We start from the raw sequence: 72,089 nt of genomic DNA, 5'->3' as shown, positions 1-72,089 counted from the left end.
AGGATCCCAAAGCTACTATCCCAACCTTTTGATGATAGGAAAGGGGGCAACGATGAGTCTCTCTGGCTACTTCCTGCTGACCGGGGATGTCGTCTACAGGGGCCTGCTGGGGGTGTCTTAGGGCTCTGCAGGGACAGGCATGTATGGATGGAGAAGCATCTGGTTGACTGCCTGGTTGCTGAAGGCCATGGTTCATTCCATTATCACTTGCTGTAAACACTTAAACAGACACTGTAGTATACAAATCAGGGTGAGAATAGCAACCAATGATCCTAAGAGTGGCATTAACTAGGTAATGAAAGGATTTCATAGAGGAGAGGAAATGAGGGGATCCCTGGACCCTTGTGAGGATTGTTTGATGGATGTGGTTTAAATCTGATCCCAGCCAAGACCAGGAGAAAGGCCACTCAACTTTTGCAGGTAGAGGGGTTTGTCTGTAGATAAATTCTGAATAATCATACGACATTAAGTGAAGGAGAGGACCATCAGTAAACACAGGTTGGGAGTAGAGCCATTGATGTTAGAGTAGAGGCTATGATTGCAAAGGAATGAGACCCAAATGGGCTAGATAGGGTCTAGAATAAAGGACAGAGTCATTATTAGAGGACTCAAGAAAGATGCTGTCTAGGCCACAACTAAGTTTGCTGATTGAGAGGCAAATAGAACCTGACAGAAGGGGCTTGATAATAATCTGGTTGGCCAGCGCCGTGGCTCAACAGGCTAATCCTCCACCTTGCAGCGCCAGCACACCGGGTTCTAGTCCTGGTCAGGGTGCTGGATTCTGTCCCGGTTGCCCCTCTTCCAGGCCAGCTCTCTGCTGTGGCCCGGGAGTGCAGTGGAGGATGGCCCAAGTGCTTGGGCCCTGCACCCCATGGGAGACCAGGATAAGCACCTGGATCCTGCCATCGGATCAGCACGGTGCACTGGACGCAGTGTGCCAGCTGCGGCTGCCATTGGAGGGTGAACCAATGGCAAAGGAAGACCTTTCTCTCTGTCTCTCTCTCACTGTCCACTTTGCCTGTCAAAAAAAAAAAAGATAATAATCTGGTGGGCTTTAGGCCTTATAATTAAGAGGCCCAGACCTATCTCTTCACATAGGGTACATCCTAGGGGAGGTGTGAACCTCCTTGGGGAAGGCACCCTGTTGACTTCCATTACCTAGCTGGTCTGGGAGGAGAGCTGGCCAGATGAAGGCAGATGGCATCTCTAACAGGAAATTTATAGTTCTGCCTGCAATGTTGCTGACCCTATTTGGCCATCTCCTCTCAGCAGCAGTGGTCACCTTGGAAGCTGGGCCGAGTGAAGGGTTTTTCAGCTTGGAGCCAATAAGATCTGTGGCTCTGACCTGAAGTCCTTCGACTCCAGGGCAGGTCCATTTCCAGAGATCCAACTCTTGGCTGGCAGAGCTGCCAAGGCTCTTCACAAGCTGATTTCTGCTGAAGCCCAGGATTACCACATTGAAAGCCACTGCAGTGAACTGGCCTGTTGGGTCTCCTTGAGGGCAGATCACTGTACAGAACAGCCAGTAATAGGCTGCCACCTATCTTTCCATTTCTGATGCCTAGCTTTCTTTTCCTCCTGATTTTTGTTAAAGCAGACCAAAGGATGCAAGTCAAGGGGGTGCTCAAGTCCCAGATCACTTACTGACAATAGCAATATCAAATAAAAATTTAGAAAACAGTTTCAGGGCTGGCGCCGTGGCTCAACAGGCTAATCCTCCGCCTTGCGGTGCCGGCACACCGGGTTCTAGTCCTGGTTGGGGCACCGATCCTGTCCCGGTTGCCCCTCTTCCAGGCCAGCTCTCTGCTGTGGCCAGGGAGTGCAGTGGAGGATGGCCCAAGTCCTTGGGTCCTGCACCCCATGGGAGACCAGGAGAAGCACCTGGCTCCTGCCATCGGAACAGCGCGGTGCGCCGGCCGCAGCGCGCTACCGCGGCGGCCATTGGAGGGTGAACCAACGGCAAAAGGAAGACCTTTCTCTCTGTCTCTCTCTCTCACTGTCCACTCTGCCTGTCAAAAAAAAAAAAAAAAAGAAAACCGTTTCAGTCATTAGATAACAAATATAGCAGTGTCAAATCTAGCTTTTTAAACTCTTTAACTGTTTTTTTAATTTACCAATTGATTCGAATTACTTTCTGCTCTTAGTAACCTCAGCTAACCATACTTTCTCTCATTTGGTACCTATAATACATTATTGGCTTCATCTGTTTATAGCACCATCCCAAAGTACTGAATACAGTAGATGTGGCTGGAAAAAGTCCATCAGAACCTGTGAGAGGACAGCTAAACACAGAACTAACAACACGTTAGTTTTATGAGCAACAAATCTGATATATAAAACTGTGGATGACGAAAGACTTTCAGTTGACAATTTAAAATTATAAACTTATTATAAACTCAACAAGAGGCACTTGCTTACTTCATATAACATTTTTGAAAGCATCTGTAGGATTTTACAGAACATTTAACTCTGTAGGCCTCTGTGGCTTCCTCATTAAGATCCAAGATTTCTTTCATAACCTTCTGTAACTTCCACACACCCTCTTCAACTTACTTGAAACATTCCATCATTTTCATTCCAGTCTAGAGTAAACTAGCCATCAGGATGAAGTCAATCTTACAAACTTTGTCCTTTCTTTATTCAAAATAACTCTTTCCTTTTAACCTTCCTTACCAAATGCACATTTCTATAACATTTTTAACACAAATTTAACATGCTGAGTATACAAGAGTTTACAATAAATTAGCAGTTACACCTAAATGACTTAAGATGCTGATATGATATATCTCTACTTGAATTCAATTAAAATTAAAATTGCATTCATCTAAAACAAGTACTAATTACCCATTGCTGTTTCATTGAGTACTGATTACCTGAAACCTGTTAAAATAAATTGCAAAATAAGTTCAGCAAGTTACAAAGCAATATTTTCAAAGGTAGTGATCTTCCTAGATTCAAAGAGAGATTCCTTCAAACTCAGTGTCTTTTTACAGTTACAGTTTTCCTAAGAACACTTTAGGCCCATGATGTCATATTCAGTTGGCCACATGGGGCTTAGGCACTTGACCTAAAACCCAGCAGACTGGAGGGGTGGGATGAAGAAGGGAAAAAAGAGGGAGAAGGAGAGTGTAAAAGAGAAACAAGAGAGGAGAGGAGCTAGTGAGGAGAGAAGAGAGAAATAAGAGGAGAGCAGAGAGAGCAGGAGAGAAGAGAGAAGAGAAAGGAGACCAGAGAGGCTAGAGAGCCATGTGTTCAGGAATAGGTCCCTTTAAAACTTTGCCGGAGGGCAGTCAGGGAAGCAGGAGCATCCTATTAGGATGGGGGTGGAGCTTGACACCGGTGGTTGGGCCACGTGGCTACCTGGCTTCCAGCAATGGCGGGGCTAGAGGGAGAGGCAGACATGGCTGTGGGGTGGAAGAATGTGCATATGGGGCTGGGAGGTTCCTGGCTATCTGTGGGGTCCCCAGGAACTCAGGAGGGTCCAAAAAGGTGGAGGGTGGAGAGTTTGGCAGTAACACAGAAGAGACGTCTTTAGGTGGTGGGGGCCCGATCTTGGCCAGCAAGACCTGGGCTGTGGAGCAGGCAGAGAGGAAAGTAGGGGAGAAGGGAGTAGGATGGGAGTGGAGGTTTCAGAAAGCCTGGACATATGGGACCTCTGACCATTTTCTCTCCCTGTGGCAGAAATTCTCAAAGTAATTAGGCCATGCTTGGGTGGATAGAAGATCAGGCATTTACTCCGTAGGTCCTGGGCCAGTCCCAGTTGCTTCAAGTTCTCTAGGAGGCAGGCCAGGGGGATTTTGAATCCCACCCTCGGGACTGCGCAGATCCCATGGTCTCCCCGGCAGCCCAGATCTACTGAAATTCGGTCAAGGCATCCCCTGTCCCGGACTTCAGCAGACGGATTAGAGGTCAGTCCTCTATGGGGCCAAGCCAGTGGCAGGACATCTCCACAGCCACTGGGAGGCTAAACAGCAGAGAACAGAGCCCACATGCACACAATTTGGAGGTCTCTGTCTGGACGGAGAGCTAGCCGGAGGTCACAGATATTGGGCCAACCCAGAGGAGGGAGGGAGAGCAAAGGAGGAGTTACTTAGAGTTGGTCGAGCATGGTCCTTAGTCAGCCTGGGGCACCAGACAGGTTCAAGGAGCTAGGGGGCCTCACCCAGAAAGGGGAGGTGCCAACCTCAGCTCCCGGGTTTCAGCACCATCTGCAAGGTGTCCAGTGCATAACAAATCTTCCCAGGCAGACGAATCAATTAATTCACAGGCTTTTATTGGGGTTCCGCTCCTGGGCGAGGTTCCCCGGTCCCAATAGAGCAGGGGCCGGGGAAGTCACGCATCAGAGATTGGGAGGGCTCCTTTTATAGATTCAGGGCATGGGGGTTAAAGGTTGAGGTGGGTCTGATCCTCATTGGTTGACCTTTAGGCACCCTCAGGGACCTTGACAAGGACTCCCCCCCCCCCCGAAGTACAGGTAGGAACCTTCCATTCCCGGAAGTATAGGCCTTCCTTCCATGCGGATCCCAAAGCTACCAAGATGGAATCATCACTTGCACCCACTGTTGCCCAGACACAGTGTCCATAGAGGCTAAAGGCCTTAAGTAGGAGTTGTGGTGTCTAGCACTACGACCTTGGACAAAAGTAGAAAAGCCTCAGACAAATGTAGACGAGAGTAGACCACAACTCAGTAGACAAGTAGAGTCACCATGAGAGCTTCCCGTTCAGTGTCTTACCTCAAAATTTGGAAGGCCAATGTGTGGATGGAGATTGCAGAGTGTTCAGTAGCGTGGAAGGAGTTTCGGGGATGTGCTTTGCAATTGGCAGAAATCCAGGACCCCAGAAAAGCTCAGAGGTCCCCAAAGGGAGAGCAAAGTCACTGGGGGATGCTGGATCACCAGCATAAGGCTATCCGAGTCATGGCACCAATGTTATATATTAATGTTAGCCATCTCAAAACACACCGAACACTGGAGTAAGGGAAAGGGTTTATTGGGGAACACCCTACAGACCGGAGTGAAGGGGTGGTGAAGGAAAAAGAGAAGGAGACTATAAGAGAGAGAGACAAAGAGGAGGGAGAAGAGAGATGAGAGGAGGAGACTAGAGAGCAGAACCAAGAGAGCGCAGGAGAGAAGGGCCAAGAGAGCCAAGAGAGAAGAGCCAAGAGAGCACGTGTTCAGGAACAGGCCCTTTTAAAGCTTTGCCTGAGGGTGGGCAGGGAAGCAGGAGAAGCGAATCCCATTAGGATGGGGGTAGATCCTGGCTCAGGTAGCTGGGCCATGCGGCCACCTGGCTAAAACTGCACCAGTTTCCTAACAGTTCTAGTCTTCCCCTCCAATAAACACATACCCGGAAAACACTGTTTGCTTGGTGCAAAAAAGACTACTGAGTCTGATAACATACCTAATTTTGTACCCAGGAAATCTTTTGTCCAGGAAAGGAGTTTGTGTGTGTGTGTGTGTGTGTGTGTAGAAACAGTGAGAAGTAGACACCCAGCTCTTAGAAATTCCATTGTTGGCTGCTACCGCAGCCCACTAGGCTAATCCTCTGCCTGTGGCACCACCACCCCGGGTTCTAGTCCCAGTCGAGGCGCCATATTCTGTCCCAGTTGCTCCTCTTCCAGTCCAGCTCTGTGTTGTGGCCTGGGAAGGCAGTGGAGGATGGCCCTGTGAGACCTGAGCCTGCATCAGTGTGTAACTATTTTAAATTAGGCCTCCATCTTGTAATTTGGGCCTGACCAGGCCCTGAACCCTAAGCCAGAAGTTCCTAAAAGTAAATAAATGAACTCCCCTTGCAATAAACTCTTCTATTAACAGCCAATTAACAGATAACAGAGAAATACCTAGAGTTCCTGGTGTCTTCTCAGGGCAGATAAGGTGATTGATAGCTACCCGAGACCCTGCAGTTTGGCACGTACACCCCAGCAGCTCAGACCCTATGCTTCGGCCAATCAATTCAAAAGGCATCAACCCCAAAGCCATCCAACCACCTTTAGTAGGTCTGCTCCTGCCACTGGATGCACTAATCAATTCTAGATGTCCTTTGAATTTCCTGTGGGATGAGATGATTTGCTAAATGGTACCATGATGTATGCAATGTCTCTGAAAACCCTATAAAAACCCTGTAAACTGAAGGGTCGGGGCTCTCAATTCAGACCTGCTGCGTCGGTATTGGTTGAGAGGCCAGGCCCAGACCTGCAATAAAACTCTCATGTGCTTTACAGTGGTAATGGCTCCTTGGTGGTCTTTGGGGATGACTGAACTGGGCATAACAGCCCAAGTGCTTGGGCCCTGCATCCACATGGGAGACCAGGAGGAAGCATCTGGTTCTTGGCTTAGGATTGGCAGTGCACTGGCCACAACATGATAACCGGGGCGGCCACTTGGGGGGTGAACCAATGGAAAAAGGAAGACTTTCCTCTTGGTCTCTCTCTCACTAACTCTGCCTGTCAAAAAAAAAAAAGAAGAAGAAAGAAAGAAAGAAAAAGAAAAAGAAATCCCATTGTTAATTTTTGCTCCCCACAATCAACTTCATAGGGGCATCTGTGGAAATTTACAGTAGGTTTTTAAGAGAGCAGGGAAGACCCAGGTCTCTGTTATACCATTAGGCTGCAGCAGAGCTGAAGGACTCAGGAGCTGGAAGGTTTGAGGACCACCATGAGGAATCACAGAACTTAAACCTTATCATCAATCTAGCAACAAGCCATGACATCTGAAGCCAGAGACCATCAACTCTTCCATGACTTCACCAAAGTAATGGGGGAAAATGGTGATAAAGGAAGGTGCCTGGGGTGCTTGTCTCACAAGGAATTTCATGTGGACACGAGGTGAGCAAAGCAAGATTTATTTAAGTCAGAAACCTCTTGCCACAGCAGCCATTAGGGGGTCTCCAAGAGAGGGAGACCTGAAAAATGGAGTGGAGTTTTTTAACTGCAATTTGGATGAGCAGAATAATAACAGCTAACAATCAGTCAGAGGCTGGGGACAAAATCCATCAATAATCCTGTCTAGCTTGCTCTTGTTAAAACAAAAATCCAGCCAAATAGTAGGATAGGCAAATTCTTTCTGTTTTCCTGATAAAACTAGAAGCTCAGAAGGGTGGATCATTGCTATTCTCATGATAAAGCTAGAAACTGGGGGAGTGGGATCACCACTTCTGTTTTACTAATAGGTTCTGGGGAGAAGCAAGCATCTTGTCCACTCTTACAAGGACTCCCCATTAGGTCATCTAGTCCTTACACCAGCACCCCCTGCCTTACAACCTCTTTATAAACCCCCAATCACCCTCCTCCAATAGCATGGTAGTCCTAATGAAGGCACCCTAACTTCCCCTAATCGTGTGAGTAATATTTGCAGAAGAGTTTTGGAAGCCTACTGAAAAACAGGAGATGATTTGGAAGGGCAGGCTTTTGACCCAGTTGATGGAGAACCCTCCCCCAACTGAGGCAGAAAGCACTTCCCACCTGACACCCTGGACTCCCCTAACTGGCTGGTGGGAGCTTCCTCAGTACACAGCCTGAAAATATGCATAACTGTCAATTTTTTAATATTTTTTATTAAATGAATATAAATTTCCAAAGTACAGCTTATGGATTACAATGGCTTCCCCCCCCACAATTTCCCCCCCACCCACAACCCTCCCCTTTCCCACTCGCTCTCCCCTTCCATTCCCATCAAGATTCATTTTCAATTCTCTTTATATACAGAAAATCAGTTTAGTATATATAAGGATTTCAACAGTTTGCCCTCACATAGAAACACAAAGTGAAAAAATACTGTTGGAGTACTAGTTATAGCATTAAAAAACAGTGTACAGCACATTAATGACAGAGATCCTGCATGATATTTTTTTAAAAAGATTGATTACTTTTCTATGTAATTTCCAATTTAACACCAAGGTTTTGTTGTTGTTGTTGTTGTTTTCATTTTCAATTATCTTTATAGACAGAAGACCACTTCAGTATATACTAAGTAAAGATTTCATCAGTTTGCACCCACACAGAAACACAAAGTGTAAAAATACTGTTTCAGTACTAGCTATATCATTACTTCACCTTGGACAATCTATTAAGGACAGATCCTACATGGGACGTAAGTACACAGTGACTCCTGATGTTGATTTAACAATTTAACACTCTTGTTTATGGCGTCAGTAATCTCCCTATGCTCTAGCCATAAGTTGCCGAGACTATGGAAGCCTTTAGGGTTCGCTGACTTCGATCCTATTCCGACAGGGCCATAGTCAAAGTGGAAGTTCTCTCCTCCCTTCAGAGAAAGGTACCTCCTACCTTGATGGCCCCGTTTTTTTCCACTGGGATCACACTCACTGAGATCCTTCATTTAGGTCTTCTTCTTCTTCTTCTTCTTCTTTTTTTTCCAGAGTGTCTTGGCTTTCCATGCCTAAAATACTCTCATAGGCTCTTCAGCCAGATCCAAATGCCTTAAGGGCTGATTCTGAGACCACAGTGCTATTTAGGACATCTGTCATTCTATGAGTCTGCTGTGCCTCCCCCTTCCCATGTTGGATCCTTCTCTCCCTTTTTTTGATTCTATCAGTTAGTATTAGCAGACATTAATCTTCTTTGTGTGATCCCTTTGACTTTTAGATCTATCAGTGTGATCAACTGTGAACTGAAATTGATCACCTGGACTGGTGAGATGGCATTGGTACATGCCACCTTGATGGGATTGTATTGGAATCCCCTGGCACTTTTCTAACTCCATCATTTGGGGCAAGTCCAATTGAGCATGTCCCCAATTGTACATCTCCTCCCTCTCTTTTTCTCATTCCTATATTTATCTGGGATCACTTTTCAGTTAAGATTTAGACACCTAAGAACAATTGTGTGTTAATTACAGAGTTCACAAAAAATACTAAAATGGATAAAGTATTACATTGTACATCAACAGTCAGCACAGGAGCTGATCAAGTCACTATTTCTCATAGTGTCCATTACACTTCCACAGGTTGCCCTTTGGTGCTCAGTTAGTTGTCACCGATCAGGGAAAACAAATGATATTTATCTCTTTGGGACTGGCTTAATTCACTCAGCATGATGCTTTCCAGATTGCTCCATCTTGTTGCAAATGACTGGGTTTCATTGTTTTTGACTACTGTATAGAATTCTGTAGAGTACATGTCCCATAATTTCGTTATCCAGTCTACTGTTGATGGGCATCTGGGTTGGTTCCAGGTCTTAGCTATTGTGAATTGAGCTGCAATAAACATTAATGTGCAGATGGCTTTTTTGTTTGCCAATTTAATTTCCTTTGGGTAAATTCCAAGGAGTGGGATGAATGGTAGGGTTATATTCAGGTTTCTGAGGAGTCTCCAGACTGACTTCCATAGTGGCTTAACCAGTTTGCATTGCCACCAACAGTGGGTAAGTGTCCCTTTTTCTCCACATCATCTCCAGCATCTATTGTTGGTAGATTTCTGAATGTGAGCCATTCTCACTGGGGTGAGGTGAAACCTCATTGTGGTTTTGATTTGCATTTCTCTGATTGCTAGTGATCTTGAACATTTTTTCATGTGTCTGTTGGCCATTTGGATTTCCTCTTTGGAAAGATGTCTTTGAGGTCTTTGGCCCATCTCTTAAGTGGATTGTTTGTTTTGATGTTGTGGATTTTCTTGATTTCTTTGTAGATTCTGGTTATCAACCCTTTATCTGTTGCATAGTTTGCAAATATTTTTTCCCATTCTGTCGGTTTCCTATTCACTTTCCTGACTGTTTCTTTTGCAGTACTGAAACTTCTCAGTTTGATGTAATCCCAAATGTTAATTTTGACTTTGACTGCCTGTGCTCCTGGGGTATTTTCCAAGAAGTCTTTACCTGTACCTATATCTTGCAGGGTTTCTCCAATGCTCTCTAATAATTTGATGGTGTCTGGTCATAGATTTAAGATTTTGATCCATGTTGAGTGAATTTTTGTGTAAGGTGAAAGGTAGGGATCTTGCTTCATGATTCTGCACGTGGAAATCCAGTTTTCCCAGCACCATTAATTGAATAGACTGTCCTTACTCCAGGGATTGGTTTTGGATCCTTGATCAAATATGAGTTGGCTGTAGATGTTTGGGTTGATTTCTGGTGTTTCTATTTTGTTCCATTGGTCTATCCACCTGTTTCTGTACCAGTACCATGCTGTTTTGATAACTACTGCCCTGTAGTATGCCCTGAAATCTGGTATTGTGATGCCTCCGGCTTTGTTTTTGTTGTACAAGATTGCTTTAGCTATTCGAGGTCTCCTGTGTCTCCATATGAATTTCAGCATCATTTTTTCCAGATCTGAGAAGAAGGTCTTCGGGATCTTGATGGGTATTGCATTGAATGTATAAATTGCTTTTGGGAGAATAGACATTTTGATGATGTTGATTCTTCCAATCCATGAGCATGGAAGATTTCTCCATTTTTTGGTATCCTCTTCTATTTCTTTCTTTAAGGTTTTGTAATTTTCATCATAGAGATCTTTAATGTCCTTGGTTAAGTTTATTCCGAGGTATTTGATTGTTTTTGTAGCTATTGTGAATGGGGTTGAACTTAGAAATTCTTCCTCAGCCGCGGCATTGTCTGTGTATACAAAGGCTGTTGATTTTTGTGCATTGATTTTATATCCTGCTACTTTGCCAAACTCTTCTATGAGTTCCAATAGTCTCTTAGTAGAGTTCTTTGGATCCCCTAAATAAAGTATCATATTGTCTGCAAAGAGGGATAGTTTGAGTTCTTCCTTCCTAATTTGTATCCCTGTAATTTCTTTTTCTTGACAAATGGCTCTGGCTAAGACTTCCAGAACTATATTGAAGAGCAGTGGTGAGAGAGGGCATCCCTGTCTGGTACCAGATCTCAGTGGAAATGCTTCCAACTTTTCCCCATTCAATAGGATACTGGCCGCAGGTTTTTCATAAATTGCTTTGATTGTATTGAGGAATGTTCCTTCCATACCCTGTTTGCTTAGGGTTTTCATCATGAAAGGGTGTTGTATTTTATCAAATGCTTTGTGTCTATTGAGAGAATCATATGGTTGTTCTTCTGCAGTCTGTTAATGTGGTGTATCACATTGATTGTTTTGTGAACATTGAACCATCCCTACATACCAGGCATAAATCCCACTTGGTCTGGGTGGATAATCTTTCTAATGTGATGTTGCATTCTATTGGCCAGAATTTTATTGAGTATTTTTGCATCTATGTTCATCAAGGATATTGGTCTGTAATTCTCTTTCAATGCTGCATCTTTTTCCGGCTTAGGAATTAAGGTGATGCTGGCTTCATAGAAAGAATTTGGGAGGATTCCCTCTTTTTCAATTGCTCTGAATAGTTTAAGGAGAATTGGGGTTAATTCTTCTTTAAATTTCTGGTAGAATTCAGCCGTGAATCCATCTGGCCCTGGGCTTTTCTTTGTTGGGAGGGCCTTTATTACGGTTTCAATTTCTGTCTCAGTTATGGGTCTGTTTAGGTTTTCTATGTCTTCCTGGCTCAATTTAGGTAGGTTGTATTTGTCCAGGAATCTGTCCATTTCTGATAGATTTCCCTGTTTGCTGGCATACAAGTCCTTGTAGTAATTTCTGATGATTCTTTTTATTTCTGTGGTGTCTGTTGTTACGTTTCCTTTTTCATCTCTGATTGTATTGATTTGAGTCTTTTCTCTTCTTTTTTTAGTGAGTTGGGCCAATGGGGTGTCAATTTTGTTTATTTTTTCAAAAAACCAGCTCCTCGTTTGGCTGATTTTTTGTAATTTTTTTTTTGGATTCAATCCTGTTGATTTCTTCTGTGATTTTAATTATTTCTCTTCTCCTACTGGGTTTGGGTTTCTTTTGCTGCTGATTTTCTAGATCCTTGAGACGACTTGAAAGCTCATCTATTTGGTGCCTCTCCAATTTCTTGATGTAGGCACCTATTGATATAAACTTTCCTCTTAACACTGCTTTTGCTGTATCCCATAGGTTTTGGTATGATGTGCTGTTATCCTCATTTACTTCCAGATAATTTTTTATTTCTCTTTTAATTTCCTCTATGACCCATTGTTCATTCAGGAGTATGTTATTCAGTCTCCATGTGTTTGCACGTGCTCTAGGGATTCCCGAGTTGCTAATTTCCAACTTCATTCCTTTATGGTCTGAGAAGCTGCATGGTATGATTCTAATTCTTTTGAATTTGCTGAGACTTGCTTTATGGCCTAGTATGTGGTCAATCCTAGAGAAGGTTCCATGTACTGCTGAGAAGAATGTAAATTCTTTCTGTGTAGGATAAAAAGTTCTGTAGATATCTGTTAGGTCCATTTGAGCTATAGTGTCATTTAAATCTACTGTCTCCTTGTTGGTCTTCTGTCCTGATGATCTGTCTATCTCTGAGAGTGGAGTATTGAAGTCCCCCAGTACTATTGCATTGGGGTCTAAGTCTCCCTTTATGTCCCTTAACAAGTCTTTTAAATAAACCGGTGCCCTGTAATTAGGTGCATATACATTGATAATCATTATATCTTTCTGTTGAATGGATCCCTTAATCATTAAATAGTGCCGCTCTTTGTCTCTCCTAATAGTTTTTGTGGTAAAATTTATGTTATCTGATATTAAGATGGCTACGTCCGCTCTTTTTTCATTTCTGTTGGCATGGTATATCTTTTTCCAGCCTTTCACTTTCAGTCTGTGTGCATCTTTGTTAGAAAGATGTGTTTCTTGTAAGCAGCAGATAGATGGGTTTTGTTCCTTAACCCAATCAGCCAATCGGTGTCTTTTAACTGGATTGTTCAGGCCTTTAACGTTTAATGTGACTATCAATAAGTAGTAACTTTGCCCTATCATTTTTGGGTTTCCTGTGATCTTTTGGTGTGAGGTTTCCTTCCTTTACCTTCTTTCATATTGGTGACCGTGTTTCTGTGTTTCTGTATGTAACACATCTTTAAGCATCTTTTGCAGGGCTGGACGAGTGGCGACAAATTCTTTCAATTTCTGTTTGCTGTGAAAGGTCTTTATTTCACTTTCATTCACAAATGAGAGCTTTGCAGGATATAATATTCTGGGCTGGCAGTTTTTCTCTCTTAGTTCCTGGGCTATGTCTCGCCATTCCCTTCTAGCTTGTAGGGTTTCTGATGAGAAGTCAGCTGTGAGTCTAATTGGGGGTCCTCTGAGAGTGGTCTGATGTTTCTCTCTGGCACATTTTAAGATCTTTTCTTTATGTTTCACTGTGGTGAGTTTAATTACAATGTGTCGTGGTGAGGCTCTCTTTTGGTCATGTTTATTAGGGGTTCTATGAGCTTCCTGTACTAAGATGTCTCTGTCCTTCTCCAAACCTGGGAAATTTTCTGCTAGTATCTCACTAAAAAGGCCTTCTAATCCTTTCTCCCTCTCCATGCCTTCAGGAACTCCTAGGACCCGAATGTTCAGTTTTTAACAGTATCCTGTAGTTTCCTGACAATATTTTTAGATTTCTAATTTCCTCTTCTTTTCTTTGGTTTGCCTGTTTCCTTTCCTGTTCTCTGTCTTCTAAGTCCGATATTCTCTCTTCTGCTTCACCCATTCTGTTTTTAAGGCTCTCTAATGTGTTTGTCATTTGATCTATTGAATTCTTCATTTCATTATGGTTTCTCGTCATTATCACTGTTTCTTGTTCTACTAGTTGTTTCATTTCATTTTGATTCCTCCTTAATATTTCATTTTTGCGTGAGAGATTTTCTATCTTGTCCATTAAGGATTTCTGTAGTTCAAGAATTTGTTTTTGAGAGCTTCTTAATGATCTTACCAATTTTTTGAGATCCGCTTCTTGCATTTCTTCTATCTCATCATCTTCATAATCTTGAATTGGGGTGTCCTTTTCATTTGGGGGCATCATAGTGTCTTCCTTGCTCTTGTTACCTTGGTTTCTACATTTGTTTGGTATCTTGGAGGTGTGGCCAAAGAGCTCTGTTTTGGTTCTTCAGCGTTAAGGCCCAGGGTAACTCATTTTAGACTCAGTTGGGAAGAAATTCCACACAGCTCACTGGGTTGCCTAGGCTAAGGAGTTTGTTTTACCTATGTAAAGTGGTGCCTGCTCTTTGTCTTGCTGGGCTTTTTAGGGAGAGTGCAGAGAGAGGCTAGTGTCCCTGCTGGTTCCCCTTATTTATTCAGTTTTTTTTCCTCTCCTCCAGTCAGCCTGGTGCAGTCCCCCCCTGCCCCCCCCCGCCCCCGTGTGATTTCAGACCACGCTTTAAACTTCCCAGCCAATGTCTCGGGTTCTTTCCAGCGCAGGGGCTCAAATTCTGTGGCTGGGCTTCTGTGGCTGGGCTCACTGTTTTCCCAACTCTCGCACCTCCCATGTCCGCGGCGTAGCTCGGTGCAGGTCGGCGCGGCTTTGTGCGGCTAGGCGCGGGTTGGCGCTGCTCGGTGCGGCTTGGTGCGGCAGTGGGCCACCTTGCTCTCCCCGTAGTTTCTCCGTGTCACATCCACTAGATCCAGGAGAGTTTCCTCTGCAGTTTTTTTCTGAGTCTCTTCCTGAGGGTACAGTAACTCCACTTTTGTTAAACTTTCTTTTCCCAAACTGTTGATGCGCGCCCTCACTCTTCCGCCATCTTGGCTCCACAGCACAGCTTTCTGTAACTGTTCCATGTGACACTCCTCCCTGTATCCAAATCTTGACCTAATTTTCCACCACACAGAACCCTGACATTTTCCAGTTCACTTGATCTAGCCCATGAGATGACCATAAATATGATATCAACATAATTTGTAAAGTATTTTACCTTTGGGAGTGTGCCTTCTTGTACAGTAATTATGTGGAGAATCCTGAGACTTACCTGGTGGACACCTGGAGCCTAGGACATAGGCTGTGCAAATCAGACACTGGAAGGGAAGGCACTATGATGCAGTAGGCTTACCTACTTCTCTGGACATACCACGTCACAGAGTGCCTGGTTTGTGTCCTGGCTATTCCACACCTCCAACTCAACTTCCTGCAAGTGTTGTTTTTAATTTTTTTAAAAAACTATATTTATTTACTTGAAAGGCAGAGCTACAGAGAGGCAGAGGCAGAGAGAGATAGGCCTTCCACCTGCTGGTTCACTTCCGTAATGGCCATAGTGGCCAGAGCTAAACAGATCCAAAATCAGGAGCCAGGAGCTTCTTCCAGGTCTCCCATGAAGGTGCAGTGTCCAAGGACTTGAGCTATCTTCTACTGCTTTCTCAGGCCATAGCAGAGAGCTGGATTGGAAGTGGGCAGCCAGGACTGGAACCAGTGCCCATGGGATGCTGGCACTGCAGGTCGTGACTTTCCTATTACAGCACAGCACCAGCCCAAAAGTGTTCTCTTGAGTCAACAGATCATGGCTCAAAAACTTGGTTTCCTGCCATCTGAATGGGAAACCCACATAGAGTTCCTACCTCCTGGCTTTCATAGATATAACACTCGCTATTGTGGGCTTTTGCAGAGTGATCCAGCAGATGGAGGACCTTTTTCTCTGCCTTTCAAATAAACAAATCAGTAAAAAATCATCGGTATGTGATATGGAACAATGGGTCACTACCACCACTGGTTAAAGCCAGAGTTGCTCCACTTCCAATCCAGTTCCCTACTCATGCACCAGGAAAATATCTGAAGACAGTCTAACTACTTGGACCATTTCTATCCACCTGGGAAACCTGGGTAGAGTTCCTGTCTTCTGGCTTTGGCTTGGTCCAGTCCTAGCCACTGAAACCATTTGAAGAGTGAAATAACAGAAGGTATTAGATAGTAAGATAGATCTCTCTCTTCCTGTCTCTCTATGAATCTGCCTTTCAAATGAACAAATAAATAAATTTAAAAAAATATATTGGTGTGAGTTAAGCAATCTTGAAGGCAACAGCCTCAATTAAAGCAGTAGCTAACTAAAACCTCATTTGTGATTCCAGATACCACCAGTATATGGATGGTCTAGCAGAGGCCACCCCAAAATGCTTACTAAGAATTACAAATGAAATGGTTGATTTTTATACCTGCACAGTTTTTCTCCATTTTGAGTGGCAAGAGCCCAAAAACTTGGACCATCTTCCTGTTTTTTCCCAGATTAGTAGGGGGCTGGATCAAAATTGCGGCAGCCAGGACATTAACTGGTGCCATATATGATGCCAGGGTCAGGCAGTGGCTTCACCTGCTATGCCTCATCACAGGCTGCAAAACTTTTAATCTTATACATCTATTTGAGCACTGTACTGTGATTTATTTGTATTTTACAAACCAACAAGCTGTAAAAGTGTGATTTATTCACATGTTAAATAATGGAAAATAGATTCACATTAAATGTTATAGCATATAAGTAGCTGATATTAAGTGTGAAAAACTTGTATAATGCCCACTTTTGGATACACAATCCATAGAGATTATTAGGGAAAAAGTGTAACCATGAACAAGGAAAAGTCTTCCAAAACAGTTTGTTCTAAATCAACCTTCCCGGCCAATTTCTCATGTTACCTCTCCTTCCAGTGCCGGGGTTCAAATTCTGCAGCTGGGCTTCTGTGGCTGGGTTCGCTGTTTTTCGACTCTCGCGGCTCCCGTGTCCGCAGTGTGGCTCGGTGCGGCTCTGCGCAGCTTGGCGCGGCTAGGCGCCCATAACTGTCAATTGAATAGCCTCATTGTTTTATTTCAAGGCAGGCCCTCCAATTACCACGTCCCTTTAAACACCCTCTGTGCTGCGTGGTTTGGTAGCAAAAGGCTTCTTTGGATTGGGAGGACTTTCTTTGCCAAGACTGCAGCTGCCTTCTGGAAATACAGCCTTTCCTCTGGCCAGCACTCAGCTATGGTGAATTGAAGTGGTGAGTGTCAGGAGCCGGATTATTGTCTGGAAACAACATTGGTGAGCTAGCCCAGAAGTCTGCGAGGTATTTTTCTTTTTTTTTAAATTTTATTTATTCAAAAATCAGAGTTACACAGAGAGGAGAGGCAGAGAGAGAGAGAGGCCTTCCATCCGATGATTCACTCCTCAATTTTCCATAACAGCTGGATCAGCACTGATCTGAAGCCAGGAGCCAGGAGCTTCTTCCAGGTCTCCCATGCAGGTTAGGGGCCCAAGGACTTGGTCCATCTTCTACTGACTTCCCAGGCCATAGCACAGAGCTGGATGGGAAGATGAGCAGCCAGGACTAGAACCTGTGCCCATATGGGATGCCGGCACTTCAGGCCAGGGCATTAACCCACTGAGCCACAACACTGGCCCCTGGAATGTATTTTTCAAGTGGCTTAACCCTTTCACATTAGTAAGGCTGGGGATGGGGGTGAGGTAGGGGGCAGCAAGCAGAGGGAAAATCCTGGAAATGGAATTCAGGTGGCTGTAAGGGGTGGAATATGAAGACAACAGAGTGTGAGACCCAATTGAGGTGTTTTTTTTTAAATATTTATTTATTTACTTGAAAGTCAGAGTCAAGCCAAGAGAGAAGGAGAGGCAGAGAGGGAGAGAGAAGGCTTCCATCCTCTGGTTCACTCCCCAGATGGCCACAATGGCCAGAGAGAGGTACATTGATCTGAAGCCGGGAGCCAGGAGCTTCTTCTGGGTCTCCCACATGGATGCAGGGCCCCAAGGACTTGGGCCATCTTCCACTGCTTTCCCAGGCATAGCAGAGAGCTAGATTAGAAATGGAGCAGCCAGGACTCAAACTGGCTCCCATAAGAGATTCCTGCACTGCAGACAGCGGCTTTACCTGCTATGCCACAGCGCAGGCCCTCCAATTGTGTTTCTAGGGCAAAGAATACATTCCAATGTTTATCTCTTTTGTTCAATGCAGGAGAATGGCTGAGGCTTATGTCCTTGTTCCTTATTCCATCAGGTCTTTTCATCTATTGGTTTACTTCTCAGATGGCTGCAATGGCCAGAGTTGGGCTGATTTGAATCCAGGAGCCAGAAGCTTTCTCTGGGTTCCCCTCCACACACCCAGTGCAAGGGCCCAAGGGCCTGAGCCATCCTCCACTGCTCCCCCAGGGCCACATCAGAGGCCTGGATCACAATTGGAGCACCCAGGACCAGCCCCAACAGGCACCCACATGGGATGCTGGCACTCACTGCAGGTGGCTGCTTTACCCAATATGCCACAGCATCAGCGGGTTTCTAACAGTAGAGGTTTTGTGAGAATTCTGGTAAATGGGATGGAGTAAGCATTTAAATCCCTTAAACCTTCCAGCAACTGTGTCTGTGGCTGTTGATGCCCAAGGAGACAGGTTAGGAGTCCTTGTCAATTTAGAAAAAGCAGGAGCTTCAGCTCTGCCTCAGCGAAATGGTAGAGCAGAGACTCTGGGGCTCCCTGATCTCTTAAAAAATCTATCATAGGGGCCAGCGCCATGGCTCACTTGGTTAATCCTCCACCTGCAGCACTGTCATCCCATATGGGTGCCAAGTTCTAGTCCCGGTTGCTCCTCTTCCAGTCCAGCTCTCTGCTGTGGCCCAGGAAGGCAGTGGAGGATGGCCCAAGTGCTTGGGACCTGCACCCACATGGGAGACCAGGAGAAGCACCTGGCTCCTGGCTTCAGATTGGCACAGCACCAGCCGTAGTGGCCATTTGGGGGGTGAACCAATGGAAGGAATACCTTTCTCTCTGTCTCTCTCACCAACTATCTGTCAAATAAATTTAAAAAATTAAAAAAAAATCTATTGTAAATTTCCACAAATGCTTCTGATAAAATTGACTGTGAGGAACAAGAGTTAATAAAGCAATAAAATATGTTTTTCCAACAGAGTGCCTACTAAATTTGAAATGAGGATATAATTATCTTTATGTACGTTAGTGTCCAGTACCATTACTGGGACTAGAGTTGCTTTGTGAGTTAAATGCTCAAGTAAATTTTTCAGGTTTCAACCATGGAACAATAGGGTTAATCGAGGTTACTAACAGCAGGAAGTAATTATATTCAGTTGATTGGAACTTTTTTTTTTATTTTTGACAGGCAGAGTGGACAGTGAGAGAGAGAGAGAGAGACAGAGAGAAAGGTCTTCCTTTTGCCGTTGGTTCACCCTCCAATGACCGCCGCGGCCGGCACGCTGTGGCCGGCGCACTGCGCTGATCTGAAGGCAGGAGCCAGGTGCTTCTCCTGGTCTCCCATGGGGTGCAGGGCCCAAGGATTTGGGCCATCCTCCACTGCACTCCCGGGCCATCGCAGAGAGCTGGCCTGGAAGAGGGGCAACTGGGATAGAATCTGGCGCCCCATCCGGGACTAGAACCCAGTGTGCTGGCGCCGCAAGGTGGAGGATTAGCCTGTTGAGCCATGGCACCGGCCTTTGATTGGAACTTTTAAAAAGGAATTTTAACCATACTAAAGCCATCCTCCTTCCCTTTTCCTTTTCACATTTTATATAGCAAAAACCAATTACTGATATTGTATATTGCCTGAAGTACTCTGGTGAATAGAAACACTTGTATAATGGTGGACTTTTGACCCAGCTAACAAAGAAACCTTCACCCAACTGATGCTGAGCCCCCTGGTTAAGAGGTCTCATCAGAAAAAAGCTTGGGCATTTACATATTGTCAATTAAGGTGACTCATTGTTTTATTTACCTCCCCCTGAAGCTACCCTTGTCCTTTTTTTTTTTTGACAGGCAGAGTGGACAGTGAGAGAGAGAGAGACAGAGAGAAAGGTCTTCCTTTTTGCCATTGGTTCACCCTCCAATGGCCACTGCAGCCGGCACATCATGCTGATCCAAAGCCAGGAGCCAGGTGCCTCTCCTGGTCTCCCATGCGGGTGCAGGGCCCAAGGACTTGGGCCATCCTCCACTGCCTTCCCGGGCCATCGCAGAGAGCTGGCCTGGAAGAGGGGCAACTGGGATAGAATCCGGCACCCCAACCGGGACTAGAACCCAGTGTGCCGGCGCTGCAAGGTGGAGGATTAGCCTGTTAAGCCACGGCACTGGCCGCTACCCTTGTCCTTTAAGAAACCCTTTAAGCCGGTGCAGTGGCTCAATAGGCTAATCCTCCGCCTTGCGGTGCTGGCACACTGGGTTCTAGTCCGGGTTGGGGCACCAGATTCTGTCCTGGTTGCCCCTCTTCCAGGCCAGCTCTCTGCTGTGGCCCAGGAGTGTAGTCGAGGATGGCCCAAGTGTTTGGGCCCTGCACCCCATGGAAGACCAGGATAAGCACCTGGCTCCTGTCTTCGGATCAGTGCGGTGCGCCGGCTGTGGTGGCCATTGGAGGGTGAACCAATGGCAAAAAAAGGAAGACATTTCTCTCTGTCTCTCTCTCTCTCACTGTCCACTCTGCCTGTCTAAAAAAAAAAACTAACTAAAAAAAAAAAAAACCTTTAGCAGTTATGGCCTGGGATAGCAGTAGAGGATGGCCCAAGTCCTTGGGCTCCTGCACCCAAGTGGGAGACCCAGAATATTCTCTGGCTCCTGGCCTCGGATTGACACAGCTCTGGCCATCGCAGCAAATTGGGGAGTGAACCTTTGGATGGAAGACCTCTCTCTCTCTCTCTCTACCTCTCCTCTCTCTCTGTGTAACTCTGACTTTCAAATAAATAAATAAATCTTAAAAAAATAACCCTTAATAGAGATAGAACATTTTATATCAAGAGCTCTCTCTTGGGGCTGTACTGTGGCATATAGAGCTTGACCTCCACCTGTAGTACTGCCATCCCATGTGGGCACTGTTTCATGTCCCTGTTGGTCCTTTCCTGATCTGGCTCTCTGCTCTGTGGCCTGGGAATGCGGTGGGAGATGCCCAGGGGTGCTTGGGACCCAGTACCCATGTGGGAGATATGGGGAAGGCCCTGGCTCCTGGCTTTGGATCAGCCCAGCCTCAGCCATTGTGGCCATTTTGGGGGTGGTCCAGCTGGTGGAGGACCTTTCTCTCTGGCTCTCCCACTCTCTGTGGCTCTGTCTCTCAAATGAATAAATAAAATATTAAAAAGAGAGAGAAATTTCTTTCCCCAAGATGCCAGCTTCTAGAAATCAGCTCTTTCTTTCCTCTTACCAACATTCATCCCTGTACAATTGGCTACCCACATGGTGAGCCATAGGGCCTGATTAAAAGATCTAAAAACAGTTGCAGAGATTTTTGTATTTTTCTGTGTCATAATGTATGCTATGCATTATATGTGTGTACTGTTGTATGTGTAAAAGTTGCTTGTGCTTATTTGTGTTATTTAAAATCAAAACATAATTTTCACATAAGCACAAACAACAGAAGAGAAGAATGATGCAGTGTCCATTGCTTCCTATGAAGTCCAATTTAAAGTTGTTCTTTGGCAAGATCATGACTTAACAGAATAACCATACTTATCTAATATTTTAGTTTCTCAGGCAATGTAAGTATAATTGCTAAAAAATGAATTGGTGGTCTTTGCTGTGGCACCTTGTGCATCATCAGGTCCCTGCAACCTAAGGAATGTCTCCCTCTCCTCATCTTCCTGAGAAAGACTCAAGTATACACTGACTGGAGAGGAGGTAGAGAAGATAATGTATGCAGTGCTGGGTCAGAATCCACAGTAAGGTTCAAACTGATGCTGCAATTGGATATGTGTGAGATGGAGCAAACATCAGCATCGAGCTGACAGGTGAGCATTTCTGCCTGATCTTTGACACCACAGGGCCATCTTGCTGTTTACTACATCAGAGCAGAAGCCATGTGGTGGCAGACATGAGCTGGAGGTGGTATACAAACTGAACACACACTGAAGAGAATGCCCAGTACAAGCTGTGCAAGGTGAGGAGGATGACTGGGTACAAAGGGAATCCCACCCCTGATGGCTCATGATGCTTGTGCCATGTGCAACCCAGATCTCCTCAAGGTGATCATGGGATGGATTACTGATTTGGGGACCCTATCCAATTTGGCATGAGGTAATAGACCTCAGGTTTTCCTGCCCAGGGATAAGAGCATCTCTGACTTACAGTGACTGCAGAGAGATAAAGCAGTGTAGCAGCTAGAGAGACCAAGGGCTACTCTGCAGTAGGATGACTTTTTTTGAATTGCTAAATGTAAAAGATAGATTTTTCTAAATACATGTACTCTTGGCTTCTTAAAATATATAGAAGGGATTGGGCCTTTTGGTAAATGTTTTCATAAGTTGTTAACATATAACTGTTCAAATTTACGTGCCAAGTTTTCTCTAAACAGTAAGTTTAGATAAGAAATAATAGTAAGGATAAGAAATAATTTTTTAAGATTTATTTGTTTTAATATTTGCAAAGCAGAATAACAGAGAGAGGGAGAGGGAGAAGGAGAGAGAGAGAGAGAGAGAGTGAGTGAGTGAGAGAGGTCCTCAATCCACTGGTTCACTCCCCAGAGGGCTGCAATGGCTGGACCTTGCAGATCTCAAGCCAGAAGCCAGGAGCCTCCTCCCACTCTCCCACATGGGTTCTGGGGCTAAAGGACTTTGGGCCACCTTCCACTGCTTTCCTAGGTCATTAGCAAGGAGCTGGATTGGAGTGGAGCAACCAGGACTTTAACCAGTGCACTTATGGGATGCCAGAGCTGCAATACTGTGGGTGGAGGCTTAACCTACTATGCCACAGCACCAGCCCCAATAAGAAATAATTCTAAGTCAACATCCCAAAGTTTAGAATTTTTGAAAGATTTATTTATGTATTTGAAAGGCTGAGTGAGAGAGACAGAGAGAGACAGAGACCAACATCTTCCATCTACTGGTTCAATCCCAGATGTCTACAATAAGCAAGCACTGGGCCAGACTGAAGGCAGGAGCCTGGAGCTCCATTCAGGTCTCCTACATCAGTAGCAGGGGCCTAAACACTTGTGCCACTTTCCTCTGCTTTTCCCAGGCCATTAGCAGGGAGCTTGATCTGAGGAGAGCAGCTGCAATATGAACCAGTGCCCATATGGGATGCCAGCCTCACAGGTGGTGGCCTTACCCATACATCACAACACTGGCCCTGACAATAAAAATCTTCAAAGTGGGGACAGCATCATAGGTTAAATGCAGTTTGTCATACCTGCATCCCATATGAGTGCTTCTTTGAGTCCAAGCTGCTCCACTTCTAATCCAGCACCCTGCAAACGTGCCTGGAATAGCAGAAGATGGTCCAAGTGCTGGGACCCCTGCCACACATGTGGGAGAACCACATGGACTTTCCTGGCTTCTGGCTTCGACCTGTCCCAACTCTGGCTGTTGTAGATGGTTGGGGAGTGAACCAGATAGACAATCTCTTTCTCATTGTCTTTATTTTCTGGAATTCTGTCTTCAAATAAATAAAACTAGGATTTAGTCCCCTATGTTAAATCAGTAAAGTTTTTTTAGAAAATATAAATATTAATGATAAATATTTGCTAGAGATGTCTAATATTTGATTTTAAAATCTAATAACTTTCTAAAAAAGATTTATTTATTTCAAAGGCAGAGATACAAAGTGAGAAAGAGGAAAAGAAAGAGATCTTCCATCCAATGACTCACTACCCAAATGGCCTCAATGGGTGCGGGTTGGGTCAGGCAGGAGCCAGTAAGCAGGAGCTAGGAGCACCTGCTGAGTCTCCCACACAGGTGCAGGGACTCAAGTACTTAGGCCACCTTCCTCTGCTTTTCCCAGGTGCATTAGCAGAGAGCTGGATCAGAAGTAGAGCAGCTGGGACTCAACTGAGCCAGAGTCCAAATGAGATGCTGGCACAGATGAGGAGGCTCAACTTTCTATACCACAGTGCCTAAAATTTTGAGAGAGATAGAGAGGGAGAAGCAGAGTGAAATGTCTTCCATCCACGTTCACTCCTCAAATGGCTGCAATGGCTGGAGCTGAGCCAATCTAAGAGGAGCCAGGAGCTTCTTGTGGGTCCCCCATGCTCAAGCACATCTTGCTCTGCTTTTCTAGGATTAGCCTACTACGCTCCAGTGCCTGGCCCCTCTAATAACATTTTCAACCGTCTTCTCAACTGCAGCTTCTTATAGCTTCCATTTGATTGACTCCTTTCCAACAGCTAGCCATCTCTTATAAGCTATTTTCTCCTCCTTTATTGTTTAGTTATGGCCTGTCATGAGAAATGCTTGTCCTTACAGCTGACATTATGACACACAGGTTAAGATGCTGCCTGTGATGGCAGCAACCCATATGGGCACTGGTTTGATTCCTCATGGCCCACTTCTGATTCATCTCCTAGCTAATGCACCTGGGAAAACAGGAGAGGATGGCCCAAGTCCTTGGGACCCTACACCCACATGGGAGACCTGGAGGAAGTTCCTGGCTCTTGGCTCCTGGCTCCTGGCTTAGGATTGGTGCATCTCCAGCCATTGCAGCCAATCGGGGAGTGAACCATCCAATGGAAGACCTCTCTCTCTGTCTCCCTCTCTCTCTCTCTCTCTGCCTCTCCTCTCTCTGTGTAATGCTGACTTGCAAATAAATAAACAAATCTTAAAACAAAGAAAACTATAAAATGCCATTTATTTGGTAATTTCAGTTTCATGAACCTGTGGATGAAGGGATTAAGAGAATGAGGGAGGCCCATTTGTCTGGTGAGTGATGATTGATGGATTATTTACATATGAATTGTATAAAGCTAAACCAGATGCAGAAAGGACCATGGAGCGAGCACAAGTGGAAGGTGAAGATCTTATCTAAAGTGATACTGAAACAGAAATGGGACTTATTAGAAATTAAATGGAAACTTTTTTTGTTGTTTCCAAGATTTTATTCCTTTAATTAAAGTCAGAGTAACAGAGAGAGAGAGAGAGAGAGAGAGAGAGAGAGAGAGAGAGAGTTCACTCCACAAATGGCAGCAATGATTTGGCTAGTCCAAGCCAGGAAGGAGCCAGAGCTTATTCCAGGTCTCCAGTGAGAGGCAAAGGGCCCAGCTCTAGAGCCATTTGCCACTTCTTTCTCAGGCATGAAAGTAGGCAGCTGGATGGGAAGTGGTGCAGCTGGGACTGAAACTAGAGCTCCCACATGGCAGGCCAGCCTTGTGAGCAGTAGTGACCTAACACACTAGGCAGAAGACCATCCCCTAAGTTAACCATTTAAGGAAACATCTGAGACCATAGAGCAGAGGCCTGGGGGCCATGTTGGGGAAAAAATAATGGCAAACATTCACAGAATTGGAACAACCCAGAGAGCAGCATCTGAAGGAGCCTAACTATGGGTGCAGGAGGTTTGTGATGTAAATTACAACAGGACCAGACTCCTGCAAGGAGTGTGGCAGCATGGAAGAGGTGGTTCCTCTGGGGCAGAGGAGAGCCACAGAGACTGGCACTCTCAGCCCTCAGTGGAAATTTCTTGGGGGAATATTTACATAGGTCAGCTATCCCACATCTTCTCCCAAAGCCAGTCTATATTGTGCTTGTCTCTTAGCCCTTGGGTACTGTTTTCTGTACCATGCTAATCCAGTGAATCACTTTCCCACCTTCCCTTAATCTCATCATGTAAATCCAATGAGTTCTGAAGACAGAGGCTGTCTCAGTGAGTGGGTTTGGTGGGTGGGTCAGGTGAAATTCTATAAAAGGTGATGTACCCAGAGAAGTTTTGACCAGAACAGATGATGCTGAACTGGCTGCAGTTGTGCATTGGAGATCTGAAATGACTAATTACATCTGCCCTTTCAAAGGTGAGACCATTCATAGCACACACTGTGAGTATAGAATTCAGAGGACAGGCCTGCATGTTCAATTTCTTTTACAAATATACATTAAGTTTAGTGGTAGGGAGTTGGGGAAGATGGCGGAATAGTGAGGGCGTGCACTGATAGTCCGGGAAAAGATAGTTTAATAAAAGTGGAGTTACTGTAGCCTCAGGAAAAGGCTCAGGGAAAAATTGCAGAGGAAACTCTCCCGGATCTAGTGGATGTGACACGGAGGACCTATGGGGAGAGCAAGTTCACCCACCGCGTGGAAGCCCAACCCCGCCAAGCCGCCGCTCATCGGGAGCCGCCACTACTCAGGAGCCGCTGCTCCTCGGGCACCACTGCACCAGCTGCCGCCACCCTTCCCCAAGCCCACCCTGGGACAGACACTGAGACATGCACGACCAAGTGGGGGAGGAAATAGAAAATGGAACAGAGTGAGTAGCACCTGCGGAAAGAGTGCGCGATTCAGGGGGACTAACTGAGGGACTAAACAATCCAGGATCTCCCCCCCCCCCCAAATCAGAGCTGCAGCGGGTGGGAAGCAACCATCTTGTTTGTTTACATTCGGGCTTAAAGGAGAGCTGCTTCCCCACCACACTAACCTTCGGGGGCGGAGCCCAAAGGTGGAGTGGAGCAACATGCGCAGGGGCGGGCAGGCAGTGAGGGATGGCAGCTCAAAGTCCTGACGCCAGTCTACTCAAGTTACCAGAAAAAAAAAATCTGAATAGCGCGGGAAGAGAGCAGGATCCCGGGGGTGAACTGAGGGATCAAAAACGCCGGGATCCTTAGGAACAGCCCAACTCACAATCAGAGCTGCAGCAGGCAGAGTGCCGCCATCCTGTTTGTTTACATTCGAGCTTAAAGGAGGCTGGCCTCTGCTCCAAAGGGGGAAGCAGCAGGGGCAGAGTCCAAAGGTGGTCTGGAGCTATTTGACACTCCTCCTGCCAGAGGTGCAGTGAGAGAGAGTGGCTGACCAACGAACCCCAGGCACAGACACGTAAGGGCAAACATAGGAACAAGGAAACCGGCCCCTAAGGGGTGGAGATTGGCACCTCAAAGCCCTGACACCAACCCACACAAGCTACAAAAAAGCTTACACTGGGTATTGGTACAGACTCACAGCAATCTATAGCAAAGGGAAATCAACCTGAAAAACCACCCAGACAGAATGCCAAAAAACAAAACAAAAACCCACAATAAGAATATAGAAGAACATACAAACTCGCCAATGGAGCAGACTAAACCAACCATAACAGAGGCTGAAGAAGAATTTGAAACCATGCCAGAAAAAGAATTCAGAAAATTAATAATCAGATTACTTAGAAATAATGAGAAACAGTGTCGAGAACTGAATGAAAAACAAGCCCAAGGATTAGAGATCCTAAAGAGAATGAAATACTGGAAATGAAAAACTCAATTGACCATATAAAAAACACTGTGGAATCCCTCGGAAACCAAACAGCTGAAATAGAAGACCGAATATCAGAATTTGAAGACAAACTTCCAGAAATAATACAGTCAGTTCAAACTCAGGAAGAAGAAATTAAAAAATTAAAATTACGGTCGGAGACCTACAAGATTCAATCAAACGGTGTAATGTTTGGATAATAGGAGTCCCTGAAGGGGTGGAACGAGAGAATGGATTGGAAGGTGTTTTCAATGAAATAATATCAGAAAACTTCAAACAGAAGCAGCTGGATAACAACAGCCAAATAGAGCAGATAACCAGGACTCCGTATAGGGTAGACCAGAAGAGAAATTCACCGCGACACATTGTGGAAACACTCAGCAAAGTGACACACAAAGAACAAATCCTAAAATATGCCAGAGAAAAACAACAAATCACATTCAGGGGTAAGTTAATCAGACTCACCCCAGACTTCTCATTGCAAACACGACAGGCAAGGAGACAATGGCATGATATATTTCAAGTTTTAAAAGACAAACAATTCCAACCTAGAATACTATACCCTGCAAAGCTATCATTTATGAATGAAGGGGAAATAAAGATCTTCCAAGACAAACAGAAACTGAAAGAATTTGTATCCACGCGTCCAACCCTACAACACTTGCTCAAAGACGTGCTGCACACAGAAATACAAAAACAAGAACTTCACTACAAAAAAAAGCGAATGTAGAGTAACCTACAAACAAAGTTCAAAATACATAAACAGCTCATTTCAGGAAACATGAATGGGAAAAGACAGTCTTAACAGTAATCACACTGAATGTGAATGGTCTTAACTCTATGAACAAAAGACATAGACTAGCTGATTGGATCAAAAAAGAGAATCCATCTATATGCTGCCTTCAGGAGACACACCTTATCAGCAAAGATGCATGCAGACTGAAAGTGAAAGGATGGAAAAAGATACTCCAAGCTAACAGAAATCAAAAAAGAGCTGGTGTGGCCATCCTGATATCAGACAAAATAGACTTTAACATAAAAACTATTAAAAGAGACAGAGAAGAGCACTATATAATGATTAAAGGATCTATCCAAACATGAAGACATTACTATTATAAATGTATACGCACCTAATTACAGGGCACCTGGCTACTTGAAAGAATTACTAAAGGACTTAGAGGGAGATATAGATTCAAATACAATAGTAACAGGGGACTTCAACACCCCACTCTCACCAATGGACAGATCAACCAGACAGAAATTCAGTAAGGAAACAACAGAGCTAATTGATGCTATAGACCAAATAGACCTAATAGATATCTTCAGAACCTTCCACCCCACTGCCACAGAGTTCACATATTTCTCCCCAGTACATGGAATGTTCTCTATGATTGACCATATGCTTGGTGATAAAGGGAGCCTCAACAAATTCAAAAAAATTGAAACTATACCATGCAGCTTCTCAGACTATAGCACAGTGAAACTCGAAATCAACAACCCAAGAATCTCTACACCATATGCAAATATATGGAGAATGGACAACATGATCCTAAACGAACAGTGGGTCATCGAAGAAATTAAGAGAGAAATCAAAAGATTTCTAGAAACAAATGAAAATGATAACACAACCTATCAAAACCTGTGGGACACAGCAAAAGCATTACTAAGAGGAAAGTTTATAGCAATTGGTGCCTACATGAAGAAGCTGGAAAGGAACCAAACAAATGAACTCTCCATGTACCTCAAGGATTTAGAAAAACAGCAGCAAATCAAGCCCAAATCCAGAAGGAGGAAAGAAATACTAAAGATCAGAGAAGAAATAAACAGAATTGAAACAAAAAAAAATACAAAAGACCAACAAAACCAGGAGCTGGTTCTTTGAAAAAATAAATAAAATCGACACACCATTGGCCCAACTAATCAAAAAAAGGAGAGAGAAGACCCAAATTTGTAAAATCAAAGATAGTAATGGAAATGTAACAACAGACACAACAGAAATAAAAAGAATCATTAGAAACCACTACAAAGAGATGCATGCTAACAAATTGGGGAACCTGGAAGAAATGGATAGATTCCTGGACACATACAACCTTCCTAAACTGAGCCATGAAGATATAGAAAATCTAAACAGACCCATAACCATGGAAGAAATTGAATCAGTAATAAACGCACTACCAAAAAAGAAGAGCCCAGGACTGGATGGCTTCACTGCCGAATTTTACCAGACATTTAGAGAACAACTAACCCCAGTTCTTCTCAAATTATTCAAAACGATTGAAAGGGAGGGAATCCTCCCAAATTCTTTCTACAAAGCCAATATCACCTTAATTCCTAAGCCCGGAAAAGACACAACAGAGAAAGAAAACTACAGACCTACCTCCCTGATGAACATAGATGCAAAAATACTCAACAAAATTCTGGTAAACCGAATCCAACTGCACATAGAAAGATCATTCACCCGGACCATGTGGGATTTATCCCTGGTATGCAAGGATGGTTCAATAATCGAAAGTCAATCAATGTAATACGTCACATTAATAAATTGAGAAACAAAAATCATATGATTATCTCAATAGATGCAGAGAAAGCATTTGATAAAATACAACACCCTTTCATGATGAAAACTCTAAGCAAACTGGGTATGGAAGGAACATTCCTCAATACAATCAAAGCAATTTATGAAAAACCTATGGCCAACATCCTATTGAATGGGGAAAAGTTAGAAGCATTTCCACTGCGATCTGGTACCATACAGGGATGCCCACTCTCACCATTGCTATTCAATATAGTCCTAGAAGTGTTAGCCAGGGCCATCAGGCAAGAAAAAGAAATTAAAGGGATACAAATGGGAAAGGAGGAAGTTAAACTATCCCTATTTGCAGATGACATGATACTATATATAGGGGACCTGATAAGCTCCTATAAGAGACTATTGGAACTCATAGAAGAGTTTGGTAAAGTAGCAGGATACAAAGTCAACGCTCAGAAATCAACAGCCTTTGTATACACAGATAATGCCAGGGCTGAGGAAGAACTTCTAAGATCAGTCCCATTCACAATAGCCACAAAAACAATAAAATACCTTGGAATAAATTTAACCAAGGATGTCAAAGACCTCTATGATGAAAATTACAAAACACTAAAGAAAGAAATAGAAGATGACACCAAAAAATGGAAAAACCTGCCATGCTCATGGATTGGAAGAATCAATATCATCAAAATGTCCATTCTCCCAAAAGCAATTTACAAGTTCAACGCAATACCAATCAAAATACCAAAGTCATTCTTCAAAGACCTAGAAAAAACGATGCTGAAATTCATATGGAGAAACAGGAGACCGAGAATAGCTAAAGCAATTCTTTACAATAAAAACAAGGCTGGAGGCATTACAATTCCAGACTTCAAGACATACTACAGGGCAGTTATAATCAAAACAGCCTGGTACTGGTACAAAAACAGATGGATAGACCAATGGAACAGAATAGAAACACCGGAGATCAATCTAAACATCTATAACCAACTCATATTTGACAAAGGAACTAAAACCAACCCCTGGAACAAGGACAGCCTCTTCAACAAATGGTGCTGGGAAAACTGGATGTCCACATGTTGAAGTATGAAGCAAGACCCCTATCTTACACGTATTCCTGTTTTCTGCTTCAAAACCCAGATCTCCAAAATAGACAGGGCAAATTGTGATAGAAGCTAGAAGCCAGGAATTCCATCCATGTTGCCACTTGGGTTAGAGGGACCCCAGTTATTGAGAATTTACTGCTGCTTCCCATGGTCATATAAGCAGAATGCTGGAATTAAGAAACAGCACAAGGTATTGAATAAGGTACTCAAATATGGAATGTAGGTGTCTTAACCATGAGGTTAAATATCCATCTGTAAACTCATACTGTTATATGAGTTATATATGTTTTATGTTATACTCATACTGACATTCAGAGAAGAGTGAATTAATCATCATCATGAACTTCATTTTCATTACCAGTTGAGCCTGCCATCCTCCAGCACTCAAAGTGCTCCCAGAAGCATCACTTACCCTGTAGTCCTCAGCAGCCATGCTAATGGAGTGGTGTCTGTGAGCCTCATGCTCAGGGGAATCAGAGCAGTGCACACAGAGTTGGCTCTTCTTCATCTTCTTATGGGTCCCACACATGCCCTCCTCAGAGTCCAGGAACTGCTGGAGACTAGCTTGTCTGGCAATGGAAACTAGGTTCTTCAAATGAATATTGGTTTTGAAATCTTCCTTTCGTGAAGGCTCCCTGCATATTGGACAATGGGCAAGAATTTGGGCTTCTTCCCAGGCAAGGCAGACACATGGCCTACAAAAGTTGTGCCCACAGCCAATTGTGACTGGGTCCATCATGAAGTTTAGGCAGATGAAGCAAGAGCATTTTTTTTCTGTAAGATGTGTGGGATGCCTAAGTCCATTTTCCTAAGGGAAATGAATTCAAAGTTTATTCTTTGCTACGCAAAGGCCAAAGGGAAATTTCAATCAGGTGCCTGTTCAGTCACTAGTTTGTGTGATGTCAAAGGTTTGAATTTTGCATGTTGCAGAGTAGAACTTGATGTATACAGAGAGCTGAGGTGTGATTTTGCCTAAGAGTAGGCACCATACATCCTACCTTTGTCTCTGATATTAAAAAGAAATTCCATTTTGTTGAAGTGGACTTTCCTCCTAATATCCTGAGCTTGAGACTTTGACCCACTTCTGACTTATAGAGTGGGCTCTGAATTCTCTGAAAGTCATTATAGGAGCTGGCACAGCCCGGCTGTTGCAGCCAACTGGGGAGTGAACCAGCAGATGGAAGACACCTCTCTCTCTCTCTCTCTCTCTCTCTCTCTCTGTGTGTGTGTGTGTAACTGACTTTCAAATAAATAAAGAAAGAAAAGTCAATCATAATGCTCATTGCCAGCAATTGGTTTAGCAAGGGATGTGTGATGGACATCTCCTTTCATTATTTCATTTAATTGCTGATTTTTTCTTTGGTTGCCTTTTCCAAATTTCCGTAATCCACCACCCAAAACCAATTTCTGAATACTTGACTCTCTGTCATATTTCAGACAGGATCTACTGACATGAATCCAGTAATGTGTTGAGCTTGCATTCCTATCTCTGTTTTTTAAAGATTTATTCATTTATTTGACAGTCACAGTTACAGAGAGAGAGGCAGAGACAGAGAGAAGTATCTTCTATCTGCTGATTTGCTCCCCAGGATAGACATAACAGCTAGGGTGATACCAGGCCATAGCCAGGAATTAAGATCTTCACGTCTCCCACGTGGGTGATAGAGATCTAAGCACTTGGGCCATCTTCTGCTGCTATTCCCAGGCTGTGGGCTTGGAGCTGGATGAGAGGTAGAGCAGCTGGAACTGAAACAGATGCATATGTGGGATGCTGGTGTGGCAGGCAGCTTTACCACATTTCTATCTTTGTAACTATATCTCTGAGAGCAAAGAAATCACAGACTATAGCTAATAGCTATATTTCTTTTTTTAAGATTTATTTTATTTATTTGAAAGAGTTACAGGGTCTGTGCTGTGGTGTAGTGGGTAAAGCCATCACCTGCAGTGCCAGCATTCTATATGGATGCTGGTTCAGGTCCCAGCTGCTCCACTTCAGATCCAGCTCTCTGTTATGGCCTGGGAAAGCAGTAGAAGATGGTCCAAGTCCTGGGGCCCTTTCACCCATGAGGGAGACCTGGAAGAGGCTCCCTGCTCCTGGCTTCAGTTCAGTGCAGCTCTGAATTTTTCAGCCAATTGGGGAGTGAACCAGCCGATAGAAGGCCACTCTTTCTCCATCTTTCTCTCTCTCTGTAACTCTGACATTCAAATAAATAAATAAAAATCAAGAAAGAAAGAAAGAAAGAAAGAAAGAAAGAAAGAAAGAAAGAAATTAGCTACTGAGCCAGAGAGAGAGGTCTTCCACCTGCTGGTTCACTCCCCAAATGACCACAATGGCTAGAGATAAGCTGATCTGAAGCCAGAAGCCAGGAGCTTTTTCTGGTCTCCCACATGGGTGCAGGGGCCCAAGGATTTGGGCCATTTTCTACTGCTTTCCCAGGCCATAGCAGAGAGCTGGATGAAAGGTGGAGCACCAAAGACTTGAACTGGCACCCATATGGGATGCTGGTGCTGCAGACCAGAGCTTTAACCCACTGTGCCATAGTGCCAGCCCCATAGATATATTTTTAAGTTTGTTAAAGTAATACCAAGCACCACTTCACAGTACTAAATCTATTATCACAATGAACACCAGAAAATAGATGATGGTTTCAACAATGTATTTTCCTAATATGTAGTCTTTATTAAAAAAAATTTACTTTAAGTTGGAATTACAGAGAGAGGGAGAGAGATCTTCCATCTGCTGGTTCACTCCCCATCTGACTGTAATGGCCAGGGTTGGTCCAGGTGGAAGCCAGGAACTTCCTCCACATCTCCCATGTGGATAGCTGGAACCTGAACATGAGGGCAATTTTCCATTGCTTTTCCCAGGTCATTAGCAGGAAGCTAGATTAGAAATGGAGCATCCTGAAAACAAATTGGCTCCCCTATGGGATGCTAGAATTGCAGGCAGCGGCTTTACCCGCTATGCCTCAATGTCGGCCCCTGGGTTCTCATATTGATACCAGATAAGTAAAATCAGCAGTCCTCTAATCACAGGTCAATGATCTGAGAAATGTGTACTTAGGTCATGATGTCACTGTGGACATTATAAATTTACACCACCTGGATGTTGTAGGCGATCATTCCACATGGCCTTTTGATGCAATCAAGGAATAGGGCAAACATGAGGTGCAGGAAGCTGCTGCCAGGGTAAGACAGCAAACTATTTTTCAGTACATTTTTTGTATGCATAGAAGGAACACACAGCAAAATAATGGTAGAAAGTATAATATAGTACATAAGCCTGGAACTGTGATTTTTTTTTGTTATTTTTTTGTTGTTTTTGTTTGTTTGTTTGTTTGTTTGTTTTTTTGACAGGCAGAGTGGACAGTGAGAGAGAGACAGAGAGAAAGGTCTTCCTTTTGCCGTTGGTTCACCCCCCAATGGCCACCGCGGCTGGCACGCTGCGGCCGGCGCACTGCACTGATCCGATGGCAGGAGCCAGGGACTTATCCTGGTCTCCCATAGGGTGCAGGACCCAAACACTTGGGCCATCCTCCACTGCACTCCCGGGCCACAGCAGAGAGCTGGCCTTGAAGAGTGGCAACCGGGACAGAATCCGGTGCCCCGACCAGGACTAGAACCCGGTGTGCCGGCGCCGCAAGGCGGAGGATTGACCTAGTGAGCCGCGGCGCCGGCCCTGGAACTGTGATTTGTTATCCTATCATATGTTATTGTACATAATAATGACCTGTACTTTCGTACAGTAAATTTCTTTACACCAACTTCATCACATACACAAACACATACACACACACACACACAAGTGATGTGTTTTGATAGAATTTTAAGATGTCTGCAGAGGCTACACCAGGTCAGGCTACACCAGGTGACAGGAACTTTCAGCTGCTTCATAATCTTAAGGGACCATAATATATATGGCTCTCATTGACTGGAATGTGGTTATGGTGTGCATGACTGTCAATGTTCCTTTAATTTCTGATACTTTTCATGGTCACCACTGTTACTATTCTGCATAGTCAGATAATTCCTGGCCTCTTTAAGTCAGAAAATTTTGAGGCCAGCATTGTGGTGCAGTAGGTTGAGTACTGCTTTTAACCCTGGCATCCCATCTCAGAGTCCTGACTGCTATGCTTCTGATACAGCTCCCTGTTAGTGAATCTGCAAAAGCAGCAGAAGGTGGCCCAAACACTTGGATCTCTGCTACCCATGTGGGAGACTCAGATAGAGCTCTGGGTTTCTGGCTTCATCCTGTATCAGCCCCAGCTCTGGAGGCCATTTGAGGAATGAACAAATGGATGGAAGATCTCACACTCTCTCTCACTCTCTGTCACTGCCTTTCAAATAAATAAGAAATTTTCTATAAAATATCATTTTCTGCAAAATCAACAATATTTTCCTCAAATGATTTAATATATTTTCTAGGTATATACTAGAATACAACATATCCCTAGCAAATAGAACAAATTAATTTCAATAAAAATGAAGGATCTACAGCAAACAAGACTTTACATATTAGGATAGCACTGTGTTACACTGGGTTAAGCCACTTCTGGGGACATCAGCATCCCATATGAGTGATGGTTCAGTTCTTGGGTGCTCTACTTCCAATACAGCTCCCTGCTAATATGTCTGGGAAAGCAGCAGAGGATGGGCCAAGTACTTGGGCCTCTGCTACCTATGTGGGAGACCCAAGTGGAGTCCAGTTTCCTGGCTTCCACCAGGTCTGCCCTAGGACATTGTGGCCATTTTGAGAGAGAACCAAAGAGGGAAGGGTCTTTTATTCACTCTCTCAATAGCTCTGCCTTTCAAATAAATAAACATATATATTTTAAAACTTACATACATCTGACAACAACTTTCTGAGTTGTAATACACAGAAACACCTAAGTACTGTGGTGATAGAACTTAATCACCTCTGTAACTCCAAAACTTAGACCAAGGCCAGATTTTTAAGGAGGAAGAGGGAGTGGTGAGAATTGGAATCATTTTTTAAATAAGAAAATAGTATAATTTCATAAGAATGCGATCTGTGTGCTGAGAAATTGAAATTTTTTAAATTTTGTTTTGGGAAAGTAACAGGGCTGTGGACTCACCCAAGTCTCACCCACTCACTCTACCTGTGGTCCCCCAACTTCTTCCTGTAGAAGTAAGGATATGAAGTCTGCTCAGAGCTCTCCAGGTGGTGGTGGCAGCTTTCACAAGTCTCCAGAGCTACTTCCAAAGCCACCCTGTCTGTTCTGTAGAAATGTGAGTTTAGCTCCTTGTACATCTTTATAGAGTCTCAGAAAACCACACCCAATTAATCCTATTAGTTGCGTTCCAATTACAATGGATAAATGGATTTCTCTGAAAGTACAAAAAGATTGGTTTAACAGTTTCCCTAATTTCCATACACAAACATCCATAAGCTTCATTCCATCAACAGTGATTCAACATTATACTCCAAAACACTAGTTTTATATTTAATTTTTTTTGACAGGCAGAGTGGATAGTGAGAGAGAGAGAGACAGAGAGAAAAGTCTTCCTTTTTGCCGTTGGTTCACCCTCCAATGGCCGCTGCGGCCAGCGCATCTCGCTGATCCGAAGCCAGGAGCCAGGTCTTCTCCTGGTCTCCCATGCGGGTGCAGGGCCCAAGGACTTGGGCCATCATCCACTGCCTTGCCGGGCCACAGCAGAGAGCTGGCCTGGAAGAGGGGCAACCGGGATAGAATCCGGCGCCCCGACCGGGACTAGAACCCAGTGTGCCGGTGCCGCAAGGCGGAGGACTAGCCTGTTAAGCCACGGCGCCGGCTATATTTAAATTTTTTATAATTTTTTTTTAAAAGTGTGCAAAAGAGAAGCTGGCTGTGTCATAGTGGGCAAAACCACTGGTGCAGTGCCAGCATCCCATTTGGATGCCAGTTAAAGTCCCTGTTGCTCTACTTCTGATCCAGCTCTTTGCTGCGGTCTGGGAAAGCAGTAGAAGATGACACAAGTCCTTGGGCCCTTGCACCTTTGTGGGAGACCTAAAAGAAGCTCCCGGTTCTTGGCTTCTGGCTTCAGATCAGTGCCATTCTGGCCGTTGCTGCCAATTGGAGAGTGTGCCAGTGGATTGTAGACCTTTCTCACTCTCTTTGCCTCTCCTCTCTTTGTGTAGCTCTTACTTTCAAATAAATAAAGGAATCTTTTTAAAAAGTGTACAAAAGAGATGTCATTAATTTAATACACCTATGAAAGTCACAGAAAATTTAGAATACTTTTACCTGAGAATGACTTTAATTCTATTCTGTCATGTTGATAGTGGTCAATTATTGATTTATTTTTTGTACTGTGAAGTGACAACACTGTTGTCCTTCAACACAGAATGATAGTCCTGCCCCTCATACTCTAGACTAATCCTCAAAGGCCTCACAGCTAGGTAAGAAGCTAGAGTCTCTGCCTGGCACTGCCAAAGACTCTCAGAGAGTACAGCAAAGAAAATCCAAGAAGTGCAACTCAGGGACTCCTTGGATCAACATAACTGAAACTCTTCCTTGCAGCAATACAGAAACACCTTAGGGAAATGTGAGAAAGATACATTTTTAAAGATTTATTTATTTGAATGTCAGAGTTACACAGAGGGAGGAGAGGCAGAGAGAGAGAGAGAGAGAGAGAGGTCGGTCTTCCATCTGCTGGTTCACTCCCCAATTGGCTTCAATGGCCAGAGCTGCCCTGAACTGAAGCCAGGAACCAGGAGATTTTTATAGGTCTCCCTTGTGGATGCAGGAGCCTGAGGCCTTGGGCCATCTTCCACTGCTTTCCCAGGCCATAGCAGAGAGCTGAATCAGAAGTGGAACAGCCAGGACACAAACTGGCACCTATATGGCAAGCTGGCCCTTCAGAAGGCAGCTTTACCTGCTACACCACAGCACTGGTCCCAGAGAAAGATATTTTATAAAGAAAAAATTCATATTCTCATCTGTCAGAACATATTCACTAAATCTGAAATATCTCCTTTTCTTGTTATATTTCACACCAAAAGATTTAACTATGGGGATGTTGAGTTTTTGAAGGAATGGAAATTATGATCTCATTTAAATCTTTAAAAATATATACATGCATACATTTCTCTTTTTTAAGATTTATTTATTTATTTGAAAGTCAGAGTTACAGAGAGAGAAGAAGAGATTAATGAGAGAGAGATCTTCTATCTGCTGGTTCACTGCTGAAACAGCTACAATGGCCAGAGCTGGATTGGAACTGAAGCAGCTGCAACTTGACAGTGGCTTAACCCACTGAGCCACAGCACTGTCCCTGCATATCTACATTGCAAGTGAGTGATCTGCTAAGTACTTACTGCTATGCTTTTTAAAAAAATGGGAGCCCAGGATCCAGCACTGGGGTGCAGTAAATTAAGCCACTGCCTTCAGTACCGGCATCCCTTTAGGGCACTCGTTCAAGTCCCAGCTGTTCCACTTCTGATCCTGTTCCTTGTTGATGTGCCTGGGAAAGCAGTAGCAGAAGATGGTCCAAATACTTGGACCTCTGCACCCTCATGGGAGACCTGGAAGAACCTCCTGACTCCTGCTTTCAGACTGGCCTAGCTCCATCCATTGAAGCAATTTAGGGAGTGAAACAGTGAATGGAAGATCTCTCTTTCTCTGTAATTCAACCTTTCAAATAAAATAAAATAAATCTTAAAAAAATGGGAGCCCACAGTTGCTAAGAATATTGAGGGCTTTAATTGTTAAATCAACAACAGGAGTCACTGGGTACATGCTCCCCATGTAGGATCTCTGTCCTTAATGTGTTTTACTATGAAACTTTAAAACACTACTAATTGAACAATACCCTATACCTTGTGCGGTTGTGTGAATGCAGCCTGTTGAAATCCTTGCTTAGTATATACTAAGTTGATCTTCAGTATATGAAGGTAATTGAAAATGAAACTCGATAAAGGGTGGGATGGGAGAGGGAGAGGGGAGGGCCACGGGAGGGAGGGAGGTTGGGGGGGAAGCCACAACAATACAAAAGTTGCACTTTGTAAATTCACATTTATGAAATAAAAAAAAAGATGAATTAGACACAATCTCTGCCAAAAGGTACACACAACAATGAAAATGCGTTGTGGATTTGACTAGAAAAAGAAGACAGCGGAGTGCATTTAAATATGTAATATTTCATAGCAATGAATTCATTTCAGTTGTCTTTCAAGAAATTACTAGTTTATTAGGTTCTGAATGTGCTGAGTAAAAATGTAAAAGCAGAGAAAATCTAAGCAGAGAGAGAGGTTGGGTAAAGTATTTCAGATAACATGTAGTGGAAGAATAAATGCCCTTCTCTTGTATGTAAAAAAAAAAGAATATTGAGGGCTTTATATTCCAATCCTTTTTAAAAAGTTCACTCTCCAAATGGCTGCAATGGCTGGGGTTACACCTGGCCAAATCCAGGAGCCCAGACTTTCATCTGGTTCTTCCACGTGGGAGTGACAGGGGAATTAATATTTGGGTTACCATGAGCTGGCTTTCCAGGCATATTAGTAGGGAGCTAGATTCAAAGTGGAGCAGCCAAGACTCGAATTGGCACTCCCATATGGGATGTTGGTATTGCAAGAGGTGGTTTAACCCATTGTGCCACAACCTCACTACCATTATTTCAATTTGCAACCAATGTTTCTGGCATCAGTATTTCCTCAGGGAAGCATACAAATCTATATTTATTAATAATATATAGTTTTTCTTTTTTAACTTTTATTTAATAAATATAAATTTACAAAGTACAACTTTAGGATTATAGCGGCTTTTCCACCATATAACCTCCCTCCCATCTGCCACCATCCCATCTCCCACTCACTCTCCCATCCTGTTCTTCATCACGATTCATTTTCAATTATCTTCATATACAGAAGATCAACTTAGTGTATACTAAGTAAATATTTCAACAGACTGCACACAAAGTATAGAGTATGGTTTAAGTAGTAGTTTTACCATTAATTCACATAGTACAACATATTAAGGACAAAGGTCCTGCATGGGGAGTGGTGCATAGTGATTCCTGTTGTTAATTTAAAAATTGACGCTCTTATTTATGACATCAGTGATTATCCGAGGCTCTTGTCATGAGCTGCCTAATGATAGAGCTAGGAATGTGCCAGGGGATTCCAATTCAATCTCATCAAGATGGCATGTACCAATGCCATCTTACTTGTGAAAGTGATCAGTTTAAGTTCATAATTGATCAAAAAAGATAGGATTAAGTGTCAAAGGGATTACATAAATAAGACCAGTGTCTGCAAATAATAATTGATAGAATTAAAAAGGAGAGAATGATCCTACATGGGAAGCAGGATACACAGCAGACTCATAGAATGGCAAATGCCCTAAAAGGGCACTCTGGCCTCAGAATCAGCCCTTAAGGCATTCAGATTTGGCTAAAAAGCCCATCACAGTTTTTCAGGCATGGAAAGCCAAGACATTATGGCAAAAACAAACAAACAAACAAACAAACAAACAAAACAATTTTGGGGGGTGAACCAATGGAAAAAAAGACCTTTCTCTCTCTCTCTCTCTCTCTCTCTCTCTCTCACTGTCTAACTCTGCCTGTCAAAAAAAAATAATAATGACCCAAATGAAAGATCTCTGTGAGTGAGATCCCAGTGGAAAGAATGGGCCATCAAAGAAGGCATTAACTTTCTCTGAATGGAGGAGAGAACTTCCACTTTGAATATGGCCTTGTCTAAACAAGATCAGAGTTGGTAAAATCAAGAGGCTTCCATAGCCTTGGCAGCTAATAATATATAGTTTTTCAATAAGAAAAAGGGATAGTTTACTGTCACTGTTTTTAAAGCCTTTTATGCTAACTTCTAGTGCTGAATAGAAAAATAACCAACGCCAGCGCCACGGCTCAATAGGCTAATCCTCCGCCTTGCGGCCCCGGCACACCGAGTTCTAGTCCCGGTCAGGGCACTGGATTCTGTCCTGGTTGCCCCTCTTCCAGGCCAGCTCTCTGCTGTGGCCCAGGAGTGCAGTGGATGATGGCCCAAGTGCTTGGGCCCTGCACCCCATGGGAGACCAGGATAAGTGCCTAGCTCCTGGCTTCGGATCAGCGCGGTGCGCCAGCCGCAGTGCGCCGGCCACGGCAGCCATTGGAGGGTGAACCAATGGCAAAAAGGAAGACCTTTCTCTCTGTCTCTCTCTCTCACTGTCCACTCTGCCTGTCAAAAAAAAGAAAGAAAAATAACCATCAGCACTTTCCCAGAGGAAAAACAATGCTGGAGTCTACAGAGATAGTTCTCATAGATGAGATTAAGGTGAGCAGAAAAGTGAAATTTTGAATTTCAACTTCCTTTGGGCTAGTCAGTGGTGATCCCTGCCACTGTCCACATAAAGTGATCCTTGCCATTGTCCAGTGAAAAATAAGATAGTACTGCTTGAGAGCAATGATCTCAACAGTCCTTGATCAATTGCCTTTTCTAGTAAACCTGTAACTTTGAGAACATTAAACTAAACTTGGTAAGTGTTCTGGGTGGGTGGGTTGTGGAAGTCAACAATGCACAAGACCCTAATTGTCTGGTATAGAAATTGCATTTTTCTCAGGTATTGCTCATGCTTTCCCTCAAGATATCCATAGCCCTCCTTTGGGGTTGCTCTTTAGAGAATACTTCATCTTCAGCACCAACCACTAAGAGCAGTCCAGAGGAAAAGGTCCCCAACTTCAGCCTCTAGTGCTCCTTCTAGTTTGGATGGTGTCTTGTAAAACTTCTTTTCTTATACTGAGTGATGGAAAAAACTGATTGGGCAGTAAGTATCCAAGAAGATTTTAAGATGTACAAATAATAACCTTAAAAATTACATCAAAGTAGAAAGAGTGGTGTGGAAACATCAGTCTCAAATTCCCTCTGCCACATCTTTCCTGGCAGCCAGGTTATTGGAAGTCTCAGTAATAGCAGCTGTCCTAGATGGCTACAGAAATGCTCAGGAGGCTCCATGGCTTTATGCTTTCTTCAGATTGACAGATGCAAACATGAGAGAGGCCCTCGAGTCTCCAGAGACCCCTACAACAGTGCCATTCACATTGACCCCACTTCCATCAAAAACATCAGACTAGGGGCTCCAGGTCTACAAAGCCTGGCTGAGTACCAAGACGTTCCCTTAGGCAAGTGCAGTGTGAGCTCAGGCATATGACCTAGGATGATGCAGACGGGATGAGGGACAAAGTTAGGCAGGAATTTAGAGGCACTTCTAGTGATTCTTGAAAGTTAGCCTTGGACCTGACATTCACCCTGGGACCAGGCAAGCATCTATCCCTTCCTGTTGGAGGGAAAGGAAGTCAGATGCAAGACCCTACTAAAGAGTGGTCTGTGTCCTGGAATACTTTGAAGTCAAGTGGTCAGAATCCTTGAATTCCAGGTTCTAGCAGGTAGGGAAGAGGGAACTACACAGTGTGTACCTCCTACAGGAAGGCCAAGTTCACCCTTTTGCCTGTCAGTGTCCTTTTCAAACCCCCAGAATTGCTTTCAATTTTTGTTCTTCACCCATAGAAAATTTTAATTTAAAATAAAACTATATCAGGGTCATGGGACCACAGCCTTAAGGCAGAAATTAATTCATGACTCAGGAGAAATCTAGTGATTCTGAATGAAGACTCAAAAAAAAAAAAAAAAAACACCAGAAGAATTTGTGCCAGAGAGCATGGGAGGAATTTGAGGGAGCACATTGTATAAAATGATAACATGTTTTTTTAAAAGATTTATTTTTTATTTATTTGAAATGCAGAGTTACAGAGAGGAGGAAAATCAGATATATATATATATATATATATATATATATAGAGAGAGAGAGAGAGAGAGAGAGAGAGAGAGAGAGATCTTCAATCCACTGTTTCATTTCTCAAATAGTGCAACAGCCAGGGCTGGGTCAGCCCAAAGCCAGGAGCCTGGAGCTTCTTCAGGACCTTCCACATGGGTAGAGGGGCCCAAGTACTTGGACCATCCTCTGCTGTTTTCCCAGACACATTAGCAAGGAGCTGGATCAGAAGTAGAGAGGCTGGGTCTTGAACCAATGCCCATCTGTGATGCTGGCCTCACAGCTGGAGGGTTAACCAGCTATGCCATAGCGCAAACCCTCAACAGTGGTAATCTTAAGCATGCATCACTAGATTTGCTAAAAAGCTAAATAATCAATATTTTCTGTATAGGGTGATTATTACACCTGAGGTCAAATTTTGGAAGGAAGAGACAGAGGCTTCACTACACAATGATTGATTTGATTAATGCTCATTTAATCCTCCCTAAGTATTAATAAGTATTAATAAGTCTAAGTAACTTTAAGTACAGAATGGAAAATAAATTCCTCAAAAAGTTTCATGCACCAGTACCTTCCTATCATGTAGTTCGGTGTCTTTCAAGGGTTTCCACCCTCCACCCAGGCAAACTGGTAAGCCAAAGGACTGTGATTCAGTGACAACTACAGGAACCTTCCTGCCTTGTTAAGTCAGGTGAAATGCTTTACTCTATAGCCCCTAAGTCTCAGTTTTCTCCCATGGAGACAGTATGAGTGAGCATCCCACTCACATCAACAACAGTGGTTTAATATAGTACAGATTCTCAGTGAGGCAGACTCAGAATCAGCCAAGGAAGAATGGTTAAGTTTAAGAAGCAACACCCAACAGTACCTTTAGAAGTTTTTGTCCCACCTGGAGATCTACTCCAGGTGTTTTTTTTTAAGATTTATTTATTTATTTGAAAGTCAGAGCTTCACAGAGAGAGAAGACGCCGAGACAGAGAGAGAGAGGTCTTCCATCAGATGGTTCAGTCCCCAGCTGGCCACAATGGCTGGAGCTGCACCGATCTGAAGCCAGGAGCCAGGAGCTTCTTCCAGGTCTCCCACATGGGTTAGGGGACCAAGGACCTGGGCCATCCTCCACTGCTCTCGCAGGCCATAGCAGAGAGCTGGATTGGAAGTGGAGTAGCTGGGACTTGAACCGGTGCCCACAGGGGATACTGCCAGGGCATTAACCCTGTGGGCTAAGCCACAGTGTCAGCCCCTCCAGGTTCTTCTAATTTCCCACTAATGGCTTCCCTGGGAGGCAGAAGGTGATGGCTGAAGTACTTGAGTCCTTGTCACCTATGTGAGAGGAGCAGAATTCAGTTCCTGGCTTGTCACTTGGTCCCTTCCCAGCCATGGCCATTGCAGGCATTTGAAGATTGAAAGAGCATATGGGAGGTCTCTCTATTTGCCTGCCTCTCTCTCTCTCTCTTTAAATAAATAAACCTTTTTTAAGGTTGTAAAAGTATAGCTAAGATGATAAAGCAGAAATATTTTCCTTTTCTAACAAAAGATTTATTTGAATTTCAGAGCTATGGGGGGGGGGGAATTAACCTACTGTGCCACAGCAGCGACCCCACATGTACTTTTTTTCCCCTTAAGATTTACTTGCTTATTTGAAAGGCAGAGTTATGGAAAAAAGAGACAAAGGGAGAGAGATCTTTCATCCTCTAGTTCACTCCCCAAATTATTGCAACAGCTATGTCTGGGGCAGCTGAATCCAGGAGCCAAGAGCTTCCTTGGAGTCTTCTACGTGGGTGCAGGGGCCCAAAGATTTTGGTCATCTTCTGCTGATTTCCTAGGTGCATTATCAGTGAGTTGGTTTGGAAGTTGAGCAGCCAGGACTTGAACCAGTGACCATAAGGGATGCCAGCATTGCAGGTGGTGTGGCTTTACTTGCAAGCCCCAAATGTCTTAACTAGAAAATCTAATCAATGTGTTTTCTTTGAGATGTTGACATAACTGGAGTCATTGTAACTTCTTAACCTTTTAAAAAAGTTTAATGCATTTGAAATGCTGAAAGACAGAGATCTTCCATCTGCTGATTCATTTCCAAATGACCACAGAAGCAGAGCTGGGCTAGACATAAGCCAGAAATCTAGAACCCAGTATAGGTCTCCATGTGGCTTACAGGATCACAGGCACTTGGGCTATCGTTTGCTGCTTTACAGGATCCTCATTAGCAGGACCCTTGAGTGAGCAGCTGATCTGGGATTTGAACCCAAGCACTTATGTTTAATTTTCTTTCAACAAAAACTCACTATATCCTGTGTTTTAAATAAAGAACTGTGCATTTTAAATTTATATATATATATATATATATATATATATATATATATATAATTTTCTTGGCTTGGATGTATGTTTAACATTTTTGACCAAAAGTAAATTTTTCTAGTTGTTGTTCTCATCAGATGAATTCTGTTTCTGTAGATGCAGGTATGCATTTCTTGATTTTTTTATATTCTTACAATTCATCACAATATTTTTAGCAACAAAATTAAGTCATTTTTTTTCTCTCTGCATCATTCTTCCATTTTGCATTGTCTGGATTCTTTCATTCTAAGATCTTTGCTTTTTTATTTTCAAGTTTATTATTTTCATTTCTATGCATAGCAGTCTATATTTCACATTCCCTATCTTTTTTCTTTCAGGGTTTCTTTTAGCTGGGCATTGTTATCTTTACTATTATCCTCCATAGCACTTTTCATTTTTAAAACATTTTGAAAAGCAACTGGATTCATCCTTGACTTCCTATAAAAGAGTTCCTCATTATTTGTTTTCAATTTGGCAGTTCCTTTATGAGTGTCTCTACTCTACAAATGATCACATATATTATTTCTTAATTTTAGCTATTATTTTGAAAATTTATTTTCATTCTACCTGAGGAGGGGTTTGTCTTACATCCACTGACTCACTTCTCAAATACCTGAAAGAGCCAGCAGAGAGTTCATCCAAAGTGAAGAGCCTGAAACTCCTTCAAGGTCCCCTATGTGGGAGGCAGGGACCCATGTACCTGAGCCATCATCAGTCACCTCCTGGAATGCCAAATAACAGGAAGCTGGATGTGAAGTGGAGAAGTATTGATTTGGACCAGACATTCCAATGGAGTATGCAGGTTTTCCAATTGGTGACTTAGCTGCTGCACCAAACATCTAGCCCTATTTTAGGTATTATTTATATCTAAGGATCTAGCTGTTGTTTTGTGTGCTTTTGCTCTTTGTTTGACATTTCTAACACCTATGCTGTCTCCTTGGTGTATTCAATGCATATCACATTTTGGCTCTTCAAGTTCAAAAGCTGCTGCATCTAGTGGCATCTGTGATCCAGGTTGTGGCTTTTCTTTATAACATGTCGACCTCCTTAGATATCATTTGGTCTATGAAATCAGGGTCCTTAGTCATATGATACTTTATCTACAGTAGTAGCAGGGAAGAGTAAAGACTGAATCTACCGTCTTTGAGAACTAAAAAGAAAATATTGGCATTAGTTGGCTCAAGCACATTTATCACAGTAAGATGGTTTCCATTTCCACATGAATTCTTGGAATCTATATATTGATGGACCTAAGGAAAACTAATTTTCTGTTCTTAAGACAGTAGCTTTAAGATTTGCAGAGAGTGGGCCAAAGGAGCTCTAGTAAAAAAATTCAAAGTTCTTTTTTTTCTTTCTGGAACTCAAATTTTCATAATTGCGCAGTTTCCAAATTCACAGAATTTGGCAGGACATGATTTTTTTAAAATATGTATTTATTTATTTGAAAATCAGAGTTATGGAGAGGCAGAGGCAGAGAGAGAGAGGCAGAGAGAGAGAGAGAGAGAGGTCTTTCATCTGCTGTTTGGCCGGAGCTGAGCCGATCTGAAGCTAAGAGCCAGGAGCCTCCTCCCTATCTCCCATGCGAGTGCAGGGGCCCAACAGCTTTATCCATCTTTTACTGCTTTCCCAGACCATAGCAGAAAGCTGGATAGGAAGTGGAGCAGTCAGGACTTGAACCAGCGCTTCAGGTGGCAACTTTACCCACTAAGCCAGAGCACTGGCCACCAGGACATGAGAATTTGATTCTCAACAGTTGAGTGCTTTCAACAGGATAGCATTCAATGGTGTTTTCTTAAATGTTTCTGGCAAGATTTAAAAAAAAATGCTCAAATAGGAGGCAGCAGCATCTACCAATAGTTCAGGAATGGTACTAGCTCCAATGTATCAAGGTGTTAGTAGGCAGTATGTATATATAGATTGTCATTTGCCAATGAAGAACTTGAGAACTGACTGGTAATGACACTGATGGTGTCCTAGTATGGAGAGAGCAGAGCCATGGCCAGAAGAGCTACCGCCCTGCTGGTGACTTACACAGTGCTCTACAGTGCAACCACTGATAGAGAACCCTGATGTCCAGGAACCAGGCTGTCGTAGCAGCTACCTCTACAAAAGTACCAGCTGCCTCTGCAGATGTGCCATCAAACCTGATGAAGAAACGTTGCTTCACAGCATTCTACCTGCAGCTGTTATCACAGAATCTCTGGCTCTACTTGCTCAGCTTTTCAAAGTAGTGGAGAAGGAAAAGAGTCTGGCCAAAAACAGAAACTGAGATATCATTAGAATACAATAGACTGTAAGGCCGGCGCCGAGGCTTGACAGGCTAATCCTCCGCCTTGCAGCGCCGGCACACCGGGTTCTAGTCCCGGTTGGGGTGCCGGATTCTATCCCAGTTGCCTCTCTTCCAGGCCAGCTCTATGCTATGGCCCTGGAAGACAGTGGAGGATGGCCCAAGTCCTTGGGCCCTGCACCCGCATGGGAGACCAGGAGAAGCACCTGGCTCCTGGCTTCGGATCAGCGAGATGCGCTAGCCGCAGCGGCCATTGGAGGGTGAACCAATGGCAAAAAGGAAGACCTTTCTCTCTGTCTCTCTCTCTCACTATCCACTCTGCCTGTAAAAAAAAAAGAATACAATAGATTGTAAAATGAATCTGGGATCATGTGCAGAAAATTTTAAATTAAATAATTTAGAATGTCAGAAAAAGGAGAATAGAAAGAGAGAGAGAGCTCTTCTATCTGTTGGTTACTCCCAAGTGCCTAGGATAGCCTGATCTAGGCCAGGCTGAGGCCAAGAGCCCAGAACTCATTCTGGGACTCACACATGGGTGGTGGGGATCCAAGCACATAGACCATCATCTGCCGCCTTCTCATGTGTGCATTTGCTGATCCTCAATGATACCTTCAGTCAAGGGTTTCTGAACTGGACACAGATTGTGGCCACACTCTGGAACTACAGGGAATATTCTTTCTATATAAGTCATTCCTCCTTCCTTTTCATGTTTTTAACTGTGACCTCAGGATGGTCTAGTCACTTCAGCTTCTCGAGTGTGTGGTCTGATGCTTGTCTTATTGAGTTCCCTTTAAATAGGCTCTGGTGAGATTTGGTAGAAAGCAGGTGAGGCTGGTTTGGTGGAAATTTTGAACAGTGCAAATGCAGCATGTGAAAGGCAAGCATAGATTTTGTTTGGAATGTGGCAGTTTTCCAGTGCCGTGAGCCCATGAAATGCATGAAGGATGCTTCCTGAGTGAGTTGTGGTTTTCCCACTAATCTTAGTGAAGGAGAATAATGTTCCTCCCCTTTATCCTCAGATCTGCTGCATGACTACAGGATGCCCAAAAATAAGTTCTTGGAGTCTTGCAGGAGAAGAACTTTGAGACCTGTCAAGGATGGTACACAATCAGGACTTCAAGAATGTCCCACAGCATTGCTTTAGACTAAGGTTTCTGTTCCAAAAAAGGATATCCTGGAATGCATGAAGGATAATCTCCCATCCACGGAAATCCACAGAATCAGAGAACAACCCAGTTACATCTGCCCAGGGGAAAATTATCTTTGAGAAAATTTGCTGTAGAAGCACTCCAACTGAGATAATTAGAGATCTCTTCTCACTCCAGAAAGTTCTACAGCCTGACAGAACTGGTCCTGGGAACTATGGAACATATCAGAGAGAAAACCTACAAGAATCACCAAGACTTCCCAAAGAAGCCCGACTGCTTACATCCACTATTTCAAGGAGATGTGGCCCACTACTCCCAAAAGTACCTCAACCTCAGCAATCAGGAGCTGACTAAATTCATATCTGAGAAATACAAGCAGCTCCCAGAGCACATGAAGCAGAAATACTTTCAGGATTTCCAGAAGGAAAAGCAGAAATATGAGAAAAAACTGACTCGGTTCAGGGAAGATCACCCTGATCTGCTCCAGGACTCCAAGAATTATGTTTTCCTCAAGAAGGAAAACATAGCCAAGGCCAAGGCCCCCAGGAAGTTTCAGGGAAATGGGAAAGAAGTGAGGTCTCCTCCAGAGATGTATGGATTGTCCAGGAGGGTGGTATTCCTTGGAGATCCCAAGAAGCCCCCTATGAGCGCATACCACAAATTCCACCAAGATTTGTGGTGCAGCCTGGAGCTGCAAAACCTGCACCCGAGGGAGCACATGGTGGAGGTCAGCAGGCACTGGCAGCGTGTTCCACAAAGCCGGAGGCAAGCAGAGGAACTGCAGAGATGGTACAAAGTGAATCTAGACCTCTGGCTCTAGGGCTTGGCACCTGAAGAACATTATGTCTACAAACAAGCCAACTATGGCAACTGCAGGGAACATGCGCATGACAGGAGGCCCAAACCTGAACTTCAGACAGGGGTATCTGCATCCTTTATCAACAAGGGGTTCACAAGAAGCACCTGGAGACAAGCAGAGGATGCAAACTCTCGGAAAAGATCTCTCAGAGCATATTGAAGCCAAGTCTCCTCTCCCACAGTGAATAGAAGAGGATGTGGAAGAAGATGGAGATGAGGACGAAGGCAGTAACTCCTCAGACTGCCTTCAGTGAGGATGAAGATGAGGCTGCAGGGAAAATGAGGATGAAGGAGTCTGCTGTCTATAGCTCATCTTCTTCAGACTTCAACTGAGCTCTGCTCAGACTCTAGAAGCCTAGGCAGTGACAGAGATCTCCCAGAAAATGCTCATGACCAAATGTCAGAGAGAGGGTACTCTTGTCCTTTCTTCTTATTTTCTTGCTTCTTTCCTTTCCTCTTTCCCACTTTCTTCCTCAATACAAATCAGTCTATGCTTGGCAGAGGGGAACATGGTGCAGACCTGTATCATATCCACACATCTGGGAGGGATACCTCTTCTGAGGAATGCATGTAAGTGTATTAGCTACCATTGTCCCCATCATCCCGAATCCCATCCCTGAGAAATTCCATGCAATTAAGTCTCTTGGTAAACAGTGAGCTGCTTGGGCTGTGTGGGGCACACTGGGTTAGAAGTTTTGGTCACCTCATTTTTTGCATTCCAGAGGTGTTAGGGGACATGGATGAGCTTGTACGACTGCTATGCCTGGGGAGCTGTCCTTCAAGACTGCAGCATTGAATCCAGGGTGGAGAGTGTTTGATGGGAAGCAGGAGAGGTAACTTAGAAAAGTTATCAGACTCTGAATAGTGCTCCCTCTTGCAGAAGTAACGATTGACATTGGCAGGCCAGGAGTGGGTATCTTCATGGAGATGGCAAGTTTCCATGTTGTCTTTGCCTCTAAGCTCTCAATGACTCTCTTCTTACTAATTTCAAAGAGTTAAACTTAAAACAAGAAATGAAAAAAATTCCCATTTCATTTAAATGAGCTCCTCCATAGAATCAGTGCTTGATTACTTTGGACTCTGCTGTTTTGTGTGGTGTGCTCATTTTATACTGAGCAGAAGCTCCCAATCCTTCCTTCTCTCAGTGCAAGTGAGTCTCACTATTAGCATTTGGCATAGATAGACTCATGCACATTTGGATATCTTAGAAAGATACAAACTTCTACTCTTCCCAGTGTACCTGGATGATACTCCTTCAAATGTTTTAGTTTAATGGAGTCTTTGAAAATCTATCTAAGCCTCCACTCTTCTCATGCTACTTTTCTTGACTATTTCTACATTTTGTTTAAGGAATACTTGTGTCATATTAGAAGTGTAGATTTTAAAGCTGAAAGCCATTTTTGAATGTTTATTTTATTCCTGGAAATCTTACAAAAGATTTATTTCTGTTTTTCTAGGTCAAATTTACTTTCAGGATTATAGCTCGAGCTTAAATATGTTCTTTGGGAATATTGGAAATTGTACTAAATACTAATGATGAATTATTCTTGTTTTCTAACTTTGAAGCTAATGCCTATAGTATTTTCAACCATGAAAATTATTTGAAATAAATAATAAAATAATAAGGAGATGCCTATTTACATGTGTTAGTTTTTTATGATTTACTTATTTGACAGACACAATAATAGAGAGAGGGAGACTTTCATCTGCTGGTTCACACCCCAAAAAGCCTGTGGTGGCCGGGCATTCCTCTTTCTCCTGCATTTTGCTTTCTTCAGGAAGTCAATGGATTGGATGACATTCATAACTTTTAAGGAGGGGAATGACAACTGAATACAGTCATTCAAATGCTAGTCTCATCTTGTACCACCTTTACAGACACAAACAGAAATAATGGGAACTTGCTTATCTACATTGGAGATTGAGAGTAAGAAGGGGTCATTAAAAGAGGCAGAATGAATTGTGGGTTGCCAGAACACAGATTTGTTTACCCTCCAGAATACTGAATCCCAAAACTACAATGGCCACAGCCTGTTGCTAGTGCAGCGTGTGGTCAAGCTAGGACAGACGTCTATTCAGCAGGTGGGCACAGGGTCACCTGAAACAGTTGCTCAAATGGTAGAGCCATGGAGTGAGAGCTCCTGGGACACGCTCCGTGGAGGAGAATGCTGAGTCTGAAAACAATGTCAACCAGTGGTTCCCAGAGATATATTCAGTTGGTCCCTAACATATCCTTGTTGTTACTTTTGAGTTTTGATATCATTCACTTATTTGTAAATGTGTCAACGTTTGAAAAATGCACTTTTGGAGGAAAAAAAAAACACGTGCATTTAAGAACAAACCTTCAGTCATGTTGGGATGAAGATTTGCATTTTTGTGCCCAGCATTTGGCAACACTGCTGTATCACTGGGAATTTCCCTCTCCTAAAGCTAATGGTGACACTCTTACTAAGGGTAATTCAGAAAGAAAGCAGAGAGAAGCAGTAAATCAGCAGGAGGAAAACAATCCACAGGTTTTTTTCTAACAACTCTGCCTAGACTGCAGGAAATAAAACTTGCATAACTGCCTTCATGTCCATGAACATGTTTATAGCAGGCATTCCTTTTGGTTTAAGTGTAATATTATTTATTTACTGGTTGATTTGCAAGATAGGGGCAGCGATGTGAGACACACATAGTTCCCATTCTCTGGTTCATTTTCCAAATGCTGGGGAGGCTGCAGATGAAAGCTGAGGACTCAATCCAGGTCACCCAGGTGGCTGGCAGGGAGCCACCTGTGAGGCAGGTATGTCTGGATACATACAGGCTGGATCTCAGAGTTCCCATTAGCAGAAAGCTGGAATTGGGAGTGAAGCTGAGACTTGAACCCAGGAAGGAAGCACCCCATCTGAACTTCTGTGGTGTCTTCACTGCCAGGCCAGATGCACTCATACACCTCTCCACACCCTCTGTTTTAAAATTTATTAGTTTCATTGAGATGCAGAGCGAGAGAGAAACAGAGACAGAGAGAGACTTGCCATCTGCTAGTCCACTCCCCTAATGGATGCATGGCTATAGAGGAGCCAAGCTGAAGCCAACAGCCAGGAGCCAGGAGCTTTGACTGGGTCACCCATGTGGGTGCAGAGGCCCAAGGACATGTTTCATCCTTGGCTGCTTTCCCAGATTCATTGATGGGGGCTGCATTAGAAGTGTTGCAGCCTGGACTCGAACAGCTGCCCAAATGGTGGCATTACCATTCTGCCACAGCACCAAGGACCCCTGCTCCTCTTTATAAATCCATTCAGATATTGCAGACAGCCTAGAATCAGGAAAAGCCCACAAATACTGATAATAGTTTCTATCTCTTCTTTCCATTTTCTCCATCTGTTGTTTTCTCTACATTTTTAGTCTGTCTTTTCTGGACTTCTAATTTTGGTAGTGTGCTTTTGTGCAAAAATATTTTTGGCTCTATATCACTTATATAATATGATTTATAAGGCCGGCGCCACAGCTCAATAGACTAATCCTCCGCCTGCAGCGCCAGCACACCGGGTTCTAGTCCAGTCAGGGTGCCGGATTCTGTCCCAGTTGCCCCTCTTCCAGTCCAGCTCTCTGCTGTGGCCCAGGAGTGCAGTGGAGGATGGACCAGGTCCTTGGGCCCTGCACCCGCATGGGAGACCAGGAGAAGCACCTGGCTTTGGATCAGTGCTGTGTGCCAGCCACAGCAGCCATTGGAGGGTGAACCAACGGTAAAGAAAGACCTTTCTCTCTCTCTCACTGTCCACTCTGCCTGTCCAAAAAAAATATGATTTACAAATTATAAATGTACAATGTGATGATTTTGATTTTCATTAAGTAGCATGGAAAAGAAAATGGCATACTATGACTGATATTTCATGTAAAATAGCAAGAGAGATGATTATCCACGTTTTTAAAATGTTTATTTTTCAAATGTTTGAAAGGCAGAGAAGGATAGAAAGTCTAGCTATGGCAAAAAATAAAGCCAGGAAATATAAGATTCAGGTCCTTGAGATATGTAAAACCTCAAAGTCCATGACAACTGGTGTGGGGCCAAGGATTGACAGCTGCCTCAGGCCTCTGGGACTTCGCAGGTGTGAAGACACCAGTCAGCTGCTCCTCCAGGTCAACATTGCAGATTAGCAACCGAACTTGTGGAAATGAGACTCCTTGGCTGCTCCAGGCTCCAATTCATATAAGACTCCTGCAGCAGCTGGCCTTCCAAACTAAACTTAGCTATCCAGTAATAAATGCAGTCATCTACAAATTTCACAGGCCACTGTGTGAATCTTACTCTCACAGAGAAACTGAGAGGTGGATATCTATTTCCAGATAGTCAAAACCGCTTTCCAGAAATAAGTTGAGTATTCTGTCCAGGTATTGTCCTATATTTCCTGGACCCCATAAATGTCACAGTCCAACAGTACACATTGGTGCTCTGATCGTGCTGTAGCCTGCCATTTGCCACTTTCTTTCATCAAACTCCCATGCTTTCATTTTCCTGACTTTTGACTGATTTCTGTCTCTCACTGAAGTCAAAGACTCTCCTGAGATTACCTGGGATTCTGTAACTCTCTCTTTCAAATAACTAAACAAATCTTAAATAAAAATAATTCAAAATTCACAGAATTTAAATCAGAAGTGGTGATTGTGTCCAGCACAACAGGTAAATAACTAGTCTGTGTACTCACACAGACCACATGGCTCAGGTGCAGTTTCTGGCTTGGTGTGGGGGGCTAGAGTCCAAAGCATCCCAATGTTGGATGCTAGTGCTTCAAGTTGCAGCTTAACCCCCTGTGCCTCAATGTACCCTGCCCCCAGGAATGTCTTTAGAGATGCTGCTATAAAGATTTCTTTAAATCTAAAATCACCCAGCCTTGAATACTGTTCATTTGTTCTGCAACACACAGTACTATCTCACTTCAAATTTTGCTTAACATGATAAAATTTGCTGACAACACAGAGTATTATCTCACTTTATTTTGTTTATTTTGATGGGATTTAGAGATTCAACTTGAGGTTTTAATTTGTATTAATTTAATAATTAGTTAAGATGAGAACATTTCTATATTTGATTGTATATGCATATATATATTTCATATTATGAATGTCTGCTCTAAAATCTTACCTAATTTTATAGCAGGCTGACATTTTGTAGTACTAAATGACAAACATTAAGTAGGCATATAACTATGATATCTTGTTTCATATATATTTGGTAATTCTTCACGTCTTGAATTGCATTTCCGTCCTGTGAAACAGTATCTTTCAAAATATGGAAGTCACTAGTTTTAATACAGACTGATGACTTTTTACCTTCTTGGTTACTGTTTTATGTCCTGTTTGGGAAAACTTCCTCTAAGAGAATATTCTCTTGTTGTTTTCCTATTCACCTTTAGAGCTTAAGGCCATCAGGTGGCAGACATTCAGTACAGTAGCTAAGGTGGCATTTTGGACAATCAGGTCTCAAATGGGAGTGCCTGAGTTCGAGTCCCAACACTGCTCTCAATTTCACCTTCTTGCTAATATACCCACAAAGAGGGAAGAAGTGAATGGTATCTTTTCACCTGTATGTGCTATTTGGATTGATTTTCCACCTTCTGGCTTTATCCTGGCTCTGATTTAGATCCTTGAGGGCATTTGTGGAGTGAATTAAGAGATGGGAGATCTCTTTGTGTCTCTCCCTCAAAGAAGTGAAAAATCAATCAATTTATCAATAAAAGTTAGAATGAAAGTGCATCTAGAAAGGTGAGGTAGGGGTCTGTACTAAAATTGTTGACTTGTACATCAACTTGATACTCACCTGGCCTGATGATCTTGTGATTTTCAATGTAGAAGAGAGAACAAGTGGAGAGGCTCTGTGCAGTACCCACATCCCATATAGGAAGACTTGATTTCCAGCTGCATCACTTCCAGTGATATGTCATGAGAATTGCGAGGAAAAGCACTCCACCAAATTTTAAATATGAATACGCCCAAGTATAGATGATTAAACTGAGTCAAGATGGGTAGGTAGTGCTGTATTCTGAATCTGGGTTGTTCCCATCAAAACTCATGTTATGGCCTAATCCCACCAAGTAGCCCTGTTGTAAAATGGAGCCTTGAAGAGGTGATAAAGGAGAGGGCATTTGGTGCAGAGGTAGGGATATCACCTGGGACACCTGCATACAATACAGCCTCCTGGTTCAGACCCAACTTCTCCACTTCCAATCCAGCTTCCTGCTAATGCAACACTCTGACAGGCATCCAATGATAGTTTAAGTGTTTTGGTCCCTGTTACCCACATGAGAGACCTGCATACAGCTCCAGGGTCCTCGAGTTGGCCTGCCCCAGCCATGGCTCTTCGGGGTATTTGGGTTGTGAATCAGTGGATGAAAGCTCTCTCTCCAAATGTCTCTTGGCCTTTCCACTAAACCAAAACACTTTTAAAAAGTGGGAATTCAGTTCTTAAGAGGGATCAAACGTATCTATTAGGTGAAGGTGGGAGAGTGAGTGAATTCTTGTCCTTGGGGGAATGAATTATTTCTGGCAAGACTGGATTGTTGTAACTAGAGGCCACAACACCACGTGGTTCTTTCTGCACACAATTCTCCCTTCAGCTTTTCTGCCATGAGTTGATGCTGCACAAAGTTTCAGCAGAAGCTGAGTAGATGCTGACACCATGATTTTGAAATGCTTTGATTCACTCTCAGCAGTTGTGAGCTAAAAAGTGCTTTTTATGACTCAAACCATTTCAGTTATTTGCTATTGCAGTGTAAATGGACAATAACAAGTAGATTACTGTTAGATAAAGAGAAAGGATAAATTATTTCATTATCACCATTGGGGGTTTACAACCATGTTTGTTTGGAAGATTTGTCCTTTATTAAATTGAATTTGAACACTACTGAAACACCTCTGCAATCTATTCTTTCACTTTCTGAAAGTTCAAAAATAAAGTGAGAATCAGACAATGTGTTGTTTTCAATGCATAATGAGAAAATATTGAATAAACAACCAACATGTAGAGTATACATAATTTTATTGTTATTACAATTGATAAGAACACAGTAAATGAGATTTCATGATAATCAGAGGAATTTAAATTTTATGAAATGCCACCTATTGCTCCTGTGTGTGAGGATCAGAGACAAGGATTTCATCAGTAGTGGATTTCTCTGTGTCTGTTCATAAATGACTACAGAAGAAGATAGGCTTTAGACAAGTAGAAAAGGAACAAGAAGGATGGTATATATCAGGGAACTGTGATCAACATCAAGAAAGCTCATAATTCTAGCTTCATAATCCAGGAATAGTCCTGTGCGGATAATTGGTCTTGCTACATATTGCACTAAAAGTGGAGAGGTGGTGAAGAAATTGTAATAGACAACTTCCTTAACACATGCAATAAGAAAGAGTCCTTCATGAACAAATATCTTGGTATTCCTGTTCTTCTCTTTCCAAAAGTCATTACAAACACCAAAAGCTCAATTGCAAGAGTTTACCACTTCTACCTCCAAGTAATATCTGCCGGAAGTAAAAGTCTAAACACCCAATGCCAGAAAACATGTGGGTCTCTTGGGGAGACAGGGCACATCGTGAGGAAAATATCCAATGTTCAGGCTTCTGAGGTCTCCCTGTGGGAACATGTGCTGGTTGAATCTTTCAGGATCCAGAGTGACAGTCACTGTAAAACAAAAGAACATAAGTAGACACACATGTCAACAATGAGAGTTTAACATACGGAGGGAAAACATCTCCCAGAAGTTAATCTCCTGGGAAGTCAGAGGTTACAACAGTGAGGAGAATTTTGGTTGTAACATCTAATCAAAGGGAGGGACCAATACACACCACAAAACAAAGACCTAACTACAGAAACTGAAATAGTTTTTCAGAATTCAAATATTGGAATCAAATGTAAAACCAATGCCTTACAACTCAATTTCAAAGCAACATACCCATAGGCAATGCACCTTGAACTGTCTCCAACATCACTGTCAGAAACAGATTTCATGTTTCTAATAACAATGTCATGTGGGATAGCATTGGAGATTTTGTCCTATTTAAATCACTTCTGTAGAAAAAAAATCTGTGTGTAACACATCTTTAAGCATCTTTTGCAGGGCTGGACGAGTGGCAACAAATTATTTCAATTTCTGTTTGCTATGAAAGGTCTTTATTTCATCTTCATTCACAAATGAGAGCTTTGTAGAATATAATATTCTGGGCTGGCAGTTAACAGCACTCTGACCTCAGAATCAGCCCTTTAGGCATTCAGATCTGGCTAAAGAGCCCATGAGAGTATTTTAGGCATGGGAAGCAAAGACACTCTGGCAAAAACAACAATAACAACAACTAAATGAAAGGTCTCTGTGAGTGAGATCCCAGTGGAAAGAATGGGCCATCAAAGAAGAAAGTACCTTTCTCTGAAGGGAGGAGAGAACTTCCACTTTGACTATGACCTGGTCTTAATAAGATTGGAGTTGGTGAACTCAAAAGGCTTCCATAGCCTTGGCAACTCATGACAAGAGCCTAGGGTGATCACTGACACCATAAACAAGAGTGTCTATTTATTTATTTATTTATTTATTTTTGACAGGTAGAGTGGACAGTGAGAGAGAGAAACAGAGAGAAAATTCTTCTTTTTCCATTGGTTCACCCACCAATGGCCGCTGCAGCCAGTGCACTGTGGCCGGCGCACCGCGCTGATCCGAAGCCAGGAGCCAGGTGCTTCCCCTCATCTCCCATGCAGGTGCAGGGCCCAAGCACTTGGGTCATCCTCCACTGCACTCTGGGGCCACAGCAGAGAGCTGCACTGGAAGAGAAGCAATCGGGACAGAATCCGGCACCCCAACCAGGACTAGAACCTGGGGTGCCAGCGCCGCAGGTGGAGGATTAGCCTATTGAGCCATGGCGCCAGCCAAGCATGTCAATTTATTAAGTCAACAACAGGAGTCACTGTGCACTTACTCCTTATGTACAATCTCTGTCCTTAATGTGTTGTTCAATGTAAATTAATGTTATAACTAGTACTCAAACAGTATTTTACACTTTATGTTTCTGTGTGGGTGCAAACTGTCAATATCTTTACTTAATATATACTAAATTGATCTTCTGTATATAAAGAAAAATGAAAATGAATCAGGATGCGAATGGGATGGGAGAGGGAGCAGGAGATGGGAGGGTTGTGGGTGGGAGGGAAGTTATGAGGGGAAAAAGCCATTGTAATCCATAAGCTGTGCTTTGGAAATTTATATTTATTAAATAAAAGTTAAAAAAAGAAAGAAAAAAATCTACATATTTCCATGGCAGACATATATATGTATATTTATGAAAATCTATATGTCCATGGCAGATGTTACTTAAAATTTAATTTTAAATGTTCATTGGAGTTTTGTAAGTCTTCTGGGACACCATGAACTTTGAAATTAGACAGGCACATATCTATGAAGAGGATAATCTAAGATTATTATTAATTTCTTTTAAATATATTTTATACAAGATTTCTCTTATTCTAGCATTGAAACACTTGTGTGTGTGTGTGTGTGTATATATATATATATATTATGGTTAATATTGAAAGTTTTCACAATGTTCATGGGAAATGTTAATTGTGGAAAAACTAGGGATGGGTTTAAAAACTTTTTGCTCCAAAATGAACTCCTTTTTCCACAAACGTCTATATGTCCTCTTGTATGTCCATTGTACAAAACCCAATAAATAAGATCCAATAAACGCTGTAACCTTAGAAGCATCTCCTTCCAAGCCAAATTAAATGTCATAAACTGTGGTACCCTTTTGTATGTTACACTGAATAACTAACCATTTGTTCAATTTGCCCACACTTCCTCATTCCTTTCTCTCATATGAGAACTAAGTAAGATCTTAGATCACATTTATATTTTTCAATAGCTTTTTCCCTCTTCACATTATAAAAGGTGACTATATAGAAAACCCAGTGATGTGTGTACATACTCCTATGGTTCCCTCACATGCAAAAATATGTGGAACAGCTAATAAAGTGAGAAAGGTCACCTAGGAGATCCTCACAACAAGCCAAGGGTGTCAGGAATATAGGCAATGGGCTGAAGCTCATCTTTGAAGCATCTGAGGGTTTCTATCAATCTAATGATGGACATTGCACTCAGCTCTAGATTCATAGGCTGGGGCATGTGCAGTAGCATGGATTCATACCTGTAAGAACAAGAGGCAGTTCATATGAGAGCAGCCAAAAAGAACTCATTTTCACTGAAAAGTAACTTCACCAGAATCTTAATAAACCCATCTGGAATTTCAAAACTTATCACATTGTCTAACTAATTCTATTTTTCATTCTTGAATTTCCAAATAGAATACAAAAGTCAATCAGAATTCAGTCCAATCCTTCTTATTGCTCAAAAATCTGTGTAGATCCTACATCTCTCATGCTCCAAAGAATATTCAGGAAGGGGAGTCTGGTGTCCACTAACCAGACCTCCCTGAAAACTCTACCTGGCCATGTGTGGTTCTCTGGAACCTGGCAGGTGTGCTGCTTCCTTCTATGGCTAAAGGTTGTGAACCTTGTCCCAGTAAGGGAGATCTGTGTCCCAGAGTACAGCTACCCTTTTCCTCATAGCGTTCTAAATCATTCGAAGTTTCCTTTGTGTTCTTCCCAAAACTGTGAACTCATAAATGCAGGATCAACACATCACCAGGATTTTCTCACTGCTGGAATATGCTATTCCCTCTCTTTCCTCAGCTGCCACTGAGGTTCCCTGAAGGGTTCTGACATTGTCACTGCTAGGAATTTCCAGCCCTTCTCTGGAACCTGTGGAGAATTTTTAGAACTGAAATGAAGACTGCCAAAGAAATTCACTTGGTTATAACCACAAAAAATGTGTATGTGCAGGTGGGGAGCAAAGAGGATCCAGGACATTTAAACTCATACTCTCTCATCTCTAGTCTGTGTTCTCTTACATTGCTTCACAAACTCTTTACTCAAATATTTCCCCGAAAGCTTGCCAAATTCAGAAATATAATGCATTTAACTTAGATGTTTACCATTTGCCTCTCTGATTTAGGTTTTAACCTCATCAAGCAAAGGATTTTTTCACTCTTGCTTGCTGTCACATTTTCTATGTCACAATTTGGCGTAGACTATCTGCTCATGACACATTGGTTTAAGGAATTCATCTTCTTTCAAATTAGCACACCCCCAAGAAAACCATCTGCCAAGACACACTTATATTACTCTATGTACAGCTGAGACCTATCTTTAGGTTGCAAGCCAGTCCCATATTTTGGTAGGTTTCTATGTATCCTTCAAGAGATTGAAACTACATCTCCTATCATATTTACACACAATTCATTTTCCTGTTAAAGACTCAAATTAATTGCTTAGGGTACTCCTTTTAGCGTTAACTCAGATTTGAGTCAATGCTGTGGGTGCTGAATGGTTTCTAGCCACCTCCAAACACTATTTAATTCAAATGAAAGATGACTATGCCTGGAAGTTTGATTTGACTGTTTCATGCCTACTGGATGTCACACTTACCTGGGTTTTGCAGCACCTCAGCACACAAGAACCTATGTGAGACCACCCAGTTTCTTGTAGTTGATATGTGGTACTGAATGTTCTATTATAGGAGTTAGTCAGCACATCTGTGGTGCAACCAGAACTCCTAGGCAAGGACCACACTATCCTGTGGAGCAACCGAGGACTTCCCTTCCTATGACCTCACCCTCTTTAGGATAGAATCCAAGACTTAGTAATTTCAGATCAATTTCCTATTTTAAACTTTGTCCGTATGTTTATCTCAAGTTTTGGTGAAGTTAAAGGTGGCAGCACAACAACCTCCCATGATCCTGCTTTGATTATTTCTATATTCATGGTTCTGCTATTTTTACAAAGGTTTTTCCATAAACACTTCATTGTCTTCAGGAGGGTCTCCTGCAACAGCAATCAGACACAATCATGAACAGAACACTAGTGAAGTGAATAGTGTAACACTCACATTGCAACAAGAATTAGGACTGCCAAGGAGAGGCAAACTAGCCTCACTGAAAATAAAGAGGTCATAGTACTTCCATGTTCATGTCAGATATTTGTCACATGTGAGAAGCCTGAACCTGAGAATACTCAGAAGAGAGCTTCAGTATGGGACACAGAGAGGACCCATGCAATGACCCAGGAAACAGACCTATGAGAATGCCCTTGTCCTTTATGGGAGTGGATCTTCAGAGACATCACTTACTCTGTGCTCCTCGGCAGCCCAGTCCATCGACAGGTGTCTGTGACCCTGATGCTCCTGAGAGTCAGAGCAGAGCAAACACAGCAGGTTCTTGCTCTCTTTGCAGAAGATCTTCTTTGTCTCCTTGCGCACCACAGGTGTGTGTTCCTCTGAGCTGAGAAACTGCTGGAGACTGGCTTTTCTGATGAGGACTTTCAGGTTCTTGATGCTGATGTTCGTTTTAAAATCTCTCTTGTCTGTCACTCTCTTGCATTCCAAGCACAAATTAAGAACTGATTTTTCTTGCAAGCAGAGGTACAGACAAGGCCTGCAAAAGCTGTGCCCACAGTCTATAGTGACTGGGTCAATGAAGTACTTCCTGCAGATGGGATAGGTGAGCTCCTTCTGGAAGATGTGCAAGACTCTGGAATCCATGTTTCTGAAGAAGAAATAACAGGTCATTCCTAGGCCTGGTTGGTGAGAATTTCTCAAGGGTTATATGAGGGGAGACACAGCTTCATTTCTTTCTGAAATAGTCTCATTAAGACAGGGGATATTAAGCATTTTCAACACAAGTGAAAAATGGACTCCATAGGACATCCTCAGCTTTTGGGAGACTCTTTGCCTGCTTGATGACTCACAACCCCTTTCACACTCAGACCCCTCTCCAGAACATAATACCAGTTTCTTCCAATCCCATTTCCTGGATGTGGATGTGTGACCAAATTGCTAGTTCTGAGTTTTCAAATACCTATCCTAATTTTCACAATCCTTCTTCCAAGGACTGAAAAATTGTCTCAGGAGTAGGGTGAGGATCTCTGCAATTCAGTCATGAAAAATAGGACGAGATAGAAAGAAACGTTTTATAGAAGTCCTCGATGGTGGGGGCAGGGTTTGATACAATAGCTCATCTCTTAATAAACCAAAACCAAATCAGATTGAGGCAATCTAGATTCACTAGAAAAGATGGAATGGTACAAAGTGAGGTATATTTAACCTCTGTGAAGATGACAGAAATTTCTCTCTGGAGCCATCCAAACTCTGCACCCACACATTGTCTTAAGTGAACATATATATTTTCATCATAACTCTAATTGTTAAGTAGTCTGTGTTAGCCCTAATTAGTGTCCAAAAATTATTTAAAAAGGACTGTTTGAGAACACATTTCAGGGAGAAGACGCAGAGAAAGAGAGAGGGAGAGGAAGGGAGAAATCCATTTAATGGTTCACTCCTCAAATGGCTGCAATTCATGGGATAAGGCCAGGCTGAAGCCAGGAGCTATAACTCCGTGCAGTTGTTCCAGGTACTTGTACCATTTTCTGCTGCCTTAATATTAATATTAAGCAGGAGGCTGGATAGGAATTGAAGCAGCTGTGACTTGAACTGGCCCTGCCATGCCATATGTGTGACAGTTTGTGGCCCAGCTGCTCCTCTTTAGATCAGGCATTCTGCAGTGTTCTGGTAAAGAAGTAGAAGATGGCCCAAGTGTTTGAACTCTGCAGCCAACTGGGAGTGCTAGAAGAAACTCCTGCTCCTGGCTTTGAATGAACTCAGCTCTGGCCATTGCAGCCATTCTGGGAGTGAATCAGCAGATCTAAGACCCTTTTCTCCGTCTCTCCTTCTGTCTGTAATTCCAACTCTCAAGTAATAAATAAACTCTTAAAAAAATGAGTTCATGAAAAAACTACTTAGTGATGTTGTTTAAATAAAAGGAACAGAGCACTGTGGCCTCAGAATCAGCCCTTAAGGCATTTGGATCTGTCTGAAGAGCCTATGAGAGTATTGTAGGCATGGAAAGTCAAGACACTCTGGAAAAAAAGAAAGAAAGAAAGAAAGAAAGAAAGAAAGAAGAAGAAGAAGAAGAAGAAGAAGAAGAAGAAGAAGAAGAAGAAGAAGGAGAAGAAGGAGAAGAAGAAGGAGAAGGAGAAGAAGGAGAAGGAGAAGAAGAAAGAAAGAAAGAAGAAAGAAGAAAGAAGAAAGAAGAAAGAAGGAAGAAGACCTAAATGAAGGATCTCGGCGAGTGTGATCCCAGTGGAAAGAACGGGGCCATCAAGGTAGGAGGTACCTTTCTCTGAAGGGAGGAGAGAACTTCCAGTTTGACTATGACCCTGTCAGAATAAGATCGAAGCCAGCAAACCCTAAAGGCTTCCATAGCCTCGGCAACCCATGACTAGAGCCTAGGGAGATTACTGACGCCATAAACAAGAGTGTTAAATTGTTAAATCAACATCAAGAGTCACTGTGTACTTACAGCCCATGTGGGATCTGTCCTTAATGGGTTGTCCAATGTGAAGTAATGCTATAGCTAGTACTGAAACAGTATTTTTACACTTTGTGTTTATGTGTGGGTGCAAACTGATGAAATCTTTACTTAGTATATACTGAATCGATCTTCTGTATATAAAGATAATTGAAAATGAAAAAAAAAAACCTTAGTGTTAAATTGGAAATTACATAGAAAATTAATCAATTTTTTAAAAAAAATATCATGTAGGATCTCTGTCATTAATGTGCTGTACACTGTTATTTAATGTTATAACTAGTACTCCAACAGTATTTTTTCACTTTGTGTTGCTATGTGAGGGCAAACTGTTGAAATCTTTATTTATACTAAACTGATTTTCTGTATATAAAGAGAATTGAAAATGAATCTTGTAGTGAATGGAAGGGGAGAGGGAGCGGGAAAGGGGAGGGTTGCGGGTGGGAGGGAAGTTATGGGGCGGGGAAGCCATTGTAATCCATAAGCTGTACTTTGGAAATTTATATTCATTAAATAAAAGATTAAAAATAAATAAATAAATAAATAAATACATGGAACATTCTTTTTTTAGATTTTATTTATTTTACTTGAAAGTCAGAAGAGTTACACAGAGAGAGGAGAGGCAGAGAGAGAGATAGAGAGAGAGAGAGAAGTCTTCCATCTGATGGTTCACTCCCCAAATGGCTGCTATGGCTTGAGCTGTGCCAATCCGAAGCCAGGAGCCAGGAGCTTCTTCCGGGTGCAGGCTCAGGGGCCCAAGGACTTGGGCCATCCTCTACTGCTTTCCTAGGCCACAGCAGAGAGCTTGATTGGAAGAGAAGCAGCCGGGACTAGAACCAGCATCTATATGGGATGCCAGTGCTTCAGGCCAGGGATTAATCTGCTGTGCCACAGCACCGGCCCCAAAGGAACATTCTATGAATTGTGTTTTGTCAGCTGTTAGTTCTTTAAAAATCAATGAATATTAATACTATTGCTGATAATAATGATGAACCTGGGAAACACTGTTACATGAAAGAAAAATAAAAAATGCCATATACTCTGGCCTCAGAATCGGCCCTTAAGGCGTTCGGATCTGGCTGAAGAGCCCATGAGAGTATTGTAGGCATGGAAAGCCAAGACACCATGGAAAAGAAAAAAAAGAAGAAGACCTAAGTGAGGGATCTCTGCAAGTGAGATCCCAGTGGAAAGAACAGGGCCATCAAGGTAGGAGGTACCTTTCTCTGAAGGGAGGAGAGAACTTCCACTTTGACTATGACCCTGTCGGAATAGGATCAAGGTTGGCGAACTCTGAAGGCTTCCATAGCCTTGGCGGCTTGTGACTGGAGCCTGGGGAGATTGCTGACGCCATAAACAGGAGTGTCAAATTGTTAAGTCAGCAACAGGAGTCACTGTGTACTTGCATCTCATGTGGGATCTGTCCTTAATGTGTTGTCTAATGTGCAGTGATGCTATAACTAGTACTGAAACAGTATTTTTACACTTTGTGTTTCTGTGTGGGTGCAAACTGATGAAATCTTTACTATTTATATACAAAATCGATCTTCTGTATATAAAGATAACTGAAAATGAATCTTGATGTGAATGGAAGGGGAGAGGGAGTGGGAAAGGGGAGGGTTGCAGGTAGGAGGGAAGTTATGGGAGAGGGGAAGCCATTGTAATCCATAAGCTGTACTTTGGAAATTTATATTCATTAAATAAAAGTTTAATAAATGAAAAAAAAGATAATGCCATATATTTTGTAATTTCAGTTCCATGAACCTGTAGATGAAGAGATCAGGAGAATTAGAGAGGCTCGTTTGTCTGGTGTCTGAGGAGTGATGATTGGCGGATCACATACAGGTGAGGGGTCACACAATAAGCAAAGAGAACTCACAGATGCTCCACCCTAATCCTATCTCCCAGCCCCCAAAGAACAAAACTTTTAGTGAAGGGTTTTAGAAATGTTCCTCTGTTATGTAAGAGAGATGCAAAACTAGAAGAGAATGAAACATTTTTCAACCATGATTAAGGTTGTTTTAGAAATCAAAGGTACATATTCGAACTTGTGTCCCTTATCTCAACACCACAGTGTACATTTCTCCTGCACGTCGCCCCACAGTTTGTGACCAAACACTATGTCCCAGGACCTCTTCATTGCTTACGGAAGACAATGGAAATCATAACTGAACACCAATAAACAAAACCAACAGCTTTCAAAAGAATTATCTTGTTCTTGGTTCTATTAGTCAGAGTTCTCCTGAGAAATATAACCAATGACATTTAATATATGCATATGTATTTTTATAAATGCAGAGATGATGCCACAAATGATGTTATAAATAGCCAGAAAGAAAATTCCCTATCCCTGGATAGAGTGTGCCACTCCATAATCTACACTCTACATTGTATGCAGATTCTTCATTGATTTGAACTTCTGAGCAGACATGTTTCCAAACAGTACAGAGAAACAAAGAAAAACCAGCAATAGAACTTCAATAAACCAGCGAATAAATAAGAATGTGCATTGGCAGGGAAGGTTGAGGTGTTAAATATGCATTGCACACAAAATTAACATATAAACATGTAAAATATATTAGTAATATTTATAGCATTAGCTATTTAAAATTTTAGGATATAAAAAATTTAATAATATCACTAATGTTAATTTTATTTGGTTTATTTTTATATGTACACTAGAAAAATTTAAATTATATATGTGACTCATATTGCTATGTGGTATTTAACATTTTTGTATTAATGGTTTAAGAAGTCTATTACTAAGTCTTATGATTATTATACATATATATCCAAAATTTTTTTTGTCCTAGTTCGCCATTATTGACAAATGTCCTTAGGGAAAAAGCTCCATTTTCTTGTTTGAATTCTTCCAAGACACCTAAAATGGTAGAAAAGATGAAGAAAGTGTTCCATAGAATTGGATGATGATTGGTGAAGACAAGTGGTAGAATGTACTACCCATGAATCTTTAAAATCTTTAGATTGTAGCTAGTCCTGCTTATTTATTTATTTATTTAGAGACACAGAGAGACAGAGAGCTCCCATAGAAGTATTTACTGCAAGTTATTTGTTACAGGAGTAAAGGAAGACCTGAAAAGCCAAACATGAGACAGTGAAACAACCCAGAGAGTAACATCTGAAAGAGCCATGACCACCCTAATTATGGGTGCAAGAGGTTTGTGATGTAAATTACAAAAGGACCAGAGTCCTGCAAAGAGGGTGGCAGCAGGGAGGAGGTTGTTCCTTTAAGGCAGAGGAGAGCCACAGAGACTTCTGCCATCTACCCGCCCTCTAACATCCTACCAGTGTAGAGTTTTCTCCCCAAAAACTAGACATCATGAATATAGACATGCTGGGTCTACAATATGACAGAATTAAGAAAGTAATACATGTTTTATGGTTGCTTAAAGTAAGTAACCTGGGTTGGTGCTTGGCGCAACAGGTTAAAACCCTGGCCTGCATCCCAGATCAGTGGCAGTTTGAGTCCTGGCTGCTCTACTTCAGAACCAGCTCCTTGCTTATGTGCCTGGGAGGGGAGCAGAGGGTGACCCATGTCCTTGGGCCATTGCCCCCACCAACGGGGAGATCCCAGAAAAAGATCCTGGCTCCTGGCTTCTATTGGGTAATCTTTGAGCATTGGGACTTTTGGAGAGTGAAACAGAAAATCAAAGAACTCTCTCTGTGTGTCTCTATCTATTCTGAAAGATATTTCTTTCAAATAAGTAAAACAAATTTTCAACTAAAAAATAAAAAGTATGCAACAATTTATTTGGAGAAATTTAAGATTATGGTAAAAGATGATTCCAAGGTTTATTTTCATTAGCTCATTGGCCTAGAAGGAACACAAGATCAGTGTTTCTTTTTGGCTCACTCTTCTTTCTCCTCCTCATATCTCTCACACACACTCTTCTCTGCTTTTCTGTGCTCCTCATTACCTCCAGAACTCCTTGGCTTTAATGCTGACAAAAACAGGGGGACTGCATACTAAATGCTATATTCCCTGCCTTCCAAATCACAGAGGGACTTTTCTGAAGAAATCAATTAAGAGATTAGGTTTATTCTAAGATTGATTAAACAGTAGTTGACTACTCAACTTCTAAAACAATAAGCAGGTGAGTTTGTTTCTCACCTTTAACCCAAAGCCTTTTCTTCAAGTAATAAAATACAAAAATCATTTCCAGTTTGAGAAAATATGATTTTCCCAGAGTCAGTTCATGTCATCGGAGGGATGGTCACATCCTGGAAATGTGAACAATCAACTACAGCAATGGGCAGCAATTACCCTGTTGTTTTTTAAAGATTTATTTATTTATTTGAAGGTCAGATTACACAGAGAGATAAGGAAAGGCTGAGAGAGAGAGAGAGAGAGAGAGAGAGATCATCAGTGCAGGCAGCTGCTTTACCCACTATGCCACAGTGCTGACCACTGCCCAATTGTTCTTTAATTCAAGCCCCCAAAATGATACTGAACACTGGGTTTCCCTCCTATTCTAGAATATCCATACATGCAGGTAATGGAGGCATGAATCATTCATCCTTATTTTCCCAAAGGGACAGATATCATATCTTGGGAGCACTTTTTTGTTGGTTGGCTCTATTTTGAACATTTTTCACAAGAGCCTTCTCGATGGCTCTGATAGGTCTAAGAATCAAAGGGATCACACAAACAAGACAAGTGGCTGCTAATACTAACTGATAGAATCAAAAAGGGAGAGAAGGATGCAACATGGGAAGCGGGATACACAGCAGACTCATAGAATGGCAGGCGTCCTAAACAACACTCTGGCCTCAGAATCAGCCCTTAAGGCATTCGGATCTGGCTGAAGAGCCCATGAGAGTATTGTAGGCATGGAAAGCCAAGATACCATGGAAAAGAAAAAAAAGAAGAAGACCTAAGTGAAAGATCTCTGTGAGTGAGATCCCAGTGGAAAGAATGGGGCCATCAAAGAAGGAGGTACCTTTCTCTGAAGGGAGGAGAGAACTTCCACTTTGTCTATGACCCTATCGGAATAAGATCAAAGTCAGCGAACTCTAAAGGCTTCCATAGCCCTGGCAACTCATGACTAGAGCCTAGGGAGATTACTGACGCCATGAACAGGAGTGTCAAATTGATAAGTCAGCAACAGGAGTCACTGTGTACTTACATCCCATGTGGGAACTGTCCTTAATGTGTTGTCTCATGTGCAGTGATGCTATAACTAGTACTGAAACATTATTTTTACACTTTGTGTTTCTGCGTGGGTACAAACTGATGAGATCTTTACTAATTATATACTGAATCGATCTTCTGTATATAAAGATAATTGGAAATGAAAAAAAAAAAACCTGGTGTTAAATTGGAAATGGCATAGAAAATTAATTAATTTTAAAAAAAAATATTATGTAGGATCTCTGTCTTTAATGTGCTGTACACTGTTATTTAATGCTATAACTAGTACTCCAACAGTATTTTTTTTTCACTTTGTGTTGCTATATGGGGGCAAACTGTTGAAATCTTTACTTAATATATACTAAACTAATCTTTTGTATATAAAGAGAATTGAAAATGAATCATGATGTAATTGGAAGAGGAGAGGGAGCGGGAAAGGGGAGGGTTGTGGGTGGGAGGGAAGTTTTGGGAGGAGGAAGCCATTGTAACCCATAAGGCGTACTTTGGAAATTTATATTCATTAAATAAAAGTTTAATTAAAAAAAACTTTAAACACCTAAGAATAATTGTGTGTTAATTACAGAGTTCAACCACTAGTACTAGAACAACAAAAACAACAACAAATACTAAAAAGGATGAAGTATTACTTTGTACATCTAGAGTCAGGACAAGAGCTGATCAGGTCGTTGTTTCTTATAGTGTCCATTTCACTTCAACGGGTTTCCCCTTTGGTGCTCAGTTGTCACCGATCAGGGAAAACAAATGAAATTTGTCTCTTTGGGACTGGCTTAATTCACTCAGCATGATGTTTTCCAGATTCTTCCATCTTGTTGCAAATGACTGGGTTTCGTTGTTTCTTACTGCTGTATAGTATTCTATGGAGTACATGTCCCATAATTTCTTTATCCAGTCTACTGTTGATGGGCATTTGGGTTGGTTCCAGGTCTTAGCTAGTGTGAATTGAGCTGCAATAAACATTAATGTGCAGATGGCTTTTTTTATTTGCCAAATTAATTTCCTTTGGGTAAATTCCAAAGAGTGGGATGGCTGGGTTGTATGGTAGGGTTATGTTCAGGTTTCTGAGGAATCTCCAGACTGACTTCCATAGTGACTGAACCAGTTTGCATTCCCACCAACAGTGGGTTAGTGTCCCTTTTTCCCCACATCCTCTCCAGCATCTATTGTTGGTAGATTTCTGAATGTGAGCCATTCTCACTGGGGTGAGGTGAAACCTCATTGTGGTTTTGATTTGCATTTCTCTGATTGCTGGTGATCTTGAACATTTTTTCATGTGTCTGTTGGCCCTTTGGATTTCCTCTTTCGAAAAATGTCTATTGAGGTCCTTGGCCCATCTCTTAGGTGGGTTGTTTGTTTTGTTGTGGATTTTCTTGATTTCTTTGTAGATTCTGGTTATCAACCCTTTATCTGTAGTATAGTTTGCAAATATTTTTTCCCATTCTGTCGGTTGCCTCTTCACTTTCCTGACTGTTTCTTTTGAAGTACAGAAACTTCTCAATTTGATGCAATCCCAAATGTTAATTTTGGTTTTGACTGCCTGTGCTCCTGGGGTCTTTTCCAAGAAGTCTTTGCCTGTACCTATATCTTGCAGGGTTTCTCCAATGCTCTCTAATAATTTGATGGTTTCGGATCGTAGATTTAAGTCTTTAATCCATGTTGAGTGAATTTTTGTGTAAGGTGAAAGGTAGGGGTCTTGCTTCAAGCTTCTGCACGAGGAAATCCAATTTTCCCAGCACCATTTATTGAATAGACTGTCCTTATTCCAGGGATTACTCTGGATCTTTGATCAAATATAAGTTGGCTGTAGATGTTTGGATTGATTTCTGGTGTTTCTATTCTGTTCCATTGGTCTATCCATCTGTTTCTGTACCAGTACCATGCTGTTTTGATAACAACTGCCCTGTAGTATGACCTGAAATCTGGTATTGTGATGCCTCCGGCTTTGTTTTTGTTATACAAGATTGCTTTCCCTATTCGAGGTCTCCTGTGTCTCCATATGAATTTCAGCATCATTTTTTCCAGATCTGAGAAGAAGATCTTCGGTATCTTGATTGGTATTGCATTGAATGTATAAATTGCTTTTGGGAGAATAGACATTTTGATGATATTGATTCTTCCAATCCATGAGCATGGAAGATTTCTCCATTTTTTTGGTATCCTCTTCTATTTCTTTCTTTAAGGTTTTGTAGTTTTCATCGTAGAGATCTTTAACGTCCTTGGTTAAGTTTATTCCAAGGTATTTGATTGTTTTTGTAGCTATTGTGAATGGGATTGATCTTAGAAGTTCTTCCTCAGCCGTGGCATTGCCTGTGTATACAAAGGCTGTTGATTTTTGTGCATTGATTTTATATCCTGCTACTTTGCCAAACTCTTCGATGAGTTCCAGTAGTCTCTTAGTAGAGTTCTTTGGGTCCCCTAAATAAAGAATCATATCATCTGCAAAGAGGGATAGTTTGAGTTCTTCCTTCCTAATTTGTATCCCTTTAATTTCTTTCTCTTGTCTAATAGCTCTGGCTAAAACTTCCAGAACTATGTTGAATAGCAGTGGTGAGAGTGGGCATCCCTGTCTGGTACCAGATCTCAGCAGAAATGCTTCCAACTTTTCCCCATTCAATAGGATGTTGGCCGTGGGTTTTTCATTTATTGCTTTGATTGTATTGATGAATGTTCCTTCCATACCCAGTTTGCTTAGAGTTTTCATCATGAAAGGGTGTTGTATTTTATCAAATGCTTTCTCTGCGTCTATTGAGAGAATCATATGGTTTTTCTTCTGCAGTCTGTTAATGTAGTGTATCATGTTGATTGTTTTGCGAACATTGAACCATCCCTGCATACCAGGCACAAATCCCACTTGGTCTGGGTGGATGATCTTTCTGATGTGTTGTTGCATTCTACTGGCCAGAATTTTATTGAGGATTTTTGCATCTATGTTCATCAGGGATATTGGTCTGTAATTCTCTTTCAATGCTACATCTTTTTCCAGCTTAGGAATTAAGGTGATGCTGGCTTCATAGAAAGAATTTGGGAGGATTCCCTCTTTTTTGATTGTTCTGAATAGTTTGAGAAGAATTGAAGTTAGTTCTTCTCTAAATGTCTGGTAGAACTCAGCAGTGAATCCATCTGGTCCTTGGCTTTTCTTTGTTGGGAGGGCCTTTATTACTGTTTCAATTTCTGTCTCAGTTATGGTCTGTTTAGGTTTTCTATGTCTTCCTGGCTCAATTTAGGTAGGTTGTATGTGTCCAAGAATCTGTCCATTGCTGTTAGATTTCCCTGTTTGCTGGCATACAAGTCCTTGTAGTAATTTCTGATGATTCTTTTTATTTCTGTGGTGTCTGTTGTTACGTTTCCTTTTTCATCTCTGATCCTATTGATTTGGGTCTTTTCTCTTCTTTTTTTAGTTAGTTGGGCCAATGGCGTGTCAGTTTTGTTTATTTTTTCAAAAAACCAGCTCCTCGTTTGGCTGATTTTTTGTAATTTTTTTTTGGATTCAATCCTGTTGATTTCTTCTGTGATTTTAATTATTTCTCTTCTCCTACTGGGTTTGGGTTTGTTTTGCTGCTGA

General features: G+C 42.5%; 1 protein-coding gene across 1 annotated transcript; it reads right to left on the bottom strand.

The window, feature by feature from the left end:
* Positions 1–49,619: 49,619 nt before the first annotated feature.
* Positions 49,620–61,535, bottom strand: TRIM48 (tripartite motif containing 48). The gene is made up of 4 exons (XM_062190229.1): positions 61,125–61,535; positions 60,669–60,820; positions 58,942–59,085; positions 49,620–49,896 (listed from the first exon to the last, which is right to left on the bottom strand). Exons 1-4 carry the CDS (start codon positions 61,533–61,535, stop codon positions 49,620–49,622), a joined length of 984 nt encoding a protein of 327 aa, XP_062046213.1.
* Between the last annotated feature and the right edge of the window lie 10,554 nt (positions 61,536–72,089).

Source organism: Lepus europaeus, chromosome 5 (genome assembly GCF_033115175.1).
Source record: "Lepus europaeus isolate LE1 chromosome 5, mLepTim1.pri, whole genome shotgun sequence".
Classification (NCBI taxonomy): domain Eukaryota; kingdom Metazoa; phylum Chordata; class Mammalia; order Lagomorpha; family Leporidae; genus Lepus; species Lepus europaeus.
The sequence above is the reverse complement of the archived record's forward strand: the minus strand, read 5'-3'. Positions and strand labels throughout refer to the sequence as shown.

Bases quoted from the DNA above. Each gene is read 5' to 3' on its own strand.
- TRIM48 (XM_062190229.1), bottom strand. From the start codon at position 61,535: ATGGATTCCAGAGTCTTGCACATCTTCCAGAAGGAGCTCACCTATCCC. The intron at 59,086-60,668 runs GTTTAAAATAGG...TTGTTCTTACAG, and splicing joins GAGATAAACATACGGACAAA to GTATGAATCCATGCTACTGC. The intron at 49,897-58,941 runs GTGAGGATCTCC...CTTTGAAATTAG, and splicing joins CCTGACACCCTTGGCTTGTT to TAAGAAGAGAGTCATTGAGA.